Source organism: Hylobates moloch, unplaced genomic scaffold (assembly GCF_009828535.3).
Source record: "Hylobates moloch isolate HMO894 unplaced genomic scaffold, HMol_V3 SCAFFOLD_20, whole genome shotgun sequence".
In the NCBI taxonomy this organism is placed as follows: Eukaryota; Metazoa; Chordata; class Mammalia; order Primates; family Hylobatidae; genus Hylobates; species Hylobates moloch.
Window position 1 is genome coordinate 35,913,368 of NW_026652295.1, and position 60,948 is coordinate 35,974,315.

General features: G+C 44.2%; 2 protein-coding genes across 4 annotated transcripts in view; both read left to right on the forward strand.

The window, feature by feature from the left end:
- Positions 1-8,536, forward strand: part of TBC1D22B (TBC1 domain family member 22B) — a 73,733-nt gene extending 65,197 nt beyond the window's left edge. Inside the window, exon 13 of the mRNA XM_032140223.2 lies at positions 6,631-8,536. Coding sequence (XP_031996114.1) covers positions 6,631-6,759 — 129 coding nt within the window. The 3' untranslated portion in view covers positions 6,760-8,536. The remainder of the gene's footprint in view (positions 1-6,630) is intronic.
- A 10,314-nt stretch (positions 8,537-18,850) lies between these two features.
- RNF8 (ring finger protein 8) lies at positions 18,851-60,464 on the forward strand. 3 transcript variants are annotated; one of them, XR_004245637.2, is made up of 10 exons: positions 18,851-19,116; positions 25,257-25,385; positions 34,098-34,835; positions 37,135-37,197; positions 40,250-40,339; positions 42,542-42,649; positions 46,706-46,910; positions 56,334-56,578; positions 56,876-57,043; positions 58,593-60,464. XR_004245637.2 is itself a non-coding variant. In XM_032140232.2 (8 exons), exons 1-8 carry the CDS (start codon positions 19,006-19,008, stop codon positions 56,348-56,350), a joined length of 1,461 nt encoding a protein of 486 aa, XP_031996123.1. In that variant the 5' UTR covers positions 18,851-19,005; the 3' UTR covers positions 56,351-56,823. The 3 variants fall into 3 exon arrangements, 2 of the variants coding, with proteins under 2 accessions (XP_031996123.1, XP_058288162.1); XM_032140232.2 differs by lacking the exons at positions 56,876-57,043; positions 58,593-60,464 and having other exon boundaries at positions 56,334-56,823; XM_058432179.1 differs by lacking the exons at positions 46,706-46,910; positions 56,334-56,578; positions 56,876-57,043; positions 58,593-60,464 and adding an exon at positions 45,481-45,812.
- The last annotated feature ends 484 nt before the right edge of the window (positions 60,465-60,948 follow it).

Here is a 60,948-nt window from a genome sequence, read left to right on the forward strand (position 1 = left end):
TTGGGACCAGGGGAAATGTTTCGCTCCCTCACCGATTCTCAAAATAGAAGAGGTTTGTTTTAAAGTATTTATTTGACTAGAAAGGTATTTTTACATGCTCGAATGCACTTTACATTTGCAAAGAATGTTCCAGTACTGCAGAGTGATTCTAGATACAGTATCTTATTTAGTAGCACATATTTAATGTTCTTTTGTTGCTCATCATTATACATCCTGTCTTTGGTTGTGCCAGCCCTTATTGCAGAGTAAAATTAGTCAACTCTTAGTCACCAGCTGGGTCACACTGGTGGCTGGGAAAGACCAAGAAGAGGCAGAGGAAGAGGTGGCACTGATGATAAAAATCCATTCAAGAATTTAGCCGTGGCACATCTGCAGCAGGTTCAAATCTCTCAGCTGTAAGACAAACTGGATACTTTGTAAGGACTGTGGCCTATTATGCACCAAAATCCCTTACGGAGATTGTCTGGGTGAGCTGCCTGCTGGGTCCAGTGATACATTAGTAAACGAATAAGTTGAAATAGAAGGTGAACATATGCTTTGGATCGCTTGGCAGTGTGACACCAATATGGAATCAGGCCTTACTGTGAGTCCACGGACTTAATGACTAAATAAAAGTAAAAATGAACAAAAAAAAGTGAATGCCTCTCGATTTCCTTCAAACAGCCTCTTTTATGACTTCTCTTCTTTTTGTTCCTTCTACTTGATGCCTTACTTCTCACGCCAGGGCAGGCAGTATATACTCTAGTGATTATGAGCACATGCCCAGATTGTCTGGGCGCAAATCCCTGGCCAGCGCTGCCCTGTGACCCTAGGCAAGTTCCTTAACCTCTGTGCCTCAATTTCCTCATCCGTAAAATGGAGGTAATAATATGTATCTCAGAGAGTAGATGTAGGATTAAACGAACTAGTACAAAGTACATGTGAAACATCTAGAGCCCCATCTGTTATGTAATAAGTGCTCAATAAATAATAACTGCCATTATACCGATTGTCTTTGGTGTTCTTCCTCTTCCTCCTCAATTATTCTCCCACCTTTATTGGACAGTCTTTAGTGGAATTTTCCTATACCTTTCCCTTTTCGAAGTCTCTGCTTATTACCCACTGTCCCTTTACCTTTGGCCTCTTATCTAATTGTTTTTTTTTCCACCTGTCACATATGGCTGAAAGTCCTTCTCTGCCATATTGCCTTTTGCTGTGTGGATTTTCAGCAGGTAACTATGCCTGTCCCTTTTCTGCTATTTCAGCCATTTCCAGCTGTTTTTTACAAAAGGTGTTTGCTCCCTTTCTATTAATTGGGAATCTCTTTCTGATACTTGCTCTACAAGCTTTCTCCTCCTCCTGACTATAGTATCTCATCTGACTGCATGTCATACTTAAGTGCTCCCATGAACTGGCTTTGTAACGAATCTTCAGCTGTTCCCTGCCCCAGTAGTGTCTCTTCTCTGCCCCTAGATAAAAGCTCCTGATTTGTGATTAGCACCTTCATCCCCCAGCCATAATTATCATTTCTACTTTTTTTTTTTTTTTGAGACGGAGTCTCACTGTGTCACCCAGGCTGGAGTGCAGTGGCACAGTCTTGGCTTACTGCCACCTCTGCCTCCCGGGTTCAAGCAATTCTTCTGCCTCAGCCTCCCATGTAGCTGAGACTACAGGTGCACGCCATGACGCCCGGCTAATTTTTTGTAGTTTAGTAGAGACGGGGTTTCACCATGTTAGCCAGGCTGGTCACGAACTCCTAAGCTCAGGCAATTCGCCCGCCTCGGCCTCCCAAAGTGAGTTTCTACTTTTTAATCCATTGGGCAGGGTTTCCCATTGTTGCAGCATGAGGACAGCAGGTCGGGGTCTAGAAGTGGGGATGTTGCAGTTTTAGGCCCAGCCACCAGGTGGCAGAGTGGTTCCTTACGGCTAAGCGTCACTTCCCTTGGGGGAAGTGGGGACATTCACTTGTCCAGGGGTGGAATTATTTGGAGGCTTTTGAGAGGTTTCTGTTAAGACTGGAAGAATTGGAAATTATAGGTATTTCTCATCTCAACAAAGAGTATTCTCGGCCGGGCGCGGTGGCTCACGCCTGTAATCCCAGCACTTTGGGAGGCTGAGGCGGGCAGATCACGAGGTCAGGAGATCGAGACCATCCTGGCCAACACGGTGAAACCCGGTCTCCACTAAAAATGCAAAAATTAGCCAGGCGCGGTGGCGCGCACCTGTAATCTCGGCTACTCAGGAGGCTGAGCAGGAGAATCACTTGAACCCGGGAGTTGGAGGTTGCAGTGAGCCAAGATTGCCACTGCACTCCAGCCTGGTGACAGAGTGAGACTCCGCCTCAAAAAAAAAAAAAGTATTCTCTTCTAGAGAGCTATGTCCTTTGTTGGCTGTTCTTGTTTGTTATCAGTTTGCAAGTGTATGTAACCATCATAGAAAAATTTAGAAAATTCCAGTAAGAAATCTTAGGCTGGGCACAGTGGCTCATGCCTGTAATCCCAGCACTTTGGGAGGCCGAGGCAGGCAGATCACGAGGTCAGGAGATTGAGATCATCCTGGCTTAACAGCGAAACCCCGTCTCTACTAAAAATAAAAAAAAATTAGCCAGGCATGGTGGCTCGTGCCTGTAGTCCCAGCTACTCAGGAGGCTGAGGCAGTAGAATTGCTTGAACCTGGAAGGCGGAGGTAGTGGTGAGCCGAGATCGTGCCACTGCACTCCAGCCTGGGTGACAGAGCGAGACTACATCTCAAAAAAAAAAAGAAAAATCTTACCACACAGAGGTGAATATCACAAATTTAAAAAAAATTGATTAATATGCATTTTATTTTATGTATTAATATTTAGAACCATTATTCTGAGGAGATTGATGGGGTTCACCAGACAGCCCAAGAGTCTAAGGTACAGAAAAGACTGAGACCATTATAAAGAGAGCCTGCCTAACTTAGGATACAAGTTGCCTACCTGAGGAGAATGTTAGCAAAAAGAGGCAACGCCTTTTCCAATTGTGGGATAGGGGCACGTTGCGAGAAGGAGGTAGGAAGCAGCAGAGATGAGTCAAAGGGGCCAGAGACCGGGGAGTTCATGGCGGCATGGGGATGGGGGGCGTGTATTATAGTCCAAGGCCAACATTTTTAAAAATGAGATAGAAATGATGGTTCTCTTTCAAAGAAAACAAACAAAAAAAGCTTTGAGGCGGACAGGACTGAGGCCAGAATAGAACCAAGAGAGAATTACTCCTGTGAGAGGGGAGTGTTCCAAAGATGTTCCGATCAGCTAAAGGCAGAGTTTTTAAAAGCAGAGCATCTGCTGGGTTGAGTGAATATCAATAACTGGTTGAATAACTGGTCTGGTTGAGTGAATTTCCGTAACCATGTGACTGGAGGGGTTTGCCTGGAGAGTTAGAGAAAGCAGATGCCAGCAACCATGGAGGGGAGAGTGGGGACCTTGGGATGTGCACTCTTCCGGCGGTTCACCACCATGGTGACTTACGGCTTTGAGTTCTGTTCTCGGGCTTGGGGATCAAAGGGAAGGCTTTAGCATTAGCAAAGTTTTTTGTTTTTTTTTAAATGAGAATATTTAGTGCTGGTAGAGATCTAGGGAAATGGGCACTTTTCTGGAATATATTTTCTGGTTGAATGTTAAAGACCTTTAAAATGTTTGTGGCAGGCCAGGCACAGTAGCTCATGCCTGTAATCCCAGCACTTTGGGAGGCTGAGGCGGGCAGATCACCTGAGGTCAGGAGTTCGAGACCAGCCTGGCCAACATGGTGAAACCCCATCTCTAATAAAAATACAAAAATTAGCCAGGTGTGGTGGCTAATCCCAGCTGTTCGGGAGGCTGAGGCAGGAGAATTGCTTGAACCTGGGAGGCGGAGGTTGCAGTGAACTGAGATTGTGCCACTGCATTCCAGCCTGGGCAATAGAGCAAGACTCTGTCTCTCCATAAATAAATAGATAGATAAAAATAAAATGTTTATGCCCTTTGAAATAGTAATTTCATTTCTAGGAATTTGGCTTAGAGAAATAATCCAAGATAAGACTTTGTGCATAAAGATGTGCATTATAATTTTTTATAGTGAAAAACCAGAAATAATTAAATGCTCAAAACAGGAGGATGTAAATTATGGTACATCTTACCTCATGGAAAATTCTTTGGTTATTGAAAACATCTACAAGGAATTTTTAATATTAGAGGAAATGCTTATGGTAAATGCTGCATAGATTCAAAATTATATAGAGAAAATATTTCAAGTATGTAAAATATGTAGGAAAAGGACTGGAAGGAAATATGACAAAATGTTTTAAAATGGCTTCCTCTTGATCACGAAGTTATGCGTAATTTATTTTCTGGTTTTTTTACTTTTTAGTAATCAAAATTTCCACAGAGTAGTTTTGCCCAGGCTGGAGTGCAATGGCGCGATCTTGGCTCACTGCAACCTCCGCCTCCCAGATTGAAGCAATTCTCCTGCCTCAGCCTCCCAAGTAGCTGGGACTACAGGCGGCCACCACAATGCCTGGCTAATTTTTGTATTTTTAGTAGAGACGGGGTTTCACCATGTTGGCCAGGCTGGTCTTGAACTTCTTACCTCAGGTGATTGGCCCACTTCGGCCTCCCAAAGTGCTGGGATTACAGGCATGAGCCACTGCGCCCAGCCCAGAGTAGTTATTACTCAAAAAAAAGTTATTTCATAACACAATAATATACAAAGATTTTATTTTATAAGATACATAAGTATAATGAGAGAAAAGTGAAAGGCTTCCCTCCCAAAGGGTAACCACTGTGAACAGTTTCCCACTTCTCTAAAATGTTTATGTGTACATGTACATATACAAATATATTGTTGCGTTTTTTTCTTTTACCTAAGAGGGATCATACTGTAAATACTTTTCTGCAACTGCCTTTTTTATCCTTTCCAAAATATCTTCTGTATCTTCATATATTGATACGTGTAGACTGGCTTCACTTGTTTCAAGTGCTGCCTTGCATCTCATGATGCAGATAATCCATGGTTTATCTCACCATTCGCATACTGCCGGACACTTTTCTAGTATCCTTTCTCCACTCTTTGAAGCAATGATGCAGTGAATACCTTTGTACACACAGTAGTGTGACTATTTCCCTAGGATAGAGAGTTAGAAGCAGAGTTGCTGGATCAAAGACCATGTGCATTTCTTATTTTGATAGATATGGTATGTATTTGTTAAGATGATATAAACTTGTCTACTGTAACCAAGACCTCAAAATAACAGTGGCTTAAAACAAGATAGCTGTTTATTTCCCTTCAACTAACAGTCTAAGTGTAAGCAGTCCAGGGCTAACATTACGGTTTTGGAGTGTTAGGGACTCTGATTTCTTTTGTCTTATTACTCTGCCATCTTCAACACATGCTTTAATTTTACGGTCTAAGATGATCACTTCTACTCCTCCATTCATATCCATTTTCTAAGAAGGAGAGAAGTTTAGAGCAAAACCTAGAAGTTACACCTGTCATTTTTGTTCACATCCAGAATTGGCCACACATAGCAGTGATGTGCATTGGGCAGTTTTGTGCCCAGCGTACACTTCTAGTACTAAAGGAAGAAATCTCATAAAGGATGCACAAGACCTTTACAGTGAGAACTGCAGAGTGCTGCTGGAGTATTCGGATCAGCTAGGAGCAGGGTTTGTAAGTCATCATAGTGTGAGTGGCCACTGGCATTAGTGCATTAGCTATTCACATTGCTAGTCTGTTTTCCCATCTGGCTGTTTGCCTTCTTTCTTACTGATTTGTAGGCAGTCCTTATGGATTACATATATTAATCTTTTATCTTCTTTAGATGTTACAAATATTTTGTCCGTTTCTTTTTTTTTTTTTTTTTTTTGAGACAGAGTCTCACTCAGTCGCCAGGCTGGAGTGCAGTGGCGCAATCTCAACTGCCCGCAACCTCCGCCTCCCAGGTTCAAGTGATTTTCCTGCCTCAGCCTCCCGAGTAGCTGTGACGACAGGCGTGTGCTACCTTTCCTGGCTAATTATTTGTATTTTTAGTAGAGACAGGTTTCACTGTGTTAGCCAGGATGGTCTCGATCTCCTGACCTCGCGATCCATCCTCTTCAGCCTCCCAAAGTGTGGGATTACAGGCATGAGCCACCGCGCCTGGCCTATATTTTAACTTTGTCAAAGGATCACTTGAGCCCAGGAGTTCAAGGCCGCAGCCAGCTATGATTGCGCCACTGCACTCCAGCTTGGGTGACAGAGCAAAATCCTGTCTCAAAAAAAAGTCATAATTATTGTTACAACTATTTAAAGAAATATGCATGTGAAAAAAAGACTGAAAATGAATACTTTAAGATTAAGAGAGGTATATTTGGATAAGTGATTATTTTTCTCTCTTAAAAATCTTTATCGTTGTCCTTCCCTATTTATGTTTTTATGTTTTTATGTTTTTAAAGAGGCAGGTGTTAGTGGACTAGAGAATCAGCAGAGGCTTTCAAGGCTTCCTGAGGTGAACTAGGACTGAAAGCTGCGTGCTGTTTGGGAGGAAGGAGGCTGGACTCAGATGTGTGAGCCAGGAGGAAGGGGCCCCATTCTAGGCCTTGGTCTCTATGAATGGGTTCGCTGGTCTGCTGGTCTACAGTCTGGTATGATATAAAAGTCCTTTCTTGCATTCCAGGGTCTCCTCATGCTGCTACAGAACCTACCTACAATACACTGGGGCAACGAAGAGATTGGGCTGCTTCTCGCCGAGGCATACAGACTCAAGTACATGTTTGCCGATGCCCCAAATCACTACCGCCGATAGGTGCTGTCTCCTCCGGGGACCCAGACTGCCCTCATCTCTGATGGGAGTCTGATCACTGTGGCCACTGTGCGAGCCGTGGACCCCGGCCAGGAACCACTCCCGTTGTACAAAGCTCACACCCGCCGCCCAGGTCTTCACCACTCCATGTCTCTGGATGTGTCACTTGGGCCACTGTCAGTATTCCATGCCGCGTGGATGGGCCCAGTTCTGGGAGAGGACAGAAAAGGTGGTACAGGGTTGTCTGCCCCTTTAAAAGAAACTGGACAAAGAAGGGGAAGGCTCAGGGTCTCAACTCACATTGTCCCTACAAGGACAGGCCCCAACTGATAACCGTTGCTTTTTTTTTGTGAACATAGTTTGATTTGATCACAGGTCAAAAACACCTTATATTTTCAAAAGACTCCTGGCCCCTCTTCCCTCTTCCTGGTTTCCTAGCCCTTCCCCTTCTGCCCCAGTCTGAGCCAGTGAGGGGTAGCTTTTTAAAACCATTATTCTAGATGGAGGAGGCACTGATGCTTGTAACTCTGGGAAGAGGCCTACACCCAAGGGCTAGGAATTTTATTTTTCCTTTTCTCACCAGGTGTCTGCATGTGTGTGTGGGTGTGAATGTGTATACATGCCCATCAGCATTTAGTCACATGTCTGAATTTCTGTGTCCAGACGAGCCCCATCAGACTAGTTGGGAAGGGCCCCAGTGACCACGTGTATAAGCATCCCTTGAAGAGGGATCGGGGCAGGGGAGGCAGAAAGGGCTCTCCAGACCCCTTTTCCATGATGACCCACTCCAAGATATTATGTGTAAATTGTGTTATTATGTATATGGGTAAAGATGTACAAATATATGTCCTCTTTGTAGCAGATATGATTTTATATTTATAATGTGCATCAACATATGAAAGCCATCTAGGTCACTAGCACAGAGGAAGTTGCCAGGAAGGTGGCTTCAGCGCCTCCAGGTTGGTTCTGGGTGTCCTGCTGTGAGGGGTAGAATGGGAGGCTGCTGGAGTGAGTGGCTGAGCAGCTGGAGCCATCCCAAGCATCAGTGTCTCAGAGTCCTCCTCGCCCCTTTCTTCACCCCACCCCCCAACCCCCAGACTTTGCTGGAGCATCTGCCCTTTGCTCCTAGCAGCCTCCCCAAGAAGGGACTGCAGAGGCGGGCAAGCCCTATGTGTTTTTATCCCCACCTTCCCCGGAATCTGGGGAGGGCTTTTGTTTTTACATTTTCAAGTTCAGCGTTGTATTCGGACAGAAGCTGTGACTGAAGACTCAGTGCCAAGGATAGGGGCTTCTTGTGTGTCCCTCGGGTTTGGGGCTCTTCTCAGAGAGCAGCACTCCATGTCCCTTACTGTCACCTTCACTCCCCACACAGCTCATGAGATGTGTGACCCCTGTTTGAGTTTTGGTATTTGGTAGTGGAGGGTGGGGGGATGGGGGCCAGCAGCTGTCACCCTCCTGGGAAGCCGAGCAGTGTCCCTGGTGGGTAACACCCTCGAGTCTCTTTGCCAGTGAGGCCCCACCACATCGGTGTGAGTTAGGTTTCTCATCTGGAGCTGTTTCTCAGGCATTCTTCCCAACCCTCTTCCTTTTCCCCTTTGGTGTGCCTCAGTGGTCCCCTTCATAGAGTGAGAGGGCTTGAGACCCTCCCTCAACCGGACTAATTAAAGAAAGACACTTGTGTTCCCAAGTGGTGGTTTTATTTTTTTAGTTTTTATGTTTGTATGGGAAATTGTGGATAAAGTGAAAAGAATTGTAAATAAATGGTGTATTTCCTCCTCCATCTGCTGGTTTTTCTCCTGTATGTTCATGGAACCTAAAGAGTCTCCTCTTCGTGAGTGTTTCTTGCTGATACTAGTAGGTGTGCGGTCAGGCCTTCTGTGAGGTGAGCAGGGGATCAGCAGAGGATCAAAAGGCATTCTTAGAGGACAGCCAGCAAACACTTACCCGACATCCATCTGTGAAAGTTACTGTGGAAACTACAAAAATGAGTAACTTGGTAAATGAAACTACTAAAAAGAGTTAACTTGCCAACCACTTTGAGAAGCCCTTTACATGGATTATTTCATTCATCCAAAAGAAGTCTGTCATCTGATGGAGGGTAGAAAACAGACTAGAATTTCAGTGCTGGATGAAAACTTGGAGATATCTAGTTTAACCCCCTCATTCACAGAGGAAAATCCAAGCCAAGGCCAAAGAAGACAGCATCAGAGTCAGAACCAGAGATCCGGTGTCCTCCTGGCTTGCCTGTTCAGTGTGTTTCCACCAAAGCAGAAAGAACTAAGACGGCCGCCATGTAGGGTTATCTTTAAGTCTTTTTTTGGTTGTCAGCTGTTGTTTTTTTCTTGGTACCTTACTGTGAAATATCTCAAGAAAGGTAGCTGATTACATTTCATCTACAAAGGACAGGTTGGAATGGTTTCTCCACCCAGAATTCCTTCCTAGGATTTATTTGAGAGTATTTCTTGGTTTCAGTCATTAGGAACCATATAAAAATTAAATTCAGCTATGTGTAATAAAAACCAAAAATAGGGCGGACGCAGTGGCTCATGCCTGTAATCCCAGCACTTTGGGAGGCTGAGGCAGGTGGATCACAAGGTCAGGAGTTTGAGACTAGCCAAGCCAACATAGTGAAACCCCGTCTCTACTAAAAATGCAAAAAAATTTAGCCAGGCATGGTGGTGGGCATCTGTAATCCCAGCTACTCAGGAGGCTGAGGCAGGAGAATCACCTGAACCCGGGAAGGTGGAGGTTGCAGTAAGCCGAGATCACACTACTTGCACTCCAGTCTGGGCAACAAGAGCGAGACTCCGTCTCTAAATAAATAAACAAATAAATAAATAACAGTGACTTACACAGGATGAGAATTTACTTCTCCCTCACATAAATGTCCAAAAGTAGGCAACCCAGGGCTAGTAAGATGACTCTGTTTCACAAAGTGCTTAGGTACCTGGACTTCCTCCCTAGGTCTTCATGGTCAGGATGGTAGCCAGCACTCCAGCTATTTTTACACCAACTTTCCAAGCCACAGGATGAATTAAAGAGGTGACAAAGAAGAAAAAGGAAATGTGCCAGCAGTGTTGTAAGGAAGGTTCCAGGAAGGTGCCCTATTGTACCTCCTCCTACAACTCAGAGCAGAACTTAGTCCATGATAGGTTGCACCTAGTTGCAGGAGAGGTTGGGAAGATGAGTCCATTGCAGGCAGCCATATGCCTGGCTAAAAGGATTCTGGAGGAAGGGGAACACAGACATTAGGATTCAGGTAACAGTCTCTACAAAAATAACTTATAAAAATAAGTTGACAATAGAGACAGACTTTCCCATAAGCATACAGAAAGGGAATGTGTGTTCAAAATCTAAGTCACTCTTCACAATTAACTTTGTAATTTAACCTTTGTCGTAAAACATGAATACTTTCTACTTGATATTATTTGGACTGAAGCCATTAATTGTTCCTGAGGCTAAAAATAACTAACCTGAACTAGTCTTCATTCAAACATTCTGTTTTTCATTTATGCAGGAACTCAAGCATTTTCTGAGACAGGTTTGTTTGATCATGACTAGAAAATTGATGAAATCTTCCGAACTAATCCTGGCATACTCTAACCTACAGTTTATCCAGTATTTCTACAGTTTAAATCTCTACAAGGTTCTACTTAAAATAGGTCCTGCCTCTGTTTGTATTGATCTGCAAAGGGATAGTGGCACAGATTCCTCAGTGACCTTATTTGCTTCTAGAGGCAGGAGCCTCTCCTTGACAGCATTTGGCTTGCCTTGGACTGGACTTTGCATTTCAAAACAGTTACGTAAAACTTTGAGGATTGGAGGCAAAAACTAAGCCCCAGTAACTGAGCCTTTCATACCTCTACCTCTCTCAGGATGTCCAACACTCATTTCCTGATTGGAGACAGTTTTAGAAGCTGCCATAGATGCCAAGGTGATGATTTTAGATTCATGATGAAAAAGATGAGCTTCCCATAGTATCAGCCTAAAGTACAGTACCACAAGACCAGGGTCTTCTGAGCCTGTGCCAGCTTGCCAGGATAGGTGCCACATGCCCACAACCATGGCCAACCAAGGCATCTCCCAAGGAAAGGCATCCCCTTGCATTGGCAAAGGCTGAATTAGAATTCTTGGAAGCAAGGAGAATCCCTGTTCAGTTTGGTTCTGCAGGTAGTGTGGCTTCTGCAGGGTGAGTGTGACAGTCCCTGCCTGAAGTGAGAGCCATTGTGGGGAATCTGGGAGCCAGACCCTGGGCTACTTTTGCTTGTATGGATACTAAACTTGTCTCAATAGTGACCCAACTAAACCTGCCCCACCCAACCCAGCTATCTGAAAGGAAAGCCCAAACCTCTTCAAACCACTGGTCTCCAAATTTACTTTCCTTCCTTTACTTTTAACCTATCTATGTCTTTATGTTCAGTGTGGATTTCTTATTTTATTTTTTATTTTTTTGAGATGGAGTCTTGCTTTGTCGCCCAGGCTGGAGTGCAGTGGGTCAGTCTCAGCTCACTGCAACCTCTGCCCCCTAGGTTCAAGCGATTCTCCTGCCTCAGCCTCCTGAGTAGCTGGGATTACAGGCGCCCGCCACCACACCCTGCTAATTGTCGTATTTTTAGTAGAGATGGGGTTTCGCCATGTTGGTTGGTCTCCAACTCCTGACCTCAGGTGATCCACCCACTTCAGCCTCTGAAAGTGCTGGGATTACAGGCACGAGCCACCATGCCTAGCCTCAATATGGATTTCTTAAAGACAACGTAGCTGGGTCTTGTTCTCCAATCCAACCTGACAATCTCTTGTTTTTAATTGGTACATTCAAGCCATTTGCAATTAATATTATTAATATGGTTGGATTTAGTCTACCATTTTATTTCTTTTTCTGTTGGTTCCCTTTTATGTTTGTTACTTACCCCACCCTTTCCTGTCACGTTTTGAATTATTTGAATAACATATTTATTGGCTTTTGGCTATATATATTTTTTAAGAGATTGCTCTGAAGATTACAATATACATAGCTAAAGTTGTTCACAGTCTATTTAGACTTTATATCTTATCTCTTCAGTTAAAATTCAGAAGTCTTAACAACCATTTAGGTCCTTGATCCTTCCTTCCTTTATAATCGTTACATGAATTACTTCTACATCCATTGAAAACCTTACCAGATACTATTATCATTTTGTTCTCAACAGTCGTACATATTTGAAGGAACCGAAGAGGAGACGTTACCTGTCACGTTCTTCCTTCAGTCCTTAAGTTCCAGGTTTCTTTCTGATATAGTTGTTTCCCTTCAGCCTAAACAACTTTCTTTAGCACTTAGAACAGATCTGCCAACAGTTCTCTTAGTTTTCTTTCATCTGAGAATGCCTTTATTTTGCCTTCATTCCTGAATCTATTTTCTCGTGATACAGATTTTTTTTTACTTTCTGGCACTTTACCCGTGTTGTTCCATGATCTTTTTTTCCATGGCTTCTGATAAGAAATCCACAGTCAGGCCTGTAATTGCAGCACTTTGGGAGGCCGAGGCGGAGGGATCACGAGGTCAGGAGTTCAAGACCAGCCTGGTCAATATGGTGAAAAACCCCGTCTCTACTAAAAACACAAAAATTAGCCAGGCATGGTGGCCCGTGCCTGTAGTCCCAGCTATTCAGGAGGCTGAGGCAGGAGAATCGCTTGAACTCAAGAAATGGAGGTTGCAGTGAGCTGAGGTTGCACCGCTGCACTCCAGCCTGGGTGACAGAGCGAGACTCCATCTCAAAACAAAACAAGAAATCCACAGTCATTGAATAATTTTCTGTGTTTAATTCATTATTTTTCTCAGGCTTTTTTAAAAAACAACTGGTAAAATGTACATATCAGAAAACTTGCTATCTTAATCATTTTTAAGTGGACAGTACTGTTAGGCACATTCACATTGTGTGCGATCAATCTCCAAAATTCTCACCTTGCAAAACTGACACTCTATACCCTTTAAACAACAGCTCCCGTTCTCTTCTGCCTCCAGCCCCTGGCAACCACCATTCTACTTTCTGTCTTTTTGAATTTGAATTTTCTAGATACCTCATAGAAGTGGAAGCATATAGTATTTGTCTTTTTGTGACTGGCTTCTTTCACTAAGCACAGTGTCCTCAAGGTTCATCCACGTTTTAGCATGGATCAGAATTTCCCTCCTTTTTTAAGGTTAAATTTCGATTATGTGTATATACCACATTTTGTTTATCCATTCATCTGTTGACGGGCACTTGTGTTGCTTCTGTCTTTTGACTATTGTGAATAATGCTGCTATGAACATGGGTGTGCAAACATCTCTTCAAGACCCAGCTTCCAATTATTTGAGTATATACTCAGAAGTGGAATTCCTGGTAATTCTATGTTTTAATTTTCTCGGGAACTCCTGTATTGTTTCTCAGACTGCTTTTGAGATTTTTTTTTTTTTAAGTTTCTGGAGTTTGATTATGTGTCTGAGTGTAAGTTGTTTGTGTTTGTTTTCTGAAGTTTGTTCATTTTTTGCATTCATCCTGTTTGGGGTTCACTAATTTTCTTGAATCTAATTTTATATCTTTAATCAAATTTGAGCGTATTTCTTCAAGTATTTCCTTTTCTGCACCAATCTCTTATTCCTCCCTTGGGACTCCAATGATATGAACATTATTAGACCCTGAGACAGTTCATTATTTTTCCAATCTTTTTTTCTTTCTGTTCTTCAGAGTAGATAATTCCTCTTCATCTATCTTCAAGTTCATTGACTTCCTCTTCTGTGGTCTCCATTCTGCTATTAAGCCCATCCAGTTAATTTTTATTTCAGATACTGCGTTTTTTGGTTCTAAAATTCCCATTTGGTTCTTCTTATAGTTTCTATTTTTCTGCTGAGAACTTTTATCTTTCCCTTTATTACAAGTGTGTTTACCATTATTTCATCCAGCATACTTATAATAGATGTTTTAAGTCTTTATCTGATAATTCCAACCACTTGGTCATATTGGTGCTGGCATCTTTTTTATTTTTGCTTTTTTTTTATTATTATACTTTAAGTTCTAGGGTACATGTGCACAACGTGCAGGTTTGTTACATAGGTATACATGTGCCATATTGGTTTGCTGCACCCATTAACTCGTCATTTACATTAGGTATTTCTCCTAATGCTATCCCTCTCCCACTCCCCACTCCACAACAGGCCCCAGGGTATGATGTTCTCCGCCCTGTGTCCATGTGTTCTCATTGTTCAATTCCCACCTATGAGTGAGAACATGTGGTGTTTGGTTTTCTGTCCTTGTGATAGTTTGCTCAGAATGATGGTTTCTAGCTGCATCCATGTCCCTGCAAAGGACATGAACTCATCCTTTTTTATGGCTGCATAGTATTCCATGGTGTATATGTGCCACATTTTCTTAATCCAGTCTATCATTGATGGACAGTTGGGTTGGTTCCAAGTCTTTGCTATCATGAATAGTGCCACAATAAACATACGTGTGCATGTGTTTTTATAGTAGCATGATGTATAATCCTTTGGATATATACCCAGTAATGGGATCACTGGGTCAAATGGTATTTCAGTTCTACATCCTTGAGGAATCGCCACACTGTCTTCCACAATGGTTGAACTAGTTTACAGTCCCGCCAACAGTGTAAAAGTGTTCCTATTTCTCCACATCCTCTCTGGTGCTGGCATCTTTTGATCATCTTTTCCCATAAAAATTGATAACATTTTCTAGAGCTTTGTGGAGTAATTTTGGATTGCATCCTGGATATTTTGAATAGTATTAATATGTTGTGAGACTCTGAATCTCGTTAAAATTGTTCCACAGCAGGAGTCAGCAAACTATGACCTGCAGGCCAAATCCAGCCTTCCCCCTGTTTTTATAGGTAAAGTTTTCCTGGAACACAGCCTGGCTGATTCATTTACGTACTGTGCTGCTTTGGCACTACAATGGCAGGGTCGAGTAGTTGTGATAGAAGACTGTATGGCACAAAGCTTAAAATATTTATTATCTGGCCCTTTGTGGAAAAAGTTTGCTCACCCCGGCTTTAGAAAGTGTAGGGCCTGGCGCAGTGGCTCATGCCTGTAATCCCAGCACTTTGAGAGGCCAAGGTGGGCAGATCACAAGGTCAGGAGATCGAGACCATCCTGGCTAACACAGTGAAACCCTGACTCTACTAAAAATACAAAAAAAATTAGCCGGGCGTGATGGTGGGCGCCTGTAGTCCTAGGCTCCTCTGGAGCCTCAGCTGGAAGACAAAGAGGACTGGGGATGATTCAGGGTCGGGGCTGATGTCATCTAGGGGCACCTTCATTCCCACGACTGGCCATTGATGCCGGATGTCAGTTGGGACCTCAGTTGGGGTTGTCAGGCAGGACATCTACATGTGCCCTCTTCATGTGATCTCTCCACTTCCTTATGTAGACTAGGTTCCAGCAGTGAGCATCCCAAAAAGACCAGGTGGAAGCTGTATCACCTTTTATGACATAGCATTACTTCTGCTGGAGTTCCATGCCCATCTAGATTCAAGGGGAGGAAATATAAACTCCACCTTGCAATGTGAGGAATGTCAGTGTCACATGGTAAGAGCAAGCAGGATGGGAGATCTTGTAATCATCTTTTAAAAGAGTGATCTGCCACACTTCCTTTTCATAATTCTTTTATTTCTTCCTTCCTTCCTTTTCTCCTTTTCTTTTTTCTTTCCTTTTTCTTTTTTCTTTTATTTTTCTTTTTTTGAGATAGGGTTTCAGGGTTTCACTGTGTTACCAAGGCTGGAGTGCAGTGGCACAATCATGGCTTACTGCAGCCTCGACCTTCCAGGCTCAGGCGATCCTCCCACCTCAGTCTCCCAAGTAGCTGAGACCACAGGTGCACACTATTTTTTTTTTGAGGTGCACACCTGACTAATTTAAAACCTTTTTTTTTTTTTGTAGAGATAAGATCTCCCTATGTTGCCCAGGCTGGTCTTGAACTCCTGGGTTCAAGCGATCTTCTCACCACGGCCTCCCAAATTGCTGGGATTGCAGGTGTGAGCCACTGTGCCCGGCTTTTCCATACTTCTCTCATCCCTTTCCCTTTCTTCTTCTTGCCCTGTGCTTTCTCCCCTTATTGTCATGTTCCTTCCCCACTCCCCAAGCCTCTCCACAGTCAGCTCGAACATTCCTCAGTTCTGTTTAATTGACATTAACAGAGCATATATAATGTGACAGTTGTCAGTTTCACATAGATAACCCCCTACTTACTTTTCCACATCCTGCTGTCTTTTCCCATTTCGGTTTTCGCTCTTGAGATGGGCATGAGACAGGGTTTCTCAGCCTCAGCATCGCTGACATTTCGTATGGGATAGCCCTTGTTGTGGGGACTATCTTGTGATTTGTAGGATGTTCAGTGGCATCCCGGGCCTCTAATCATTAGATGCCAGTGGCACCCTCCCCACATCATGACAACCAAAAATGTCCCCAGACATTGCCTGGAAAGAGCAAAATCACCCCCAGTTAAGAGCCACTGTTAAAAGGGAATATACAGGGGAGGTAGAGTTGATAAAATCTCCAAATCTTAGAAGTCAGTGGTCTCGACGAGATCGGGCACGTTCAGGGTGGTATGGCTATAGACAGAAGTCAGTGGTCTTCAACCTGTTTTGGTCATGCACCCTTAGTAAAAAAACAGTGTCTGAGAATACAGCCCAATATGTGCATGTTTGTTTATTCATGTAAAGTCTATACATATCTTCTGTGTTGTTCTTTTTTGTAATTATAAAATAATCACAAAAGTAGGCATTTTTAAAAGGATGAGATAAAAACCTAATTGGAGGCCAGGTGTGGTAACTTACCCCTGTAATCCCAGCACTTTGGGAGGCCAAGGTAGGAGGATTACTTTATTTATTTATTTATTTTAATTTTTTTATTACACTTTAAGTTCTAGGGTACATGTGCACAACGTGCAGGTTTGTTACATATATATACATGTGCCATGTTGGTGTGCTGCACCCATTAACTCATCATTTACATTAGGTATATCTCCTAATGCTATCCCTCCCCCCACACCACCCCACAACAGGCCCCAGTGTGTGATGTTCCCCTTCCTGTGTCCATGTGTTCTCACTGTTCAATTCCCACCTATGAGTGAGAACACGTGGTGTTTGGTTTTTTGTCCTTGCGATAGTTTGCTGAGAATTATGGTTTCCAGCTTCATCCATGTCCCTACAAAGGACATGAACTCATCCTTTTTTATGGCTGCATAGTATCCCATGGTGTATATGTGCCACATTTTCTTAATCCAGTCTATCATTGATGGACATCTGGGTTGGTTCCAAGTCTTTGCTATTGTGAATAGTGCCGCAATAAACATAAACGTGCATGTGTCTTTATAGCAGCATGATTTATAATCCACTGGGTATATACCCAGTAATGGGATGGCTGGGTCAAATGGTATTTCTAGTTCTAGATCCTTGAGGAATCGCCACACTGTCTTCCACAATGGTTGAACTAGTTTACAGTCCCACCAACAGTGTAAAAGTGTTCCTGTTTCTCCACATCCTCTCCAGCACCTGTTGTTTCCTGACTTTTTAATGACTGCCATTCTAACTGGTGTGAGATGGTATCTCATTGTGGTTTTGATTTGCATTTCTCTGATGGCCAGTGATGATGAGCATGTTTTCATGTGTCTGTTGGCTGCATAAATGTCTTCTTTTGAGAAGTGTCTGTTCATATCTTTTGCCTACTTGTTGATGGGGTTGTTTGTTTTTTTCTTGTAAATTTGTTTGAGTTCTTTGTAGATTCTGGATATTAGCCCTTTGTCAGATGAGTAGATTGCAAAAATTTTCTCCCATTCTGTAGGCTGCTTGTTCACTCTGATGGTAGTTTCTTTTGCTGTGCAGAAGCTCTTTAAGAAGCTCTTTAGGCCGGGCGCAGTGGCTCACGCTTGTAATCCCAGCACTTTGGGAGGCCGAGGTGGGTGGATCACGAGGTCAGGAGATCGAGACCACGGTGAAACCCCGTCTCTACTAAAAATACAAAAAAAAAAAATTAGCCGGGCGTGGTGGCGGGCGCCTGTAGTCCCAGCTACTAGGAGAGGCTGAGGCAGGAGAATGGCGTGAACCCGGGAGGCGGAGCTTGCAGTGAGCCGAGATTGCGCCACCGCACTGCAGCCTGGGCGACAGAGCGAGACTCCGTCTCAAAAAAAAAAAAATAAATAATAATAATAATAATAATAAAATTAACAGTTTTATTGAGTATAATTTACATGCCATAAAATTCACCCACTGCAAGTGTAGACTTCCTTCACTTTACAGGGTCTCACTCTGTCGCCCAGGCTGGGATGCAGTGGCGCCATGTCGGCTCACTGCAACCTCTGCCTCCCGGGGTCAGGTGATCCTCCCACCTCAGCCTCCCAAGTAGCGAGACTACAGGTGTCCACCACCACACCCAGCTAATTTTTCTTTTTTCCTTTCTGTCCCTCCCTCCCTTCCTCCCCGCCTTTTTTTTGTAGATACGGTGTCTGCCCCTGTGGCCAGGTCGGTCACAACTCCTGAACTCAAGCGATCCACCCGCCTCGACCTCCCAAAGTGGTGGGATTACAGGCGTGAGCCACTGCGTCCGGCCACATTTCCATGATTTTTAATAAACTTATGCAGTTGTGCAATTGTCACCACAATCCACTTTTACAACATTTCTATCACCGCTTTCCTCCAATTTTTTCAAGCCCATCTGCATTCAATCTCCGCCCCCACACCTCGCCCCAGGTAACTGTGCTCTCTGTCTTTGTAGATTTGCCTAGTGTAATTTATTTTTTACTTCGGTAATATAAGGAGGTCGTGCAAAATAGAGACTATTTAGGAACAGACTAGGCGGACTTAAATCTGATGGAAAGTTTAAAGTTGTTTAAAACTCGGCTATAGTTTTACATGATTGTTTTTAAAAAGAGGAAAGGTGAGGAGAGGTTCCAGTCTGGGGCGGCCAGGCCTGGGGTGATGGTTCTGGAGGGGGCGAGGGAAGGTGTGAGGGGAGGAGAGCTCTCGAGTCGCGCCCGCCCCGCCCAGGGCCGGCTCCCAACCCACCCTCTTTGCCCCAGGGCGGCCGCCGTCCTCCTGCGCAGGCGCAGTGCTCCCGTTTCCTGACCGAGGGCGGGCGAGCCGAGCCTGCAGCAGCAGCGATTGCGAGCGTGTGGCGATTGCTTCTGTCTGTCATTTAGCTATGGAAGCTGAGGGGATGCACGGAGGCAGCCGGAACCTGGGTCGGGGTCTCGCTCGGTGCTGACCGCCCCCGGGGTCGAGTAGGCGATGGGGGAGCCCGGCTTGTTCGTCACAGGAGACCGCGCCGGTGGCCGGAGCTGGTGCCTGCGGCGGGTGGGGATGAGCGCCGGGTGGCTGCTGCTGGAAGATGGGTGCGAGGTACGGGGGAAGGGGTCCTGCGGGGCGGAGGGCAGGGGCTGGAGGGAGCGGGGCTCCGGGGAGGGAGGAAGGCGTCTCGCTGGATGAATGGCAGAGAGGAGGCGGGCACCGGGAAGAGGAGCGAAGTGTCTGTCGGGGGTGGATTCCCGGGGAGAGAAGGGAGAAAGCGGTTCTGGCGCGAGCGGCTGAAGGGTCTGCGGTGGGAGGTGTTTGGGGGAGAAACAGGGGCCGAGTGGGAGAAACGAAGAAAAGAGAGTTCGGCTCTGGGGAGCCCTGGGGGGCCACAAGGGTTGGGGTGAGGACGGAGGCCCTGACCCGCGGCCTGTGGGGCGAGAAGCGGGCCCCGTCCAGGGAGGCCTGGCTCAGCGGGTGGCCGGGCCGGGGACGGGAAGGAGAGGGACGCGCAGGGAACGTGAGGAGCGCGGCGGTGTCGGAGAGGGGAGGGCGGGGGCCGGATCCCGTTTAGGGCGCACGGAGCCCCGCGGTGCCCGGGTCGGGGGACGGTGGCGGGGGCCGCGAGCCGCCGGGAAGCCGAGGCAGGGCCCGGCGCGTGAACTTTCTCGAGTTTGTTTTGAAAACGATTGCAGATTTTGGGTTTTGTCCCTTAAAGCAATCAAACTTTCACGTAGAGATGTCTTCCTCCTTCCCAACTCTGAGGAACATGGGCGGCTTGGGCTGGGCCACATTTCTGCCGTGAGGCTCCTCCGTACGGCCGAGTGGCACTCCCCGAGGTGGGTCGGGCGGGTATTCAGAGTTCTCTCCAGAGGCTGCCTGTCGTCTTTATTAATGCAGTTGCAAATGAAAAAAATTTTAAGGGGAAAGATGAGGCACGGTTCCTGGCACGGTTCAAGATGCACCAGCGTGGTGCATCTTGAAAGGGCGAGGGAAGGGAGGAGGGCGTTAGATTTTAATCAGGTTGAGAAAGAGAACTGGGTCAGGGACAAGCTTGTGATGACTGGGAACCATTTGGGTTTTGGAAATAATCTGTATGAAAAGTTCTCTTTGCAGTAAAAGTGGATGGTTGGTCATGATGTAAATTGAAGAAGTCTTTTGAGTCTTATGTGTGTTCAGGTAGATTTTTTCCTATAAGCCATACTGCCTCAATTCAGTCTGCCAGGTATTTACTGAGTATTTAACATTGTTTGGTGTACAATGAGGACAAATAAAATCTCTGCGCTCGAAGAGTTTAAGGCTTGAGTGGGAAGAGAGGATTTATACAATGAAGCAGTCATTGTATAAAGAAGATCCATATGAGCTGTATGATCAAGTGCCAAGATGTGGATTATTTAGTTCAATCCCAGAGCAGTAGTTCTTCAAGTCAGAGGAGGAATTCATGTCTAGGCACAAATTAGTTGCTAGATTAGGGGGTGTTATAAAGGGTTACTTGTATGCTGTGATTTGAGGAACACCAAGAAAACATCTCTGCCCCCAAATACCTCTTCTATCCAGGTATTAGTGCCTAAAAGTCCACATTAAGCATTCATTCTTTTAGCTTGAGCACTGATCTTTCCCTGCCTGGCCCTTTCCAACAGCATATGTTTGTGAGAAGTTTAACAAATTAAAACACGAACACCTGAGTAATAACCTGAATCATACACACAAAAATAGATTATTTTTGTGCATAACTGTTAGTTAATTTCACATACATTACTTAATCTGATCCCTGCATACACACAACCTTATAAGGTAACTTAGTGGGCAAGTGTTATTCCTTTAGATTCAATTGTTGTGGATTAATTTATGACTCTTCTGAATAGCTTGTTAGTACTGCCGTCTTGGGCAGGTGGGATGGGGAGGAAGAATTAAAGCACCTGAAGAAAGGGCAAGAAGACTATAAAGCACTCTTAGACATATTCTGAACCATTTGATAGTTCTTTGTGGGGCCACTTGCATGGGGAGGGACCCATGTAAACCCAGTGGTAAGACTGTGGCTGGCTTCAGGGACCTGTGTGTAGGAGAAGCCTGCCAGGCTTGGCAGCCTGCAAGGTCAGGTCGTAGCACAGCCTGAAAAGAAGTCTGAATCTAAGGCAAGAGAAGAAGTTGTACTTATTGTTATGGTCCCCAGATCATAGCACAAGCTGTTTTGCACAAGATTTTAAAAGGTATGCTAATAACATAACAGCAAAGGTAGGTCAGTTCCCTGCCTTTCCAGTTCTTAGTCTCAGATGTTGTGGATAAAATAATAAAACAGGGTTCCTTTCATTTCATTGATGGGAACACTGTAGTAAATTGTCTAAATAAGTGGCTTTAAGCTTGTTAAAGCAATGCATAAAGTTTGGTGGAAAAACAAGTAGAGATTTATTGCAAATTAGCTAGTTCTCAGGTACTATAAAGTATCTAGGCCTTTGGGGAAAACAACAGAAACTTCTCTCCCCTTTTCTTCTCTTGTATTTAGTTTTCATTAAGTTTTCTGCCCCAAGGGAAAAAAGGCAAAGGATGGTTATATTTACTGGTTTGGGGGCTTTTTTGTGGGGTGTTTTGTTTTGAGACAGGGTACTCCCTCTGTCACCCAGGCTGGAGTGCAGTGGTGTGATCACACCTCCACCTCCCCGGTTCAAGTGGTTCTTCTGTCTCAGCCTCCGAAGTAGCTGGGATTACAGATATGCACCTCTATGCCCAGTTACTTTTTATATTTTCAGTAGAGACGGGGTTTCGCCATGTTGGCCAGGCTGGTCTTGAACTCCTGGCCTCATGTGATCTGCCTGCCTGGGCTTCCCAAAGTGCTGGGATTACAGGTGTGAGCCACCGCACCTGGCCGTATTTACTTGTTATTTGAGAAACAGTAGGAATTGTGCCCAGGAGGAAAGAGATAGTCTTAGTGAAGGTGGGCAAAGACAAGATGATCTTTTAGATCAATAATGTGTGTAAGCCCAAAGGCTTGCAAAACTATTGTAAATGAAAACAACCCCTCACATATGGGTCGTCAGTCAGTTCCCATGGGAAATTCAGTGTTATGTTGAGTGGTCCTGAGATTTCCAGGTAACCTCACTGCACTCCTTAACTACAGTATAGGTGAAATATCAGTAGTACCAAGGTAAATTCTAAGACCAGGCAGTGCAGGGGAGGATGTAAAAGAATGATTCCTTTTTCTGGGTTCAGAGTCTGCTGGAGGTAATGTCAGGAAAAGGCACTCTTCTACCTTTTTGGTACTGTTTTCCCCAGGCTACTCACAATGGCAGTCTGGCTGTCTCCCCTCAAGTATTAGCATGTAATATGAGATGCTTCCTCTCTTAGAGATAAAGCTACCTAAATAGAAATTTTACTGAATATGGATGACAGATAAATCCCTAGCCATTCCATTTCTAACAGATATGTGTATTCAGAGGAACTTCTATAATTAATATAATTCTGGCAGAGTGTGAAAGAACTGAAAAACTTTGTGCTCAGTGTTGGTGGAGTGATCACCACAACATTTTAAAGAGAAACAAGTGAGACCGTATGAGTTCCAACTGCTGCTCCATATTTTCCAGTAGTAATACAGTCTCTACCTTCTGACCTAAAAACACCCACCCTAAAATCTTGAGGATTCATATGCAAGACCTCTTTATTCTTTCATTCATTCTCAAATACTTAACTGAACACTATGCCCGGTATAGAAACACGGTGGTAAACAAGACAGACAAAGTCCCTGCTTGTCTAGTTTATATTCTATTAAGGAGACAGAGGGGAAAAGTAAAATAAGATAATTTTGGTTTGTGATAAGTACTTCCTAATAACTGAAGAAATATGATGGGAAGCAGACAACCAACTTTAGACAGAGGTAATCAGAGTAGGCTTATGAGTAGCTGGAACATGAAAGATAAGGAGTCTGTGCAAGATCTGAGAGAAGAGTGTTCTTAGCAGAGGGGCTAAGTGAAAAGACCTTCAGGTAGGCTGGCACTTCGGGAGAGGGGCTTAAGGAACAACAACAAAAAAAAGTTTGAGGGGCTGGAGCAGCTAGTGTTGGCACTATGGTATGAGTTAAGACTAAAGAGTAGAGGGGCTCAGGACATTCAGGGTCTTATAGGCCATGGAAGGAAGTTTGAATGATTGGACAGTTTTAAGGAAAGAAGGAAAATGATCTGATTTAAAATTTTTACATTTCTATTCCAGTTACTATATAAAGCTTATGGGGGCTAGAGTGAGAACAGAAACAGTAGGAGGCCAGGTGGTTTGGACTAACGTTGTGGCTGCAGAGATAGGAATGAACAGATTTAGGACATATTTGAATTATAGCCCATATAACTTACCAGTGATTTCAATGTGGGGATGAGGGACAGAGATGAATCAAAGATGGCTTCTGGGATATGAGTTGAGTAGTTGGTTGGAGAGTATTGTGAATACTGAAATGAGAGTTTGTGGGGAGGAATAGATTAGGTCAGTGAGTCATGGTGGTCTTTGAGGGACTGAGGAGGACAGGCATTCTGAAAGATTTTAAAAAGAAGAGGGCAGTTTTAGCTAACTTTGGTTTAAAGTCCCCAGTTAAGATCGTGGTATGAGTCATTAAAGAGGTCGTTTGTGCACTAAGAAGAATATGCAAGGAGCTGGGCGCGGTGGCTCACACCTGTAATCCCAGCACTTTGGGAGGCTGAGGCGGGCAGATCACTTGAGATCAGGAGTTCGAGACCAGCCTGACCAACATGGTGAAACCCCCGTCTCTACTAAAAATACAAAAATTAGTCGGGCGTGGTGTTGCGTGCCTGTAATCCTAGCTACACGGGAAGCTGAGGCAGGAGAATTGCTTGAACCCGGGAGGCAGAGGTTGCAGTGAGCCAAGATCGCACCACTGCACTCCAGCCTGGGCGCTAAAGCAAGACTCTGTCTCAAAAAAAAAAAAAAAAAAAAAAAGAATAAGGGAATTCTGTGATCTGGATCTCAGAAGAATTTCATTTCCTTCCTTCACAGGGTTGTTATGAACTAGACTGGTCCAACGGGAAAGTATGATAGATGTGAATTGGGGCTTCTTTTCAACCTTTTCCGGAAGCTCTCAAGCTGTTGTTGTGGATAAGACAGAGGATGTGTACTCCAATGCAGAGACTTTCGGTTGAATTATAACTGGCTGAAGTATATCCAGACTGTGTGGATTAATGTTTACTAGGTTCTCCTGAAAACTTTGCCTTTGGCTGCACCCCATTCTGTGTCTTGAACGAAGGTATAGAAGGCATCGTCTCATATAAATTTGGTGGAAGGAATATTAAGTATGTCTGATCTGATGGCAGATTAAAAATTCAGAAAGGTCTTGACAAATTGGTTTGATAGGCTGAACTAGCAAGATGAAATTTAATAGGAATCAATCTAAGGTCCTGCGCTTGAATCCAAGGTTTTCCATCCAGTCAACTATAGAGCAGAAGAGACAGGACTTAGCGTAGCATTTCTTGGAGGAGGGGGAGACCAAGAAATTTAATCATTCCTAAGTTCGAGGATACACTGGCAGTGTACTAGATCTGCTATGAAAGCTAATGCAATTTATATGCTCCAGTGATAATATCTAGAACTGGGAAAGTAACACTTGCGTTTGACTGTGTAATAGAAATTAAGTTTATTTTTCTTAATATGCCATCCAGGAATAAAGATAAACCAGCAGTCCTTTCACAGACTCATTAGAATGGCAAAGACTCAAGCCCATCCCCTGGGAGTTAAGTTGAAGTAACTGGGAATACAGAGCCAGGAAAAGAGAAAACTCAGTGTTCACTTTATAGCTGTGACATTGAAAGGGGATTGGAGATTTCCTGATGGTGCCGAGGGCAAAGCCAGTGCCAATGGATGGAATTTACAGGGAGAAAGATGCCAAGTCAGAGACATTTTAAAAATTGGAGGGCCTGCCTTATCTAAAGTTACTGGCAGTATTTATGCGTTGATGGGATGTGTAGAAAGAATTCCTCCATCTCATGGTCACTGAACCAGATGACCTTTCAAGATCTCGCCAACCCTGAGATACATGGATAACTCTTTTTCAGCGTTCTCTTCTTGTCACAACTGTTTGCCTTTTTCTACTTGGTGGTTCTCGTGGCAGCTGAAGAGGAGATAGCTCATGCACTTCCACAGGTGTCTGATTTCTTAAGTCAGGCCTGCATATGCTGCTGGTTGACGAGATTTGTAAAGGACCTCCCTTTTCGGTACAATGACTGATGGTATTTCTTCCATTGTTGTTGTCTTCCCAGGTGACTGTAGGACGAGGATTTGGTGTCACCTACCAACTGGTATCAAAAATCTGCCCCCTGATGATTTCTCGAAACCACTGTGTTTTGAAGCAGAATCCTGAGGGCCAGTGGACAATTATGGACAACAAGGTACAGGAATTCACAGAAGCCTAAAGACTTTTGTTTTTAAATTACTTTTTTTTTGCATAGGTAATTCATGGTATAAAATTCAAAAGTATAACTTCTTTCCTAGCCATCCAGTTCCCTTTTCCAGAGGCAGCCACTTCCATATGCTGCCAGAGATTCGATTGTGCTAAAATAATTTCTCTTGATTTGGCTTGAAGTTTGTTACCTTGAAGAGAATACCTGAACTGGAGTAGTAGGTCCTATTCCAGAAACTAGACTAAGTTACTGGGCAAATTAGCCTGTTTGAGGTGAAGCTCCCAGAGACCCTGGGAATCTGCAGAATCTGCTGACGCTTCTGGAGTACACTTATGGCTCAGTGGACAGGGAGAGGAGGGAGAAACTGATCTGACTGCACTTAGCCCCTTTCCTTCCTCACTCCTTTCAATCTGAGCAACCTCCCCTGGCTTTTAAAACATGTCTTAAGTATTGGTGTTCTGAAGATTTCCTTTGAATAATGGGTTTTTCTCCTTTAAACAAATTTGAAAACCACTAGTTTAGTGGTAAATATATTGAGGGAGGTGCAATAGTATATAAAGCCCAGCAATTAGAAAGTACCTAATGTGCTGGGTGTGGTGGCACATGCCTGTAGTCCCAGCTACTGGGGAAGCTGAGGCCAGAGGATTGTTTGAGCCCATGAATTCTGGGTTATAGTGTGCTATGCCATTCTGGTGTCTGCCTTAAGTTCGGCATCAATATGGTGTCCTCCTGGGAGCAGGGGACCACCAGTTTGTCTAAGGAGAGGTGAACTGACCCAGGTTGGAAGGAGGGCAGGTCAAAACTGCTGTGCTGATCAACAAAGGGATTGCACCTGTGAATAGCCACTGCACTCCAGTGTGGCTGACATGGTGAAGCCCTGTCTCTATCAAAAAGAAAAGAAAATACCTAAAGTGCAGATGTACAAGCACCCAGGAATGTGATGAAAATACAGACTATGAGGTGAGAGAAATTCTAACATAAACAGTTAATGTTTAGGAAGTATAACATGTCTTTAAGTACCATTTCATATTGCTTCACTGCCCCAGTTAGGATTTTAAAGGCACCGAAGGGAGGATATCCCAGAGGTCTGCCCGCCAGCCTCATTTTGCGTGCATAAAACTGCTAGATTTAAGCTGTTGGAAAGTATCTTCCTGCTCTAGAATTAAGCTGAGTTGGCACTGTATTGAAGGAGACAGTACATAAATGCTAAGTAAATTGGTTCAGCACTTTTAGCAAGGCATCATGAGCAGGATAAAAGTTGGCACTGAGATTATCTACTTCAACCCCTTATGCAGACAGATGAGGCTGAGGCCCAGAGAGATAAACTGTCTTGCCCAAGGCCTTCTCTACAATGAGCCAGGACTTAAGTTTCTCTGCTATACCCTGTGTCAAATACCAGTAAAGTACGTAAGCAATTTGCTATACTGGCTTTATGACGTCAAACAATTAATTATGCATATTTAAAATATAGCTGCAAGGTTTTAAAGCCTCTGTAATAGCGTATATCAAAACAGCTTAGGAAAAGATGTTTTCCTCATCAGAGTAGGCTGTATGAGAGTTAGGATTACAATATTATAGAGGTGCGTTCTCTGCTGCTGCTTTTCTTAATTATGTGCAGTGTAGATGTGATCCACTTACGGGATTAGCAGATTTTCATAGGTTGGGAAGCCAAGAGCTGATCAACTTTAGTGTTATTTGAATGTCAACCACAGGGATACAGAGGCAGCCTGTGCAAGATCAGATCATGACTGTGCTCTGGGCTCGTTCTCCAGTGTTTGCTTTGTACCCTTCCTTCTAGGGTTGCTGTTGTCATGTGATTCTTCTCAGGTCTCAGTCGGGCAATAGAGAGGAAAGATGGGTTTCTTAACAACCTGTTTAAACTTTTTAGCTGTGATTGTTTGTGAGATAACTGATTTTTAAGAGAAGCTAGGACTGGGGTGTTTTGATGGAACAGTTCTTACAAGTAAATCCCTCCTCCCCCCTGCACTTTTCTTTTGACTACAGTTGCCCCCTTTCTGGCTTCCTCCTGGCATGATGCCATGGCAGCCCTCTTCTGCTGATAAGAGACCTGAATTTCAGCTGTAGGGTATTATTGCTGTGGTTGTGTCTGAAGTCATTTGCCAAGTCTCTTTCAAGAGATAGGTGTTTCTAATAAGTTAAAACTCAGAGCTGCATTCTCTTATCTGCTGGAATGGCCAGAAAGTGAGAGCTTAAGTATAGATACAAAAATTGCAAGAAATGTTATTTTGGTTTAAAATTGGCTTAAAATATAGAAAAAAAACCTTGGAGGACAGCTAAGTCTGCACACAGTATGAGGATGGTTCTAGTTGTGTAGGTTTTGGTCAATTCATATGCTCTTCAGATGGCCCGTCCTTTGTATTGGTATCCAGCTCTTTCAGAAAATGGGTTGTTTTAAAGTCACAGTATGAAATGCCTTAGAGGTTCGGTCACGTCTTACTTGAGCCTTTCGCATTCTTACACTCCTCTCCTGTTGCTTTTCACCTGCTGCCTGGTGATTCCTACCTTTGTTCTTCTGCAGACTCTGGCATTTGAAGTCTCTGGTGAGTGTACTCTTACGTGAACAAAGTTTGCTGCTTGGGACAGTTCAGCTTCTGGTCCTCCAGCAACTAGAGCAGTGGTTATCAACCCCGTTTCCAGTTTTTACTCTCACCTGGGGCACTTTTTAAAAATACTGATGGTAGTACAATAGAAACGTTCATTCATCAAAAAACACCATTAAGAGAGTAAAAGGCAAACTCAGAGGAAGATGTTTGCTACACATTATAGTCAATGAAGGGCTTATACTGAGGTATCTGCAGAACTCCAATAAGAAGACAGATATGCCCTATTTAAAAATGAGCAAGAGACAAGCACTTCACAAAAGGTTCTATCCAATGAAAAGTTGTTCAACCTCATTAATAATCTGGGGAATTTAAAACCATAATGGAGTACCTCTACACATTCACCAGAGTGGCTAAAATTGAAGACTATTGATGCCAGGTATTGGTAAGGATATGGAGCGATAGAATGCTCTTACCCTTCTGTTGGGAGTGTAAATTGGTACAGCTACTTTGGGAAATTATTTGGCATTATTCATTAAAGTTGAACATACATATAGCTCTTGACACAGTATTTTCACTCCCAGGGAAACAGCCCAAATGTCCATCAACAGTAGAATGGATAAATTGTGGAATAATCTTATATTGAAATACTATACTGTAGTGAATATGAATGAACTACTATAATAACATGGATAAACCTTACATAATATTGAGTGAAAGAAGGCCGGGCACAGTGGCTCACGCCTGTAATCCCAGCACTTTGGGAGGCCGAGGTGGGCGGATCATGAGGTCAGGAGATCGAGACCATCCTGGCTAACACGGTGAAACCCCGTCTCTACTAAAAATACAAAAAATTAGCCAGGCGTGGTGGAGGGCGCCTGCGGTCCCAGCTGCTCTGGAAGCTGAGGCAGGAGAATGGCGTGAACCCGGGAGGCGGAGCTTGCAGTGAGCCGAGATCAGGCCACTGCACTCCAGCCTGGGTGACAGAGCGAGACTCCGTCTCAAAAAAAGAAAAAAAATTGAGTGAAAGAAGACAGACAGAAAAGAATACATATTATATGATGCCATTTATACAATGTTTAAAACCAGGCAAAATTTACATGTGCTGTTAAATCTGAATAGTAGTCACCTTATTGCCAAGGTGGCTACTAATTAGAAGGAGGCACACAGGGGTTTCTGGGATGCTGATAATGTGGGGTTTGTTTTGTTTTTGACTTCATGGTAGTTACACTAAGATGTTCATTTTGTGACTGTTCATCAAGTTGGTACATTTATGATTTGTACACTTTTATGTTTGCATGTTCTGCTTTAGTAAAGACTTTAAAAAATATATTGACGGATACATACTTTATACAATTGCTGAAATAAGACTTGATGGTACCACGTGCTGGCAAGCATGCAGAATAACTGGAACTCCTCAACATTCAAGTGTGAATATAAAATGGTACCTCCACTTTGAAAAACTGGTGGTTTCTAAGAGTCAAATATACACTTGTCCAGTGATCCTATTTCTAGGTATTTACCCAAGATTAATGAAAGCTTATGTTCTCGCAGAAACTTGTATGTGAATGTTTCTAGTGGCTTTATTTTTTTTATTTTTATATTTTGAGATGGAGTTTTGCTCTTTTTGCCCAGGCTGGAGTGCAATGGCGCGAACCTGGCTCCCCAAACCTCTACCTCCCGGGTTCAAGCGATTTTCCTGCCTCAGCCTCCCGAGTAGCTGGGATTACAGGCACGCAGCACCACGCCCGGCTAATTTTTGTATTTTTAGTAGAGATGGGTTTCACCATGTTGGCCAGGCTGGTCTTGAACTCGTGACCTCAGGTGATCCACCCGCCTCGCCTTCCCAAAGTGCTAGGATTACAGGCATGAGCCACCACGCCTGGCCTGCAGTGGCTTTATTAATATTCACCAAAAACTGGAAAAAAAACAACTAGGGAATGGATAAACTGTGCTCCACCCGTACCACCTTCAGTATTACTCAGCAATAAAATATAACAAACTGCCGATAATGCAACAGCGTGGACGAATCTCAGAGGCATTACACTAAGTGAAAGAAGCAAGACTCAAAAGTGTAGATAATAAGATTCCATTTGTATTACACTCTGGGAAAGGGAAGAGAACAGATAAGTAGTTGCCTGGGAATGCGGGAAAGGTTGACTACCAAGGGATACTGTTTCTTGATACAGTTACACAACTATATGTGTTTGTATATAAATGTAACTTTTAAAATACTGATACTTAGTTCCTATCTCAGACCACTTAACTCACTCTGAGGGTGAAACCCAGGCACCGCTCTTTGTTTTTTTTTTTTTTTTTTTTTTTGAGACGGAGTCTGGCTCTGTCGCCCAGGCTGGAGTGCAGTGGCGCGATCTCGGCTCACTGCAAGCTCCGCCACCCGGGGTTCACGCCATTCTCCTGCCTCAGCCTCTCCGAGTAGCTGGGACTACAGGCGCCCGCCACCACGCCCGGCTAATTTTTTTTTGTATTTTTAGTAGAGACGGGGTTTCTCCTTGGTCTCGATCTCCTGACCTCATGATCCGCCCGCCTCGGCCTCCCAAAGTGCTGGGATTACCTTCCCAGGTAGTTTTACTATATAGCCAGGGTTGAGAACCACTGAGCTACATAAATTATCTAAAGCACTCCAAGAAAACATTGTCTTTTGGTTTTGAGTTTCCACTTTCCTCAATAACTGTTTAAAAGCAGCTGGACAGAGATTGAGCATCTAGTGAAGTAATTCCTGTCTAAGCGGATGTGAGTTATCCCACTTTTTTCCCGTTGGTGGCTAAGAGACATCAGGCAGACTTTTCTGGGTATCATTTTCTGCTGTTAGCATTGTTCAAGTGGGTAGTTATGAAAACTAACATTAAGAAAGCCTTAAACAGAGCATGATTATTTAAGCCATTGTATTTGAGATCATATCCGGCCGTACTTGATTGTTCTTGTATAGCCATGGGATTTTTGTCCTTTTTTTTTTTTTTGAGATGGAGTCTTGCTGTGTCGCCCAGGCTGGAGTGCAGTGGCGCAGTCTCGGCTCACTGCAAGCTCCGCCTCCCGGGTTCACGCCATTCCCCTGCCTCAGCCTGTCCGAGTAGCTGGGACTACAGGCGCCCGCCACTGCGCCCGGCTAATTTTTTTGTATTTTTAGTAGAGACGGGGTTTCACCGTGGTCTCGATCTCCTGACCTCGTGATCCGCCCGCCTCGGCCTCCCAAAGTGCTGGGATTACAAGCATGAGCCACCGTGCCCGGCCGGATTTTTGTCCTTTTCTAGTCTTCTTATATGAACAGACCTGACTCAGGGCTTTGGTTTAAATTATACCACTAGATGTCACCAAGAAGTGATGAATGGGTAAATGTACAAGGATCCAAGGACAAAATGTGATGGGAGAATTTTGAGTTTTACTTTCCAGCTTCTAAAAGGGCTCTGAAGGCAATGGGTTAATGTAGAGGATCTAATGGAGGGCTGCAACATATCGTGAAAGTTTGCCCCAGCTTCTGAGGGATTCTTACTCTCTTTAGCTGTGGGCTGTTTCTGTAATCTTATTTATTTATTTTACCTTATCTTAGCTTTGGAGACTTTCCTTAAATTTCTGTACCTTGGCATTAGGTGGCCTTCTATGTCTTACTACTTTTTCTGAGACCTTTTTCCTGCATATAATCTAAAATGGACTGTCCTGCTCTAAAATTGTTCTCAGATAGATTGTTCTGGCTCCATCCCTCTCCTTTGTTGTTTCTCATATGTTGTTTCAAAATTCAGCAAAACTTATCACTCCCCATAGTTTCTCAGGCTGAATAGAAAGAGTGTGAGGAGGTTTCCTAGATGAACCAGATTAGGCCCAATGCACAGTGGGTTAAGACTAATCTTTCTGGGCCGGGCGCGGTGGCTCACGCTTGTAATCCCAGCACTTTGGGAGGCCGAGGCGGGCGGATCACGAGGTCAGGAGATCGAGACCACGGTGAAACCCCGTCTCTACTAAAAATACAAAAAATTAGCCGGGCGTGGTGGCGGGCGCCTGTAGTCCCAGCTACTCGGAGAGGCTGAGGCAGGAGAATGGCGTGAACCCGGGAGGCGGAGCTTGCAGTGAGCCGAGATCGCGCCACTGCACTCCAGCCTGGGCGACAGAGCGAGACTCCGTCTCAAAAAAAAAAAAAAAAAAAAAAAAAAAAAAAAAAAAAAAAAAAAAAAAGACTAATCTTTCTGTATGTATCTATGCCAGTCTTTCTTTCTGTGTAAACCAAGTAATAGAAGATAAAACTGGAAACAGGAGCCTAATGCCAAACCAGAGCTAAGATCTAATCTCTACTTTCCCTTTACCCTCTGTGCCTTGTGGTCAAACCCCCCGTCCCTCATATTTGGGTTGACTGGGGATTTTTTTCTAGCTGAAAGTAGGTAACTGTAGTTGCCAGTGTAAACATAAATCTTGGTCCCAATTCAGAAGTGAGCTTCATCTCTGGCCTATCCCCTGAATTTAAGTCCTTGGTATGGGTTGAAATGCTCACCAGTATATTTCAACTCTGTATCTTGCCTTTGTTTCAAATCTATTTTAGGACCTGTCATCTCCCTTTAGCATCCCTTAGCTATCCCAGCTGCACATGATATTCCTTTGCATTTACAGGCTATGCCATGTAATCCCACATTTGCTTATTTGTGCCCTTGCATTGTCTTTTCCACCGTCAGCTGCCGAAAGTTTTCATGTCCTTTCCACTCAATATATTTACCTTGCGTGACATTGAGCATAGAATCGAAATGACTGTTGATGAATCAGTTGAACCAAGGCATAGTAATAGTAGTGAACACTTATGTAATATGATGCCCAGGCACTGTCTAAATACTTGCCATATGTTATCTCATTAAATCCACACAGACACCATGAGGGAGAGACTTGTTTTCCTCCATTTTATCAGTGCAGTAACTGGGCCATAAAGAGGCTAAGAAACCTGGCCAACATCACCCAGCTGCTAAATGATAGAGCCACATTACAAAGCCAGGCAGTCTGACTCCAGGATCTGTGCTCTTAACCTCAATACTATGCCTTCATTAAAACCATAAAAGTAAATATTTATTTTATTTATTTTAGAGACAGAGTCTCGCTCTGTCACCCAGGCTGGAGTGCAGTGATGCGATCTCGGCTCATGGCATCCTCTGCCTCCTGGGTTCTAGCAATTCTCATGCGTTGGCCTCCCAAGTAGCTGGGATTACAGGCCCCCACCACCACACCTGGCTAATTTTTATATTTTTAGTAGAGAGGGGGTCTCACTGTGTTGGCCAGGGTGGTCTTGAACTCCTGGCCTCAAGTGATCCGCACACCTCGGCCTCACAAAGTGCTGAGATTACAGATGTAAGCCGCCACTCCCAGACAGTAAATATTTATTAAGCATTTATTCTATGTGAGTCATTGTGCTAAGTGATTTCCATGCATTATCTTATTCACTCCTCACTGGAACAGTGTGAGGTAGGTACTGTGCTATCCCTGTTCTGCAGACAAAGCTGAGGCTTGGAGAGGTTAAGTAAATGCCGAATGCCGTGCAGACTATGAACCCACATCTGAGTCCAGAGCTCCAGCTCTCAACCGCGATCCTGTATTGCCCATATACCCCTGTTGGTATTCATTGGGTCAGATCCTACCTGCCATTTGACCCCAGTACCGGATATAGTACTCTTTTTTTTTTGGTTTATGTGTGCTTGCTTGCTTACCAGTGTGTTAAGGAACCACATCCAGAGATAGCATTTGAACCTACTTCATGGACCTCACCCTTAACTATTGCTTTCTTCACTAATAGCATTTTTTCTAGTTTTGGGACATTGCTCCAGTTTAGGTTAATAGGAGCTATCCAATTTCAGTTTCCTTTAATGCTATTCCATGTGTTTGAGTAAATTATCCACCAATAATAAGGTGATTCCTGCCTGTTATATGGCAGTTCTCTGTGGAGGCATGAATGTGAAATATAGGTAAAAAGCCAAAGCACTGCTTGACAAATGCGGTTTCTAAGGATGGTTGTTTATGAATCTTTCTTTTCTATTTGTTATCAAGAGTTTTCCTTCTGAAAAGGCAGAAGATTTTACAGCAGCAGGAGAGAGATTCCTTTAAGAAGACGAAAATCATGAAGCTTATTTCTTCTTTCTTTCACTTTCCCCAGAGTCTAAATGGTGTTTGGCTGAACAGAGCACGTCTGGAACCTTTAAGGGTCTATTCCATTCATCAGGGAGACTACATCCAACTTGGAGTGCCTCTGGAAAATAAGGAGAATGCGGAGTATGAATATGAAGTTACTGAAGAAGACTGGGAGACAATATATCCTTGTCTTTCGCCAAAGAATGACCAAATGATAGAAAAAAATAAGGAATTGAGAACTAAAAGGAAATTCAGTTTGGATGAATTAGCAGGTCCTGGAGCTGAAGGCCCTTCAAATTTGAAATCCAAAATAAATAAAGTGTCTTGTGAATCTGGTCAGTCAGTGAAATCACAAGGGAAAGGTGAAGTAGCCAGTACACCCTCTGAAAATTTGGATCCTAAGTTGACTGCCCTTGAGCCAAGTAAGAAGACCACAGGGGCTCCCATTTACCCTGGCTTCCCCAAAGTCACAGAGGTTCATCATGAGCAGAAAGCCTCAAACTCTTCAGCATCTCAGAGAAGCTTACAGATGTTTAAGGTGACCATGTCCAGGATTCTGAGGCTGAAAATACAGATGCAGGAAAAACATGAAGCCGTTATGAATGTGAAAAAGCAGACCCAAAAGGGGAACTCAAAGAAAATTGTGCAAATGGAGCAGGAACTGCAGGACTTACAGTCCCAGCTGTGTGCAGAGCAGGCTCAGCAGCAGGCAAGAGTGGAGCAACTAGAGAAGACTTTCCAGGAAGAGGAACAGCATCTTCAGGTACCACACAGAAGGGAAGGGCAAGCGTGGTCTTCAGGGGTGGAGCAGGCACTTCATGAGCCTCTGGCCAGAGTTCTCAGTTTCTAGGCCAGGTACCAAATTCTGAGCACCAAAGACAAGAAATGGAATGGGAACAGTAAACTTTTGAGATAAGGGAAGGGGATTGAGTAGAGGGTTAAGGCTTCAGCATGCTGATGAGATCAGGAGCCAGAGTTAGAGTGCCAAGATAGGGTAAAGTGACCAGCAGAGCCAGCCAGGGCATAACTCACCCCAGGATGCAAAGCTGAGGCAACTCAGAACCAACATGAATTCAGGGGGAAGTTAGGTGAAGGTCAAGATGCCACAAAACCACGGTATAGTCCAATTAAATCAATAGTTGTCTTCAAGACTTACCTATCTTTGCTCTGTGGCCAAGGCCAAATCACTTAGTCTCAGGGCAGGTGCAGGTCAGCTGGTTCCTCTGCCCTGGTGCCTGACAGTTTGTTAGCTATAAAGGTTAGTTAACTCTGTAGCTAAGCCAGGAGGTGAGGGGCTAAAAAGGCAGAAAATGTTTTTGTTTCTATTTTGAGCAGCCAGCATGTGATGGGACAGATGCACCATGACTGCATTGTTGGGTTGAATGATAAACCACCTTCCACAGTGCCTATAGTAGGAAGGTAAAATAATGACTGTCTTAGCTGTATAAAGGTAAGACCAAATGTGTTTCCATCCCTCAGTCATTTGCTTAGATGACAAGCTCTTGCACAAAGCTTTAGGCTAGAGCAGATCCTGTCCCTGCTCAAAATGTCATTTCCTATCTGGCAGGAACCGCACATTTTGCTCCCACCCAGTTGCTCAGATAATATCGAATGTCAAGAATTCCCCATTGTTGACTTAGAACTCAGACGGACCAGTCACAACTAAAGTGAATAAGCTTTTTGTTTGGGTTGCTTAGGGTAAGGAACAGCCAGGGGTAGTGTTGGCTTATTTCTGAGCAATTTATAAATTTCATTCTGATCTCTGCCATCCCCTTGAACTGGTAGTATTAGCAAAGGCCATGGATTAAATAGGTCTTTTGAGAGTATACACTGCTTGCTTATGTGTACCTTTTTGCTTCCCTTATCCAGCCTAGACTAGTTCTTGAAATTAATAGAGGGTGGTTTATGTCTACGTGTTTAGTATATCACACCTTCACCAGGACAGAACTCTCTGTAAAGGCTAATATGTTCAGGAACAAGTTACTGTTGATTAATATTTGTGGCTGCTCTGGGCATGCCTCAAGGTATAGCTGCAAAATCTTTTTCTGTACCAAAATGTTAAAGGGGAAAGGATTGGTTTAGAGAATTTCTCTGGGTATGAGTTGGTCCTGTATATATTGCTCATAGTGAAGTGTATCTAGTCCCTTGTTTATCAGCTGCATCTCCCTCTGCCCACCAAGCCCTAAGGATTTATCCTATCCCCTACTACTTGTTTAGAAGCTCATTAAACCTTTGCTCCTTCACACTTTTTTTTTTTTTCTTTTTTAAGTACTCAAATTGCCTGGTACTAGGGAATTCTGGTGGTTATAAAGATGCTTACCAAATGGTTTTTGCCATTAAGGAATTTATCTTGTTGAGGAGGCAAGATGTTTCATACACATGATATAATCAGAGAATAGTTTTCAGTCAATATAGTAAATTAGAGAACAATTTCAAGTTGGCATATTAAATGGGTAGGTAATTCTTAAGGACAGAAGGGCCCAGAAGTTCTTTTGGAAGGTGCTGGACATATAAGTTAATGATCACCTGGAAAGCTTCCACATTGGAGGGGGCTGATAAGGAAATACAGCATAAGCTCAGGCAAGGAGAGAGGAGGAGCAGAGGAGCAGTGTATAAACTGAAGTGGTAAAGACTCAGAATGAGAGACAAGATGGCCAGAGTAGAGGGAAAAGAAGCATGCTAGGTGTTGTGAGTGCCAGCACTGGGGATTACATCTGAGTTTAGGTATTTGGGGGCTCAGAAGTTCTCAGTTTATATCCTTTTGGGAATCATGGCATTAGTCCATGAAGGAGGCTTGGACTGTTAGGCCATAGTATTTCCAGAACAACCCAATTGGTGGCTTAAAGCTGACAGTCCTGAAGTGTGCAGTATTTGAGCAGATAACTCTGCTCAAATTCTTTACTGCCAACAGCTTGAAGTAAAACAGGAGATTTTCCACCTGCTCCCTCACCCCTGTTGTTTCCAGATGCTCACACTAGCTGGTCTGCTCTGCTTGTTGCTGGATTGTGTTCCTTTTTTCTTTTCCCTGCAGAGAAACCTTCCATTTTGTTTTGGCTTTGCAGGGTTTGGAGATAGCACAAGAAGAAGAGGACCTGAAGCAACAGCTGGCCCAGGCTCTGCAGGAGGTAACTTTGCTATAGTACTAAGATTATAGTGGGCTGTGGAGTGGGGAGCAACCAGGCATCACATGGCCACTGGCTGCCTCTGCTGCTTAGCCCATACCTCTGTGGCATCCCCAGTCTGTAAACAGAGCAGTTGGCAGCTGCTCACACCATCAGATCAGAGATTTGGAGCCTTACAAACATGCCAGACCTCAGCATGAAAACTTACATCTTTGTCTGAGCAGAAGTTGCTCTGGTGAAGATGGAATGGAGCTTTAGCAGTTAAGAGGCTCTCTGGGGAAGTGGCTCCACTTCCAGAAAGGTGAGGGCAGCAGAGGGAAAATGTGAGGTATGACTTGGCCACCAGGGCCCGTGAAGGCCTCTGTTACTGCAATGTTCCTGAGCTGTAGCCGACCAGAAACAATTCGGGAATGTTCCAGTTAAGCATTTTAGGCCAGGTTGAGAATGTGCAGTTTAACAATCAACAACAAATATCAATTTATTGAAAAGGTAAAGCTCAACAGGACTAAAATTCTCCTAAAAGATTGCCTGTAATTTATTTAACCTGACTACTCTCATTTGATTATTTTTTTGTGTGTTCTTTTGCATCTTTAAAACCTACTATGCCTTCTACCTTTTATGTATTATGATTAGTAGTTTAGTGCCACTTAGTCAGGATGGTTCAAATCTCATTGGAGAGAGTGAGCAAATCGCATAGGAATTTGTTCAGGGGAATTTATCCTTTTATCGTAAACCTACTTCCCAACCTTACAGTGCTAACAGTCATACAGTATTGTAAGCATGACAGGGTGCCCGCCTTGATCTCCTTGAGGGTTGCACAAACAGCTTTGGAAAGAATTAGATGAAAATTAATTCAATCTTTTCAGAATTTTATTTTTTGAGCTTGTTTATTTTCTAGGGTGGGAGAGTAGGCATGTTTCCCATTTGGAGCATTATTAAGTTAATATTCAGACACTGTTTTGAAATTGAAAAAGAATGTGGTTCTGCTAGTTGGAAATCCCTGAGGGATCACTGAGTAGCCTGCACCCTCTCCCGAGATAGGAAAACCCACTATCGTTTTGCATGGGATACTTGGCCATGCATTTATGAGCTTAAAATGTGATACTTTTAGACCGGGCGCAGTGGCTCACGCCTGTAATCCCGGCACTTTGGGAGGCCAAGGCAGGCGGATCACCAGAGGTAGGGAGTTCAAGACCAGCCTGACCAACATGGAGAAACCCTGTCTCTACTAAAAATACAAAATTAGCCGGACGTGGTGGCGCATGCCTGTAATCCCAGCTACTCGAGAGGCTGAGGCAGGAGAATCGCTTGAACTTGGGATGTGGAGGTTGCAGTGAGCTGAGATCATGCCATTGCTCTCCAGCCTGGGCAGCAAGACTCCATCTCAAAAAAAAAAAAAAGTGATACTTTTAGGTCATGGTTCTATACCATCATGCCTGGGGGACATGCCACTCTCATGCAATGGTGGTTTTTTGTTCCACCATGCTGATACTTTTGAAAGCTGTTCTTTACCAGACCATTATAAAAACTGTTTTTATAATGGTCTTTTATAACTGATTTCCTGTTTAAATCACATAATACCTTCCTCTCCAATCTCCAAGAAACTACCACATCTTTTTAAACCGAGTGATTCATAAGTTCTCAGGGAATTTGACTATAGTTAGAAATGGGTCCAGACCTTCTTCATTGCCCTAAGCGGTCTGCCAGTCTTTGCTTTGAGTGGGAAAGAAAATAAAAAGATGCATTTATATACAGCTCAAAAAACTTCTCTGAATGCTTTTCATACCTGTTATTTTCTTATGAACACTGAGGGAGGAGGGGGCACCTATTTTCCCATTTCCTTTTATTTTTATTTTGAGACAGTGTCTCGTTCTGTCACCCAGGCTGGAATGCAGTGGTGCAATCTCAGCTCACTGCAGCCTCCGCCTCCTGGGCTCAAGTGATCCTCCCACTTCAGCCTCCTGAGTAGCTGGAACCATAGGCGTGTGCCACCATGCCCGACAAATTTTTTGTGTTTTTGGTAGAGATGGGGTTTCACCATGTTGCCTTGGCTGGTCTCAAACTCCTGAGCTCAAGCGATCCACCCGGCTCAGCCTCCCAAAGTGCTGAGATTACAGGTATTATGAGCCATCACGCCCGGCCATATTTTCCCATTTTGTAGATGAGAAAGTTAAAATACACATATCTAATTAGTGAGTCAAGTTGAAGACCCAGGCCTTCTGACATAACTGCTTTTTTTTGTCAGGAGATCACACATTTTAAAATTTGGTTCTTGAATAATATCTTTTCAAAAATATTTACCTTTACTCCACCTTCTTTTAAAAAGAATTTGAGGTGAGATTCTAAAGTATAAGCTATACTTAAGCATGAGAGTACTCATAAATTATGTTTCATATATGTGGAACCTCTTGACATTCAGCATAGGCATTTAGTCACAATGAATGAGCTGTTAGCTCCTGGGTGTGCCTTCTTCCAGAAGACACTGGCAGGGTTCAGGCATCATTGTCTTCTGAGCACGTAATGTGTGATTTGTAGAATAAATAGGTTAAAGATCTTTTTTATTTCAATAAAAATGACTATCTAATTCCGCTGATTCCCATTTCCTCCTGATTATTTCATAAAAGCCGCTTCCAGTTCTGAATAGCTTTTAATTACTTCCTAGTTCTTAAATACTGTTCCCAGAATCACTTGGGTGGCTTTAAAAAAAAAAGAAAAAAAAAAAAACACACATTTCTGGGCTCCAAGCCAAACCTATAGAAGCAGACTCTGGGACACAGTGAAAGTTCTTCAGTTGACTTGGATGGCCACCAATGTTGGGTTAGTTTTAGAGGCCCTAGTGCATTTGGTGGCCGCCTTCCCTAACTGCCCTCTCCCCTGAAAAAAGCAGCAGGTAGGTGAGATAGCCCGATGGAATAAAGGTATTATTTTGAAATTGCCAATTTATCGATCCCTGAAACAAAGTCACTAACTAGAGGGAGAGAACAGGCATGTTTGTGGCTGAAAGGAAGGATGCATTGTAGTTCATCCTGAGTATGTATCTGCTATGTTTTTGCAGCACTGGGCTCTAATGGAAGAGCTAAATCGCAGCAAGAAGGACTTTGAAGCAATCATTCAAGCCAAGAACAAAGAATTAGAGCAGACCAAGGTACTGGAAAGAAGATGGAAGTTTAGAATTTGGTTAGTGCATGCAACTCAGCATTTTCAACAGTGCAAGGGTTGCTATGGAGAATATAGAGAGAAATTTTGGCTGCTCCTTGCCTCTGGGGAAATAATCTATAAAATTATAGAGGCCTGTAGCAGGTTCTGCCTGTCAGACAACATCTATTTCCTTCCCTTGTTCAGAAGCAAAATGCTGGGAATAAGGCACTTGCATCCTACATTCTAGTCCTTTGTCTATGGTGGGTACTTCTTCAGGGTGTGTCACTGATACAGACTGAGGAATATTGTAGTCAAGAAATAGTTCCTCCTGAACTATGTAATTTGAATTACATAAAGTAAAGTGAATTACTTAATGCAGTTCCTTCCCATGTCAAATCAGGAGAACTCTTGAATTAGGGGTTATAAACTTAAATGCCCACCAGGGCCAGACTGGTAATCAAAGTGAGTGAAGTGGCCTGAATGTAAGAGCACAGTAGGGAGCTGTGCGGGCTGTGGCTCATTGGATGGGGTACTTGCCCACACCCCATCCCAGGAGGCAACTCTTCTCTGCTCAGCCAATTGTTGCCATCCAGAAGTGCAGGCCCAGTGTTGTCAGATCTTCTGATTTTTCCACAGCAGATGAAAGTCCAAATGTTTAAGTGGAATATCCCAAATTTTAAATATTGGCAACAGCTTCAGCTCTTTGTGTGTGTTTTCTTTAATATGAAGGCCAAACTAAACAAGTCTGCAGGGTGGATCCAGTCCACAGGCCACCAATTTGCAACCTCTGTCTTGAAATTAATGCCTGAGTCTGACTGCATCTCTCATCCCACCCCCTCCATGTACTGACCTAGAGCTGAAGGAGGGACTTGTTTTAGTTGGTTTGATTTCCTGTTTAAATCACATAATACCTTCCTCTCCAACCTCCAAGAAACTACTACATCTTTTTAAACCCAGTGATTCATAAGTTCTCAGGGAATTTGACTATAGTTAGAAATGGGTCCAGACCTTCTTCACTGCCCTAAGCAGTCTGTCAGTCTTCGCTTTGAGTGGAAAAGAAAATAGATGAAAAATGAGCCAGCCACTCAAATATACCTCAAATGGCCTATCCTCTCCCCTTCAGGGGCTCTTAATGCTTTCTGTGTTGGGAATGAAGTGCTAAAATAAATGTCTGCTTCAAGAGAGCATACCTAGGATCCTCCTTAAAAAGTGTGTCCACATGCAGTCTGACCTCTTGGGGAAAGCCGGGGAGATGGTACTGCAGGCCTCTGCAGGAGTGGGAAGTGGCAGGCATCATAGAGCATGGAGCCTGAAGGTAATTCAAGAGGCCTCTCTCCAGCCTTCTGCCTCCAGAGGTGTACCTTACCTTACACAAAAGTCAGCTGCAAAGAACACAGCAACTTTATAACCAATTTAAGTTTCCTGCCTCTCTGGACTGTTCGTGCCTCTTTTCTTGTCCACTGAGTTTTTAATTGTTTGGGATGATCTTATGTAACGTCTGAACTACAGCTTGCTATAAACTGCTTAATGTCCCATCTGGTCTTGGGTGGTTGGTGTGGTTAGTATGCCACCTGCATTTTTCTCATTTGATTAATTTTGGGGAAGGAGACAGAAACTGCAATGCAAATACTGAAAAAGTGGTATTTTAGTCCATTCAGGCTACTACAAAAAAGACTCATAAACTGCGTAGCTTAAAAACAACAGAAATTTATTTCTTACGGTACTGGAGGTTGGGAAATCCAAGATCAAGATGCTGGCATATTTGGTGTGTGGTGAGGGCTATCTTCTGATTCATAGATGGAGTCTAGCCATGTCTGTCCCTACATGGTGGGAGGGGCAAATGAGCTCTCCTTGGGCCCCTTTTATAAAGGCCACTAACCCCATTTATGAGCATGGAGCCCTCATGACCTAGTCACCTCCCAAAGGCCCCACCTCTTAATACCATCACGTTAGGAATTTGGGAGGAAGCACAAACATTCAGACCATAGCAAGTAGGAAGAGGAAAGAAAGGAGGTTAGTGCTCTGTATTAGAAAACAATTATTGAGAAACAATAACCCTTAGGGAAAGTATTCTATTCTTAATGTTGCTGCACCAGAATGAATCATTCATTAAGACTGAATCCTCTTCTAAATAATTGACCCTGCTCCCTGTCCCATTTTGCATTTTTGTTGGTTCTCTGAATGACAGGTAGGATTGTGTGTCTTGCAGGAAGAGAAGGAGAAGGTGCAAGCACAGAAGGAAGAAGTTCTCAGCCACATGAATGATGTGCTAGAGAATGAGCTCCAATGTATTATTTGTTCAGAATACTTCATTGAGGTAATTATGAACAGTTGCTCACCCTTTTTTTTTTTTGAGACAGAGTCTCACCCTATCACCCAGGCTGGAGTGCAGTGCCACGATCTCGTTTCACTGCAACCTCCACTTCCTGGGCTCAAGCAGTTCTTGTGCCTCAGCCTCCTGAGTAGCTGGGATTACAGGCACATGCCACCATGCCTGGCTAAGTTTTTGTATTTGTAGTAGATGTGGGGTTTTGCCATGTTGGCCAGGCTGGTCTCGAATTCCTGACCTCAGGTGATCTGCACCCCCCTCAGCCTCCCAAAGTGCTGGGATTACAGGTGTGAGTCACCACACCCAGCCGACCCCTTCTTATTCTCCCAACCCTGAATGGAGCCTGGGCTACACAGGCTGCTTCTACTATAGGGGAACATTCTGAAGAGATTTTCTTCCAGGAACTTACAACTATTTGATTTCAAAGTGACCTCTAGAGATGACCACCTCTCATTTGTTTTTATAATCTTCTTTCCCTTCACTGTCCTTTTTTGGCATTTCATCTGTTCTTAAATGTTTATTTGGTCTGATTAACATTTTTAGCTGCAATGAAGCCTTTATCTCTTTGTTGTTGAGGAGAAAACAGGGCCAAATTAAATTTTGGAAGTATCAGAATAAAGCTGCTCAGTAAAAGCTATTCTTTCTTTACTCTGAATGGGCACAATGCTGAGAATATGCTTATAGTGCAACCTTTTAAACGAGGGGGTAAATGTCATTAAAATGTGGTCACTTTGGGAATTCAGGGCCCAAGTTGAATATATTTCAGGGACTCTGAGGCTCCTTATGGAAATGAAACCTCTACTATTTGTTAGCCTATCATATTTTTGCACTGGCTTATTTATTTATTTGACAAATTCTGCCATTTGTGACCAGTTCACCTTAGACCACAAGTGTTAAACTCAAGTTGCTAAATGACAGTGCTATTCAGACTCCTTTAAAAAGAAGGCCAGGTGCAGTGGCTCACACCTGTAATCCCAGCACTTTGGACGGCCGAGGCAGGAGGATCACCTGAGGTCAGGAGCTCGAGACCAGACTGGCCAACATGGTGAAACCCCATCTCTACTAAAAATACAAAAATTAGCCAGACACGGTGGTGTGTGCATGTAGTCCCAGCTAGTCAGAAGGCTGAGGCAGGAGAATCACTTCAATTCGGGAGGCAGAGGCTACAGTGAGCCGAGATCACGCCACTGCACTCCAGCCTGGGCGACAGAGCAAGGCAGGAAAAAAAAGAAAAAGAGAAAGAAAAATGTAAGCCGGGTGCAATGGCTCATGCCTGTAATCCGAGCACTTTGGGAGGCCAAGGTGGGCGGATCACCTGAGGTCAAGAGTTCAAGATCAGCCTGGTCAACGTGGCAAAACTCCGTCTTTACTAAAAATACAAAAATTAGCCAAGCATGGTGGTGTGCACCTGTAATCCCAGCTACTCGGGAGGCTGAGGCAGGAGAATTGCTTGAACCCAGGGGGCGGAGGTTGCAGTGAGCCAATATCGCACACTGCACTCCAGCATGGGTGACAGAGCGAGACTCCATCTCAAAAAAAAAAAAGGAAAATGCATATACACACAGCTTTCTTTTCTCAGGCGATCTTTGGGGAAGTTGGGTCTGAAAAATCGCTCCCGGGCAGGACTGTTTCTTTTGCTCTGGGTCCATTTAGACTTCAGATCGTAACTTCTCCCATAATTTCTAGTCATCTGATTCTCTACTTTGGAGAAGTTCTATGTTGTTTTGACAGGGCTTATGGATTCTAGAAGAGGAAGACAAGGAACGGGGGTTGAAACAAATGATGAGTTAGCCAACCTGGAGCATCTGCAGAGACATATAAGACATAAACAACTTGACCTGTGTTTTGTTTACAGAATACCGTCTTATCTACTCTACTGGTCACCTCTTAAAATTAGTCTCAGAAATATGTTTTATTTTATTTATTTATTTTTTAGACAGAGTCTCACTGTGTCGCCCAGGCTGGAGTGCAGTGGCGCAATCTCGGCTCACTGCAACCTCCTCCTCCTGGGTTCATGTGATCCTGCCTCAACCTCCCGAGTAGCTGGGACTACAGGCACCCGCCACCACGCCCGGCTAATTTTTTTGTATTTTTAGTAGAGATGGGATTTCATCATGTTGGCCGGGCTGGTCTCGAACTCCTGACCTCAGGTGATCTGCCTGCCTCGGCCTCCCAAAGTGCTGGGTTTACAGTGAGCCCGGCCAGATGCTTCATTTTTATCAGATAGGTTTTCAGTACTGTTTATGAGAGCTTGTCTCATGTAATAAACACAATGTTTCCTAGCTTCTGTGCTCAACTTGGCATTTGAAAAATACATAATATCTGTGTTAGTTTGCACTGTTATCCTAAGAGCAGGAATGAGCACTTTTGGGCCTCAGAAAAAGTTGTATCTTAGGAGATGTACATAAACAAGAGTAACAAAGAGAAAGGTTTGTATTTTTCTGAGTGAAAAGGGCTCAAGCAGAAATTGACCAGAGGGATTACTCAGAGGAGCCCCACAAATACAGGCTTCCTTTTGCTTTCTCTCTTCATTGGCACATCACTTAGATATTCAGGCATTGTCAATGAACCCACTACATTTTTACTTTTTTAGTTTATTTTTTGCCCAGCATTTTTAGTTGCTTTCTATATTATTTTACTTTTTTATTTTTAGAGATAAATAATTCTGTATACTTAATATTTAGTATGTGTTCCCTTTTATATGTTAATTAGCAAGACATAAATTTGTTTTTCTTTTTAAAAAATTTGTTTTATAAAAGCATCAGATTGGTGGAAATAATAATTTTTATTGTTTGTTTTTGTTTGTTTGTTTTTTCCAGACAATGTCTCCCTCCGTCGCCCAGGCTGGAGTGCAGTAACGCCATCATGGCTCACTGCAGCCTCTAGCTCCCAGAGCTCAAGTGATCCTCTCACCCCAGCCTCCTGAGTAGCTGGGACTACAGACTGTGCCACCATGCCCCGCTATTTTTTTTTTTCTTTTTTTGTAGGGATGGGGTTTCACCATGTCTCTCAGACTGGTCTCAAATTCCTGGGCTCAAGCAGTCCACCTGCTTCAGCTCCCCAAGCGCTGGGATTACAGGTGTAAGCATTCATGCACTTAATAGTCCTACTCATATCCAGTAACATTTTGTTTGCAAGGTGGCCAGCCCACACTGGGAGCGTGGTCGGAGTTGGTGGACTGAAAAAGACAAATCAGCCTGCCTGGAGCCGGAGTCTGTGACCTTAACTTTGAGAAAAGAAAAGAATTGTCGAACATAAAGCTTAAAATTTCCCAACCCAGGCCAGGTGCAGTGGCTCACACCTGTAATCCCAGCACTTTGGGAAGCCGAGGCGGGCGGATCACGAGGTCAGGAGATCAAGACCATCCTGGCTAACACGGTGAAACCCCGTCTCTGCTAAAAATACAAAAAAATTAGCCGGGAGTGGTGGCAGGCGCCTGTAGTCCCAGCTACTCAGGAGGCTGAGGCAGGAGAGTGGCGTGAACCCAGGAGGCGGAGCCTGCAGTGAGCCGAGACCGCGCCACTGCACTCCAGCCTGGGGGACAGAGCAAGACTCCGTCTCAAAAAAAAAAAAAAAAATTTTTTTCCCAACCCTAAAAACGATTTCTGCCTCTGTCACCCTGGCCGGAGTGCAGTGGTGTGATTTTGTCTCACTGCAACCTCCATCTCCTGGGTTCAAGGAATTCTCGTGCCTCAACCACCCGAGTAGCTGGGGTTACAGGTGTGCACCACTGTGACTGGCTAATATTCGTATTTTTAGTAGAGACGAGGTTTTACCATGTTGCCCAGGCTGGTCTCGAACTCCTGACCTCAGGTGACCCACCCGCCTTGGCCTTCCAAAGTGCCGGGATTACAGGCATGAGCCATCACGCCCAGCCCAACCCCAAGAATGATTCTGATACTCTTTATAAGCCCTCAAGATGGGATTGTTGTTAATTTTCCATTTGGCCTTTGAAATTCACTCCTGTCCTAACTTTGAGATCACAAGCATCCTGAGAAAGTAAGCATGAAAGTTCTGATATGTGTGTTCACATTCCTGTTGTAGGCTGTCACCTTGAACTGTGCCCACAGTTTCTGCTCCTACTGTATCAATGAATGGATGAAGCGGAAGATAGAATGCCCCATTTGTCGGAAACACATTAAGTCCAAAACGTACTCTTTGGTTCTGGACAATTGCATTAATAAGATGGTAAATAATCTGAGCTCAGAAGTGAAAGAACGACGAATTGTTCTCATTAGGGAACGAAAAGGTGAGTGGGTGTGAGAATTCCTACCCCTCGAGAAAGGACTTATTTACTTCCAAACTTCAACAAATATTTTTGGAAAGGGAAGGAGTCAGATAAACAGTTCTTGAACTAGGGAAGAGATGGAATAAATGGGGAGGAGTAAAGGGAGTTAAAGACAATGCATGAGAGGAAGAGTTGAGATAGAATTAACCGCAACTGTTATTTGAGCAGCAGGGAAGTGGGAGGCTAAGTATGTGTGCCTTGGTTGTGGGGATAAAATAAAGATGTGATTTAAAAAAATACACACAGTCAGACGTTTTACTGTACCAGTCACTAGATGGTGCTGTTGTCAAGACACCTCAGTTGCTGTCCAGGTGTTGAAAAAACCTTGAGTTAAGTATACAGTGAGTTATAAATAGGATAGAAGGGCCAGGAATCTGATGCTGACTTGCAAGCACCTGTGGTTTGAAACTGGCTCTCGGCTGGTCAGCCAGAATGGAGGCAGCAGGCTTGTCACAGAGGCTAAGCAGGACGTGTGTCTGAGCCTCTTATGCCCAAGGAAGACATTCTGACCTGTGGGAGGGCAGAGCAGACTTTGAAAGTTGGTTCTTTGGAACTGAAGTTTTACCACTTTACAAACAGCTGTATGCTAATGGGTTTTGTGCCTAAATTTAAGCCCTCACAGATTTTCACTTCCAAGAGCTACTTGATCTGGCAGAATCCCATTGTTCTTCCTTTTCACCTCCCATCACTCCGTAAGCATTTACAGGAATGCTACACTAGGCATCAGGAGAAAAAGATAAATAAGACATTATCTCAGCCCTTACGGCACAAGCAGTCCGGTGGAGGAGCTAGAAAGGCAAGTAGATAGTGTGATGAGTTCCTTGTCAGGGTGCTATGAAACTTCAAAGGAAGGGACACACCTGATTTGGCCTGGGGAGGTGCAGGTATGGGAGAAAGCTTCATCAAGGAAATGACATTTGAATGAGCCTTAAAGGTTCCCTAGGAGGTTAGCTTTCTAAGCAGAGGCAGTAGCACAAGCAAAACGCAGAGGCATGAGAAGCAGTGACCTGTCCTGCCCTGGTTCCCAGTGTGGCCCACACAAGACATAATATTCACATGATGTCAAGGCTTAGAAAGTATCTACGGAGGCTTTGCGAATGTTTTTTTCTTCCCACTTTCCCTTTTTGAGAGGAGCAGTGATCTGGGAACCCAGATCTGGCCAAGATCAGCTGAGTCGGGGGACGGGGTTGGGGGGTGGACCTAGGGACACCCATGGGCTTTCTTTGCCCAGTCTACCACCTAAGTTCCTTCCCTGCAATCTAAGCATGGCAAATGGCTTCACAAAACATCAGGGAAAGAAAAGGCTGGGCACAGTGGTTCATGCCTGTAATCCCAGCACTTTGAGAGGCCAAGGTGGGCAGATCACGAGGTCAGGAGTTCGAGACCAGCCTGGCCAACATGGTGAAAGCCCATCTCTACTAAAAATACAAAAATTAGCTGGGCGTGGTGGCACACACCAGTAGTCGCAGCTACTCAGGAGGCTGAGGCAAGAGAATCGTTTGAACCTGGGAGGCAGAGGTTGCAGTGAGCCAAGATTGCACCACTGCACTCCAGCCTGGATGACAGAGCAGGACTCTGTCTCAAAAAAAAAAAAAAGAAAAAAGGAAAGAAGGGCCCTGGGCTCTGTGTCCTAAGTTTACATCTGACTCCTATTACACAGAGTTAATTCTGCAGAGTAATAACAGATCCCCCTTTTCTCTCCAAAGGCTAAAGAGGGTGTCTCTCACTTTTTTGGTAACACTAGGGGGCTACACAGTAAAATGAGTCAGCTTTCCTGTTACATGCATTGGCTGGGAGCAGTTCTGGCACCCATCTTGGTTTCTGTAGTTATCGCACTGAATGCAGCTTTGAAGTTTTCTCTAGAGACAGACAGGTTTTCTGAGACCTGATTTAGGGAAAGACATGCCAGAGCTATCAACAGCTTCACTGGGTTTAGAGAAAATTCTCAGTTTAAATACCAACCTTCCTTCCATATTCCAGGGCCAATTGAAAGCTGGTTTAATCCCTGTTGCATGGGAATTTTTAAAAAGGACCAAATTTAGGATCTGGAAACTAGGACTGGCAAGCCCCTGTAATTGTCAGAGTCCCAACACTGCAGGCCCTGGAGCAGGAATTGCTCTTATAAATTCAGAGGAGACCTGCCTGCCTGTGGCAGCAGGGGGTTGCCCATGCAGACATGCCTGTATTCTGATTTCACCAAGAGTAGCCTCACTTCTAGGCCTCCTGGGCTGGTTATTGAATTTTCATATATCAGTGGGAGGAGTAGAGTCTCATGACTGATTAGCCATTGATCTCTTGTGTGAGACCAGAGGAGAGGAGGAGGATGGGAATGTTAGGATGCTGGGTGCTGAGTTGGAGATGGATGCTCTGGAGCTAGGACAGATAACAGACATTCAGTAAGTCATGTATCATGAGTCACTGTGGCTCTCTAGGATATTGACATGAGATTTTTTCTGAGTGGAAAAGTTGTTTTTGAAATCCCCTGTAGAGGATCTCCCTCTGGAGCTGGTGAGGTGAGAGAGCAGTCTTGTGTCAGCTGCTCCTCTCCTGTTTCTTCCGTTCTCATTCAATGTTAGTTGGTTGACAAGAGTGTTAAAACTCTTGTGTTTTGCTTTTCCTAGCAGTTTCTTTGGGCTGTACTCAGAAAAAAACAAGCGATGTAGAAATAAAATCTCCTTGGTCCTTTAGAACAGTGATTTTCAACCAAGGGGCTTTTTCAAACTACATTCCTTAGCTCCCTTGCTACTATTTTTTTTTTTTTTTTTTTTTGAGACAGAGTCTTGCTTTGTTGCCCAGGCTGAAAGGCTGAAGTTCAATGGCATGATTTTGGCTCACTGCAACCTCCCCCTCCCGGGTTTAAGTGATTCTTCTCCCTCAGCCTCCTGGGTAGCTGGGATTACAGGTGCACGCCACCATGCCCAGCTCATTTTTGCATTTTTAGTAGAGATGGGGTTTTACTATGTTGGCCAGGCTGGTCTCCCACTCCTGACCTCAGGTGATGTGCCCCCCTCAGCCTCCCAAAGTGCTGGGATTACAGGCATGAGCCACCGCGCCTGGCCCCTTGCTACTATAATAGTGAATTGCGGCTACTAATGAGAGTGTGCCATGGCCTTCACGTGTGCTGAGGTGGGGAGAGGCATTTATGAACTATTGTGTGAATCTGTGACACAAAGACCCCTCCAGAGGTTGGGGTGTCTGGAAAGATGAACCCAGGTCAGATCACGTGGCCTGTATCTCCTGCCAGCTTCCTATAGGCTAAGTAGAGGGCATTCCCAACACAGGACAGGAGAAACTGGCAAAGCCTAGGCTCTGAAGAGTATCCATCAGCCCACCTGTAAGGCTTTCCCTGATATTGCCCATCCTCCTTTGCTGAAAGACAGCCTTTTAAAGGGATGTTTGAGGGAGTGGCAGCAGTAATCCTCTCTCTTCCAGAGAGAATACTTGTTAGCAGGTAGTTGTAACCTACTCAGTCCTGTCCCTAGAGAATCAGGGTCATTTGCATGAAGTCAGCATTTCTGTCTGCCTTGTATAAGACAGTGTTTGTCTGAGGGAAAATGGATCTTGGCAAGGTCAGGATGAGGCAGGAGTGTCCACATGCTTGTACTCAGTATATAACACTGTATTCTTAAGATTTTTCTTTTTTTTTTTTTTTTTTGAGACGGCGTTTCGCTCTTCTTGCCCAGGCTGGAGTGCAATGGCGCAATCTCAGCTCACCACAACTTCCGCCTCCTGGGTTCAAGTGATTCTTCTGCCTCAGCCTCCCAAGTAGCTGGGATTACAAGCATGCGCCATCATGCCCAGCTAATTTTGTATTTTTAATAGAGATGGGGTTTCTCCATGTTGGTCAGGCTGGTCTTGAACTCCTGACCTCAGGTGATCTGCCCACCTCTGCCTCCCAAAGTGCTGGGATTACAGGTGTGAGCCACTGCGCCCGGCTCTTAAGATTTTTTTACTTTAAACAATGTATGCAGGGCAGGCACTGTGGCTCATGGCTGTAATCGCAGCACTTTGGGAGGCTGAGGGGGCGTGGATCACGAGGTCAGGAGTTTGAGACCAGCCTGACCAACATGGTGAAACCCCATCTCTACTAAAAATACAAAAATTATCTGGGCATGGTGGCGCACACCTGTAATCCCAGCTACTCAGGAGGCTGAGGCAGAAGAATCGCTTGAACCTGGGAGGCGGAGGTTGCAGTGAGCCGAGATCATGCCACTGCCCTCCAGCCTGGGCAACAGAGAGAGACTTCATCTCAAAAAAACAAAAAAGAAGAAAAGAAAAAGTATGCTTTGCAAAATTGTAATGGGATAGAACATTATCAGACTTGTTACTAGAAGCTTTTTAATTTCTGTATCACCACTTCCCTATTCATCTCCCTTCTTTTTTCCTTCTCTTCTTTTGTGTCCTAGTATCCTTCCTTGTCATCAAGATGTGGTTTTTCCTCTGTTAATTTCTTTCCCTTGTCATTCTTATTCTTTTCTTTTTTTTTTGAAAAAGGCTGGTGTGCAGTGGCATGATCACGGCTCACTGTAGCCTTGGCCTTCTGGGCTCAGGTAATCCTCTTACCTCAGCCTCCCAAGTAGCTGGGACCACAGGCACGTGCCACCACACCCAGCTAATTTTTTGAATTTTTTGTAGAGATGGGATTTCGCCATGTTGCCCAGGCTGATCTTGAACTCCTGAGCTCCAGCAATCCACCCACCTCAGCCTCCCAAAGTGCCAGGATTACAGGTGTGAGCCACTGCGCCTGGCCTAATTTTTTTCCCCTCTCACTCTTATTGGCACCTCAGAATACACAGTTTGAAATGACAAGGGCATCATAGGAACTGTTCACCTGGTGAAACTTAGAAGTCTGCTGTGGGATTAATTGGACTGTATGGAGTAGAAACCCAGGAAATCCTAGAACCTTGAATTCTTCATTGTCTCTGTAATCCTTGTGATTCCCGAATGGTCCTTCCATCTGGAGGTCAAAAGGCTGTTCTCTGACTTTGTGCTCTGTGGTAGAGTGTCTTCTCCCTTTCACCAAAAGTTACTACCGCCCTGCAGGCACCCAGAAAAGTTTTCACAGCTTGGGAGAGTGGCCTTCCTAGATGCTGTTAATCGTCTTTCAGTACACCCTGAATGTGTGGAAGATTGAGTTGGAGGGAACCGTGCATGCCAGAGTTGAGAGATCCAGGGCTGACTTTGACTGCTGGGCTACAATAGCTTTAAATACACCCTGAGGAGTCCAATGCAGGAGAGTCAGTGACGCCAGTGAGCCCCGCACCATGTTGGACTGAAAGCGAAAATCAGTGCTCGCTGGCCATGGTGGGATCCCATCCCTGCTGGAGGCTGCAGCCCAGCTATCAGCCCACCAGCCTAGCTTGTCCATCAGGCTGGGAAAAGGGCCTGGAGATGGAACGTGAGCAGTTCTGGCCATCTCCGGTGTTTAGCGGGAGACACTTCAGATTGTTCATTGCTATTTCCCACAGTAAAATTTTATCCTGCCCTTTTTTGATTTTTAGTGATAACACAATTATTTTGGCCCTCTAAAAAATGGATCCTCCTTCCCTCCTAACATGTAGTTTTATGATTTTTCATACCTACCTCCAGGAATGTCTATTGTAGGAGACTACCTGTGCAAATATAGAGTAGCGTCATTAACCAAAGCAGCTTTTCTTTGAGTTTCTTGGTTAACCCTAGATGAACACTGAGTATTTTTAGAGCAAGCTCAAATAAGTTGATATTCTATGAACTAATCATAGAGAATGGCTGATTATACCTCATCAGCTGGATATATATTGTGTCCAACTGCCAACTGCTGTGGTTCTTAAGAAATCTGATATAACTAGACATGCTCCTTTTCCTGGCTAGGGCTTCTACTTCATTTACTTTCTGTATCCTGGAGAGTTTGGACTGCTTTTACCCTTGTTTCATTAAACTTGAACCAGAACCAACCCCAAAGAAATATCTCTTCCTTGCTTCCTTTCTTCTGGGTCTTTCCTTTTTTTCTGTCGCCCAGGCTGAGTGCAGTGGCATGATCTCAGCTCATTGCAAACCTCCGCCTCCTGGGCTCAAGCATCCTCCCATCTCAGCCTCCCTAGTAGCTGGGGCTACAGGCGTGTGCCACCATGCCTGGCTAATTTTTTGTATTTTCTGTAGAGATGGGGTTTCATTATGTCGCCTGGGCTGGTCTCGAACTCCTGGGCTCATAGGATCAGCCCACCTCAGCTTCCCACAGTGCTGGGGTTATAGGCATGAGCCACCATGCCTAGTCCTGGGTCTTTCCTTTTCCTTAGCACCTACTAAATGCTAAGTGCTTGGGGATAAAAGCAAAGAGGGCATGTGCAGCCTCTCCCCTCATGGAACTTTTGCTCTAAGTGCAGGCCCTAGGTTCCTTATAGTAAAGTCCTACAATATGAGAAATAAAGGGTGCTAAGTTTAAGGAAAGGCTTCCCTGACTCAGTGAAGGACATGGAGTATATATTTTAGGTGAAAGGACAAGAAGCAAAAGCAAGGGGTTTTTAGGGGCTGAGAGAAGTACAGAGTGCTAGAGAGAATATTGAGCATTCAGCCTGGAAAAGTAGGCAGGACTGGGTCATGAAGGGTGTCACAGACGTGTTGCAGAGTTAGTCTAGGGGCAGGGGAAAACTATCAGAAGATATGAAGTGGAGATCTGACTGTTGATGTTTGTGTTTTTCTGGATAGGTTAGTCTGGCTGTAGTGAAGAGACGACGTGGTGCTGGGAACAAGAATGAAGGCAGTAATCATGGCCAGTGATGACGGTGGCTAGGCTAGAGAAGTAGCAGCAGGGATGGCCAGAGTGGATAGATTCAAGAGGTAGTTAAGGAGGTAGAATCCACAGGTCTGTGGGACTGATGTGCTGTGGGGACTGCAAGGGAGCTCAGATCATGTCCAGGTTTCTTTCTATTGGGGCATCTGAGTTGATGATGATGCATTTACTAAAATAGGAGCAATTGGGGCAGACAAATTTAGTTTTCAACTGGAAAGTTTAAGGCACCTGAGGACATCAATGGAGCTGTTCAGTGGGTATTAGAATGTGTAGATCTGGAGCCTGAAGGACAGGCCAAGTTGAGATTCTAGGTTTGGGGATCATGAGCCATCGAAGTGGATGAACCACTGTTACCCTCTCTGTGGTATTAAGAGCCAAAGGGCAAGTTCTTAGCCATGAGAAACACCAACATTAGGGGATGAGTAGTAGTAGAAGAGGGGCCTGCAGGGCAGACTGATGAATGGCCAAAGAGAGAGATGGGAAAAGAGGGATGTGGGGCAGGGATGTGGGGCAGGCAGAGCTGGCACACGCCTGTCCTCACAGCTACTTAGGAGGCTGAGGTGAGAGGATCACTTGAAGCCAGGAGTTCAAGACCAGCCTGGGCAACATAGTGAGACCCCCATCTCAAAAAAAAAAAAATTAGGCATGGTGGCACATGCCTGTGGTCCCACCTACTCAGGAGGCTGAGGCTGGAGCATCCCTTGAACCCAGGAGTTTAAGTCTCCAGCAAGCTGTGACTGTGCTACTGTACTCCAGCCTGGGTAAAAGAGCCAGACCCCATCTCTTTAAAAAACAAAAAACAAACAATAAAAAACATTACATGGTGTCCTTTGAGCCTTCCTGGCCACACTCTTGTCTAGGGTAGACCCCCCTCATTACATTCTAGACATTGCCCTATTATTTCTTGGAAAGCATTTACCAGATTGAAATAATATTTGTTAGTGTACTCTTGCCTCTAGATTTCTGAACTCCTTGAGGGCAGGAATTTTGTCTTACTCCTTGTAGTATTTTCAGGGCGTTGAAGAGTGTTTGGCACATGGTAGCTCTTCAGTAAATATGTGTTTATGAAGAGTTATAAAGTGAGAAGTCAGCGTTTGAAATGCTGCTGAGACATTAAACAAGATAAGGATGAAAAATTGCCCATTGAGTGTGCAGGCATGTGGGATATCGGTGACTTTATCTAGTATAAGTTGTGGGGGATGGTGGAGTCAGAAGTCAGTTTACAGTGATTGGGGAGTGAGTATGAGGTGAGGGAGTACAGAAAGAATAGATAACTTCTTCACAAAATTTGGCTATGACTAAGATGGGGAGGACCACCACCAAAAGAAGGCTGTATTTGGAGGAGGAAGTAGGGTGAAATGGAGTTTTTGTTGTTTTTTAAAGACAAGAGATTCGAGCATGTTCAATTGCTGATTGAAAGGAGCCTGTAGAGAAGGGCATGCTGGAAAGCGAAGATAGCGGACAGGGCATGATTCTTTGGAAGGCAGGGGAAGACAGGGAGTACAGAGCTCAGAAAGCAATCAGTCTTTAAGAGGAGAAGGGTGCATTCTTTGTTTTATAGAAAGAAGAGTATCGTGGGGTGGGGGGGTAGGGCAAGGAAGTTTGCTTGAGGGGCGTCCAGAGAATTTCTTTCTTGTGGCTTCTGTATTCTGTGAGCTAATAGTTGAGGCCGTTAGCTAAGAGGGGGGAAACCCCACTTGGTTCTCTCTCTCTCCAAGGCTGAAGGCATGCCCAGCCCCAAGGCCCACCACTTCAAAGGCTACCCAGAAGTGGGAGACGAATAACTTCTGTAGTCCTTTCAATCCTCTACCAAAGCATTCCAGAATTCAGTCTCAGAGAAAGGGGACAATTTGGTTGGTGACTTTATTGTGCCTTTGGCATAAGCCAGGATCCCCACAAGGAAGCAGAAGCTATTGGAAAAGCCTGGAGGCTAGTAAGTCAATAGCCTTTCTTGTCCCCTCCCTCTCTGAACACAGGAAGAACTCTCGCCTCTCCCTGCCTATTCCTGAATATAATTCATTCCCTTCTTTAACAGGTATATTGAGGGCCAGGTTTGTGCTAGGCACTGTTCTAGATGCTGAGGATGTAAAAAGTGAAAATCTAAGTTAGATGTAATTCATGCTATGGAGAAAAATCAAGCAAGAAGGGGGGAAGGGGTGATGGTGAAAGCCTTGGCAATTCTTGATAGGGTAATCAAGGAAGGCACCTCTGAACACGAACTATTTGAGGGAAGCTCTGAAGGAGGTGGCCATGCTGCCATGTAGGGAAAGAGGGAATGGTAAGGGGAAGCATGCTGGTATGTGGGAGGGGCGGCAAGGAGGCCAGTGCTGGGGAGTGGAGTGAGCGCTGGGGAGTGGGTAGGAGAGGAAGCTTGGGCAAGATGCAGATTGTGTAGGGCCTTGTAGGTCTTTGAAAGAACTTTGACTTTAACTCTTACTGTGAGAGGAATGAGGAGTGGGCTTTGAGCAGAGAGTCACATGATCTGACTTCTGTTTTCTCAGTTCGCTATGGCTGCTGTGTGAGGAAGAGACAGGGTGGCGAGGCTGGAAGCAGGGAGTCCAGGGAAGGGAAATGCAGGCTCCTCATTTATTTATTTCTCTTCTTTTTCTCCAAAGCAAAGAGATTGTTCTGAAGACTGTGCTCTAACGGCATTTGAAAGACTGCCAGGCAATGGGAGCCTGAGATGGTTGGAGGATTCTCTCTAGCCGTGACTCTGCTGCTCTGAAGGTCAACTGAGAAGTCTTGTGGGACAGAGACTTGAGTTAGGAAGCCCTCAGTCACTTGCCTTCCACGGTGGCCAGCCCTGCTGCCATCATTGGCTGAAGCACCACCAGGATTCACGGCACCCAACTGCTGCAGGGTACTCCATAGACTCTGCCTCACTACATATTGAATGAGTTATTTGAGTTCTCTTCTGTTTTTTTAATTTGTTGTTGTTGTTACTGTTTTGATACCTCAGAAACACCTCCGATGACAATTGTTTTGGATAGGTTGGGTGTACCCCATGGCTGCCTCTGAAGGCAGTGTCTATTTTGAGAGGATGGCTTACCTCTTCTTTGTGAAAATACTATCTCATTTCCTGGAAATAAAATGTAAAATCTGTCAGTTGCTCAGCTGGGCTTTGGTGTATTTACCTTCCTTCCCTTCCTGCTCCCAGACAGTCTCACAAGTAAACACCAGCAGCTCAGAGATTACAACCAAGAAAGTGACTGTATCAGATGATAGACTTCAAGTGAATGTCAGCCTAAGAGGCCAAGCCACAGATCACGGCCACAGATGAGCTCTGTTAACCCCCTGACTGTCATGTTTCCTTTTTGTTACAGAGGTAGGTCACTGTTTCCCTTGTTTCCGGGGTGGGAGGGACTCCTTTCCTTCAGCTGGCATTTGAATGTTTCCAAATCTATTTTATCCGACGTCATGAAGACACAGGCAATGATTTTATGACAACTTGATGTGCTTTTTTAAAAAAATTTTTCTTTTAAAAGTTTTCTCTCTTTTTCTCCACCTCTATTTTTAATTTTATTTTTAATTTTTGAGACAAGATCTGACTCTGTTGCCCAAGCTGGAGTATGGTGGTACAATCTCAGCTCACTGCAACCTCCACCTCCCAGACTCAAGCCATCCTCCCACCTCAGCCTCCTGAGTAGCTGGGACTACAGGCATATGCCACCACACCCAGCTAATTTTTGTATTTTTAGTAGAGATGGGGTTTCACCATGTTGGCCAGGCTGGTCTCAAACTCCTGACCTCAAGTGATCCACCTGCCTCGGCCTCTAAAATGTTGGGATTACAGGCGTGAGCCACGACTCCCAGCCTGTACCCCATGTATTTTCATAAAGAGTTGGAAACTATTGACTTGCCAACTTTTTAAGGATGGTAGGAATTTTTTCTTTGTTGAATATACTGTAAATTTTGGGATTCTGGAGTTCTTAGTCTTCATTTCCATTCTTCTGCCCACGATTACTGATTGAAATACTGGTAGAGTCATGGAGGAAGTAAGTTAAACGTGGAAAAAATGCTTTAAAAGTACTTACTATAACCACATCGTAACAATTCTGGAAAAATAGAGAGCAAAAGGAAAAGATTGTTACCACCTTGATTTAATAACTTCTTGTTTCCCCATACATGGTTTTGTTTACAGATTGCGTGGGTATATGTCAATTTTTATGTGTTCTGTCTTTAGTTTACATATTGTAATTCATTTTTAAGAGAGTACAGACATACACTTTTTGAGTAGGCAATATGTTCACATAGTTTGAAATTAAAGGTACAAAATGGCGTAGAATGAAATGCCTCTCACCCTTTCCCCACGGCGACTACTTACCACTCAGAGGCAACAAATATTACAGTTCCTTGTGTATTCTTCCAGAGATCTTCTCTGTCTGTGCAAGCAAAAACACATGTGGTCTTTTTCCTTGCTGTGCAGAAATGGTAAACTGTACACTATTCTGAACCTTGCTTTTTTCAGGTATATATTGGCAACAGTTCCATGTCAGTACCTAGTTTCCTATCTTTATTACAGCTGCCTGTTATTTCATTGTGTATTTGCACCATCATTTACTTTTCTGGCTTATTTTTTATAGAAATCTAGGTTGGTTCAAACCTTTTCACTCTTAAAACAATGCTGCAGTTAACACCCTTGTACATACATCTTTAGAGAAAAGATATTTTAGGCCGGGCGTGCTGGCTCACGCCTGTAATCCCAGCACTTTGGGAGGCCAAGGTGGGTTGAGATGTCCGGTAACACAGTGACACCCCATTCTATAAAATACAAAAAAATAGCCGGGGTGGTGGGGGACCTGTAGCCAGTATCGGAAAAAAGATATTTTAAAAAGAAATACCTTTTTAAAAATTATTTTGTTATTTTTTAATAGAGACTATGTTGCCTAGGCTGGTCTTGAAATTCTGGGCTAAAGCAATCCTACCACCTCGGCCTCCCAAAGTGCTGAGATTACAGGCATGAGCCATTGCACCTGGCCAAGAAGAGACATCTTGACTTGAGCCTGAAGACTATGTACAGAGACTGACCTCACAGACTGACCATTCCATCCCACAGCTGCTGGACATAGAGTGATTTGCAGCCCCTCTGTTCAGAATACCACATCCCTCTCAAATGTTCCACAACATCTAGGAAAGTGAGCTCTTAAAGACAGACTAAAAAGAATAATAAATCAATACAACAACATTAAAAGCCAGACTAGCGGAGTTTGAATCTTGGCCCTGCTGTTAGTAACTGTGTGAGCCTTGGGCAAGTTACTCAGCCTCCTTGTGTCTTGGTTTTGGTTTCTTCATCTCTAAATAATTGTATCTGTCATTATTGCCCTGATCACAAACAAAAGCCTGAATGTGCTATGTTTAAAAGACAAACCAAAAATTAACCCAAACTTGCATTATTTGTCTGAGCTACAGAATGTTCTTTCCTTGGAGAGAGATCTGATATTAAACATCATCTGCATTTTACTTGCCTAGAAAATACATGGTAACTTTTCTGCCTTGCAGCATCAAACTATAGTACAGCTGAGCCCCAGTGCTGTGCAGTCTGGCTCTAATTAAAGGCACATTCTTTACAGCAGGGCTCTGGGGAACTGGAAAAGGGGGTTTGTTTCATTATCTGGTTTTATTAAGCAGATGAATGCAGCCAGCTATATGAAGCACTTTGCAGTGAATGGCAGGTGTCCCATATCTGGTTATGTTAACCTAGAAAGGGCTCACTCTACCTCTAGGCATGTTTCATCCCGTCAATCAGACTGTGCCAAAGCAGGGGACTTTGTCCTTTGTGGATTGAATAGCTGGATACCCATCATCTGTTTCTCTGATTGGAGGCTGCTCTTGTATAGAAAGACCCCCTTGTCTTCAGTTCTCTCACTACTTTTTCCTCCTCTGTGAGTGACCATCCAGGCAGTCACCATAACTGCTGGAGTGTCTGGGATTGGTAGCTCTCTCCAACTGCCTGCTTGCTCTTTACAGCCTCTCTCTGTGACTGGAATCTCTCCACCTCATCGTATCTAAGGATAACCCAGAAACATGGGGTGCCCTAGGTATGTTTATCTCGACACCGAACCCCCTAGGCTTCTGATGAATCCAATGATTAGCTAAATTTGACATAGAAATCAAGAGAAGGAATGTCTATTTTGTATTGTGGTCCTAATCTAAGAAGATCAGGAGAATCCTGGAATTGTTATCTGTCTCTTGCTCTGAGACACAGACTTGTTCATAGGTGTGGGGCCTGATTGAAACAGGATCTGCCATTGGTCACAATAGGCCAAGGGCTTGTTCTGAACCCTAGTTAGCTTCATTCAGAGAAAGAAACTTCCTACCTGGTCAGCTTTTTCAGCTTCTCCCACAAATGGGAGTTGAGGCAGTAGGAGTGTGGGGTTCCTGGGAAGACGATGGGGCCTTGTATTAAGGAGAAATAATGAAGTATCTTCTTGATTCTTCTGTTGAGAAAAGTATATGAATCCTAGGAAAGGGCTGAGCCTGTGATAGGTATTCAATAAATACTCCAATGCTGTCATTCCTTTGTCTACAGCATCCTCAAACAATGTACCAGTGATGGGCTACCTGAGCTCATCTAGTCGCCAAGCAGTATCTCCTGCTCGCTGCTGCTTTACTACATTCCAGATGCCCACCTCATCCAATTTCCAGAGCCACTATCTCTGCTGTCCACTTTCCTTCAGGCTCTGTGAATACTTCAACATGCTGTGATTTGGGGCCGTTTGTACTCTGCATGTATTCAATAAATTCAATTCAGCAATAGTTATCAGATGCCCATTTTCTTACTAGGCACTGCTCTAGGTGTTTGGTATGGCAATGAGCAAAACACAACCATTGTGAGCTGATGTTCTAGAAAGGTGTCAAAAGCGTTGCAAAGGTTTTATCAGATGCTGTGGGAGGGGTTTACGCACTGCTACCTACTGAGCTAGCAATATTGGGTGTTTCCTCACGTTCCTCAACCTCCACGCAGGCCCATCCCGAGATCCAGAACTGACGTTTCACATCTCTAGGACCTGGGTAGCCCAGGCCTTTGCAGTCTGCTGCTTTTACCACCACCCACTGGCCTTCAGGATGTAGGGACCAGCTCCTTAGAGATCAAGCTCTCCTGGGCCTCTACCCAGCTCTACCCAGGGGCCTTCAAGGGCATCTCTGTGGCAGGTTTCAGGGCCAGTTTGGCCCCTTAGCATGGAGAATAGGCTCTGAAGCACCACATACCACTGTCCTGTGTAGGCAGGC

Excerpts from the sequence above, each read along its gene's own strand:
- RNF8 (XM_032140232.2), top strand. The coding sequence starts at position 19,006 with ATGGGGGAGCCCGGCTTGTTCGTCACAGGAGACCGCGCCGGTGGCCGG. Across the intron at positions 25,386-34,097 it reads GGACAATTATGGACAACAAG|AGTCTAAATGGTGTTTGGCT; the intron begins GTACAGGAATTC and ends CACTTTCCCCAG. Across the intron at positions 34,836-37,134 it reads AAGAGGAACAGCATCTTCAG|GGTTTGGAGATAGCACAAGA; the intron begins GTACCACACAGA and ends TTGGCTTTGCAG.